At 43.1% G+C, this 69026-nt stretch overlaps 2 protein-coding genes across 3 annotated transcripts; one reads left to right on the forward strand and one right to left on the reverse strand.

Moving 5' to 3' along the window:
• The first annotated feature begins 10941 nt into the window (after positions 1-10941).
• Positions 10942-45098, forward strand: KAT7 (lysine acetyltransferase 7). Of its 2 annotated transcripts, XM_065909184.1 has the most exons (15): positions 10942-11111; positions 14667-14814; positions 19030-19206; positions 20327-20566; positions 24775-24857; positions 27772-27861; positions 29293-29391; positions 31631-31741; positions 33436-33627; positions 37429-37518; positions 37736-37876; positions 38892-38985; positions 41633-41779; positions 42375-42481; positions 43430-45098. In XM_065909184.1, the coding sequence occupies exons 1-15, from the start codon at positions 11097-11099 to the stop codon at positions 43529-43531; spliced, it is 1836 nt and encodes a 611-aa protein (XP_065765256.1). In that variant the 5' UTR covers positions 10942-11096; the 3' UTR covers positions 43532-45098. The 2 variants fall into 2 exon arrangements, with proteins under 2 accessions (XP_065765256.1, XP_065765257.1); XM_065909185.1 differs by lacking the exon at positions 27772-27861.
• A 7993-nt stretch (positions 45099-53091) lies between these two features.
• Positions 53092-60551, reverse strand: TAC4 (tachykinin precursor 4). Its single transcript, XM_065910903.1, has 4 exons — positions 60453-60551; positions 55473-55566; positions 53587-53616; positions 53092-53111 (listed from the first exon to the last, which is right to left on the reverse strand). The coding sequence occupies exons 1-4, from the start codon at positions 60549-60551 to the stop codon at positions 53092-53094; spliced, it is 243 nt and encodes an 80-aa protein (XP_065766975.1).
• Between the last annotated feature and the right edge of the window lie 8475 nt (positions 60552-69026).

Here is a 69026-nt window from a genome sequence, read left to right on the forward strand (position 1 = left end):
CAGTTCACAGGTGAGAAAACTGAGGCTCAGAAAGGTTAAGAAATATATTGAAAGTTATGCAGCTAGAGAAGACAGGTCCATCTGCTTTCAAAATCTATGTATATAACTACTATGGAGGGGCTCAAAGGACTAAGTCAGAGGGAGGCAGACCCAGAGGTCCACTCCTTACCCAGAAATTGAAGGTTAGAGTTAGGAAGACAGTCCAGGTTGGCCATGCTATAACCCACTTCCCTGCCTCCCTGTCACTTCCCCAGGTCCTAAACTTCCTAGAACTCTGACTTTGTTTATATTGCAGAGGAGCAGTGCTCAGAAATTATGGAGGTGAATCTGGTAGGTCCCAGATGTTCTCGGTGAGGGAGTTGGAACATTTTTCGGAACTTCTTGACAAAAGCATCTCTCTCATTCAGTGGACTAAATGCACTTCCGTTCTCCAAGTTTTCCCTACCTTAGAGAAAGAGAGAGATGGGGAAGCTGGGGGGTTTCTATTAAGGAGAAACCAGAGACGATCAAAGGAGGAGGAGGGTGGTGCTGCCCTTTAAGAAAGCCTGCCAGAGCTCTGGAACTGGGACTCTTAAGAAACTTCTGTAATGTGCCAAGTAAAGTGAGAAAGCTCTTCGTGGGGTCAAAAGAGAAGCTCCAAGAGGAGGCCCCACGGAAGACTAGGCAGAAGAGGGTGGGAAGGAGGTAAGAATCTATCCAGGACCAAAAGTGTGTTTTAATGCTGAACCCACCAAAACCCAAAAAAAGAAAAGGACTCATGCCTTGACTCCCTACTTCTGGGACAGGGCAGCCAAATAAGGGGAACTCTTGCCGGACTGTGCTCTCCATTTTGACAGAAAACACTGGCTGCGCTGCCTGCCCAGCCTGCCAGGGCACTGCTGGAAAGGGCCACCAACCGCTGTGTCTGGTTGATAAATGAAGGGCACCCCTGCCTGCTGCCCATTCTTCTTTTCTCCCTGCTTAGTTTGCAGCCTTCTGCCTGCTGGGGAGCCCCAGAGTTGGGGCGGGGGGGAGAGAAGGGTCCTCCAGACAATATTAATACTCAGTGATTTATAGGCTGCTGTAAGGGGAGGGGGGATGTCAGAGGTGACAAGCCCCTGGGACTAGTTTCCATGACACATCGGCATACCACTGACAAGAGTCAATTATTTTTGTGATGCCTATGCCTTCAGGCCCATCTTTGAGACAAGACATAGCCCTTACCCTGCTGGTAGGTAGGATGAGACCCGCAGAGCTGGCTGGAACAAGGCTAATGAACATACAACCAAGTCCTCAACCTTTACTTTAAGCCCCACACTGCTGGGAGAGGGAAGAAATAAGTGAGGTCGAGCAGCTCAATAGCTGTTTTTGGAGGATTTATTTTTTTAATGTGCAAGAATTCTTTTGAACCCTCCACGGCTCTAAGAAAAACTTTGAAATGTCCCCACTTAAGGGGCCTGAGGTTAAGTGCCAGGGATGGAAAGCTAAATGCCAGGGATGCTGGTTGCAGGGATTCTTGGGACCGGGGCTAATGGCTTCCCTGCTGTGGGCTCAGGAATACCAGCCCCAGGCTCTGGTTGCCCTGAGAGATGCAGCCATTTTTACTTCTGATTGAAGGGCACCACCTTCTGGGTTTTTCCCTTCTTTGGTGAAAACCAGAGTAGAATATGCCCATGGAACCAACGGGGCATGTGCCCAAGAGTCTGGAGGACACTGGAGATAACAGTGTGAGGCAGGGTGAGATCAATGCTTTATATAGCTTAGAGTTTGGTCCCTGCTGGTGGAGAGACGATGCATTTTGTGAGAGTGCATAGTAATTGCCCTTCATAAGGATGATCTCAAAAGGTCAAGGGATGGGCCCTGAATAGCCCTAATGTCCCTGAAACAGTCTATTGTATAGCTATTGTCCATAAATGTAAAGGAGCCCCTCTTGACCCTATTCATACTTTTCTGCCTCTGAGATTTCCCAAGTGAAAAACTGTATTCTACTTTATCCCCAGACCCACGTCTACTTCTTTTAAGCTTCAACAAAATAGTTCAACATATATTTCTTAAACTCCTACTATGTGCCAGACATCATGCTAGGTGCTGGGGATATAGAGATAAATGACACACAGTCTCTTCTCTGGGGAGTCCATAGTCTAGTTTTCAAAAATTTTTCCTTTGCACTGATTTTTGGGATTTAGTAAATAAATCTGTATTTATCTCCTTTATAGTTTCACATGGATGGATCAGAGCCTCAGCCTCCATCTTTCCACAGCCTTTAAGATTTTGCCTCATATGGTAAATTCCACTTTCCTCTTGACCAATTTAGAAGTTTCTTTGGACTCTGATAAGTCTTAGGAATTGAGTGACTATAATTAGACACTATATAGACACATCTACAAATGCTATATGCATGCGGGTACAAGAGTAATGTTATGTTTTCTAACTTCCTTCATTTATTATTATTACTGCCATTTTTTCATACATCCGATAGTTACTAAGTGCCTGTTAAGCACTATGTACCTTGCTAGGTGCTGAGAATGCAGTGGTAAGTAAAATGGACACTGCTTTCATGAAACCTTTAGGGTATGCATTGGGAGGACAGACGGCAAAGAATCTAGATTAAACAGTCAAATAGATATATAATTATAAACTGAGACAAATGGTATGAAGAAAAATGCAGGGTACCTTAACAGTGTAGAAATGAGAGCTTTGGTCTAATCTAGAAGCTTTGGGAAATAGTTCCCTGAGGGAATGACATTTGACTTTAGATCTGAAGGATTAGTAGAAAGAGGTGAAGGAGAGAATGAGGGACGAAATATCCAGTCAGAGTAAAGAGTATGTGCAAAGGTCCTGAGGTGGAAGGAACCAGGGCAGGAGGGTCAATGAGGTTAAAATACAGAGAATGAGGTTGTGTGGGACAGACTGGAGAATTAACCAGAGGGCAGATAATGCAGGGAAGGTCATGATGGTTGGACTAGGTCTTTCTGAAGCCCTCTCTTTCCTTCCAGGCCTATCTTTGGAGAATGTAGTCAGGCCAGGTAAGAATTTCAGTTTTATCCTACAGAAGATTATGGAACCAAAGTCTTGATAGAATAGCTCTTTTCCCCAGATTATTAATACTACTTATATTTGTCTTGAAGGAGAACAGTAATGACAGTCTGAACTATTAGGAACTTTTCCAGTTTCCTGGCAGGGTGTGGCTATATGTCTGGCTGGCCCTCAGAAGGCCCAAAGCTGATGAACCAGCCCCAGCCTGGCAACCCTCAAGCAAGGGATGGCCCCTGTCAGTGTAGACAGAGGGGCAAGGGTGGAGGGTGGGTGGAGTGCTTTGCTTGAGGTATCTACTCCACAGTGACATTTGGAAGAGCCCCAAGACTATGGCTCTTGTTCCCTGATAAGTCTATCATATGCACACCCCCATTGAAATGGTCTTGCCACCCTTCCTACAGCAGCTGTGTGCCCCACCCCATCTGGGGAAGGCCTTTGGATAAGAACTCTGCCTCTGCCCACAACCTGAGGTCTTGGCCTTCTGAGTTCAGGCTTTAGTACTGTCTGGAGCCATGTATATATGTATTTCTGATAGTTTTCCAGAGTTATCAATGGAAGCCATGGGAGAATAGGTTCAAGATGGTTGGACTAGGCCTTTCTGAAGCCCTCTCTTTCCTTCTAATCCTATCTTTGGAGAATGTGCTCTGGTGTAGTGACATCTACCGGCAAGGCTAGGCAGGAATGAAAATGACCAGACGCCCACTTGTCTCCAGGTAATTTCCAGACTAGTAAGAAAATCATCCTTCACCCCTGAGATTGGGTTGGATCAGTAACCTCAGTTGGTTAGAGGAAGACTAAGAAGTCCAAGGTTGTGAGTTTGGACCGTGTATGTGCTGATTTACCTTAAATAGAGAAATTATTTTTCTAGTTGTAGCTTGCATCTCTCACCCTGACGGTTGATTCACATTTGGGGACAATTAGTCACAAAGGAGGTTGACTAAGCATCTGTAAGTGACTCAGAGAAACCCATTCCTAGCCCCTATTCTGGGGAAAACATCTCCCAACAAATGAAATGACCCTCGGTTTACAAATGGCAGAATGCAGGATCATTTTGTATCCTCCTGAAGTTGACTGGTTTGTGAGTTTTTTTTTTTTTCTAGGACTCAATTTCTCCTAGGTAATCAGGAAAATAGTGTCTACAATCCATCTTCAAAGTTTCTGTAGTGGGCAAGAGTGACTACAGCTTTTAAAGTTGCTCCTCAGTTCTTGCTGAGGAAAGATATAACCTGTTTCCTCGCTGCTTTCACCCATGTCATCTACACATTCTATTCATAATCTCATTCTCTTTCCAATAGCATGCATACTTGACAAAGACTTTACCACTAGAGGTAATAGAGAAGCCAGAAGAGCGTGAGGAGAAACTACCAGAGAAATCATTATGAAGCAAATGTTCTCCTTTCTCAATAACATGGACTCCACAGCTGAATGTGGCTCAGACAAAGCATCTGTCTCTCCGTCTTTCAAACTTAAAAGAAAATCATTAAGAGCTCAGTAGAGAAATGAGTAATGCACAGGATTTCATGGAAGAGGAAACAGGACTAGAAAATAAACACATGGAAGACTGAAATCCATCCTAACTAGAAATAAAATGAAAAGCACATTTGAGGTGCAGTTTTCTTTCTTTTTGTTTAAACTAAACTTGCAAAATTTTATTAAGCGGTAACACTCAGCTCTGGGAACATCTTAAAACTGGTATCCTCCCACAAAGATGGTGACACTTTAAATTTGGACAAGTCTTTGGGGAAAAAATATCAAGCAATATATAAGAGGTAGAAATAAAAACAGGAGAGCTACAGATGAATGCAGACACTCACTGCAGCATTATCTGACTTAAAAGAACCTCGATAATCCCAAACAGAGCATGTTATGTCACAGTGCCACATTACAACATTACACAGCAATTACAATTACGAGGACTACAGAGAAACAAGGAGATACTAAGAATGTGTAAAAAATATGGAATTTCATATAAACAATGAGTGCATCTATGCAAAATGTGTACATATAATAAAATGTATGCATGTGGAGAAAAATTGGAAGGCAATATGCAAACAATAAAAATAGCTCTATAGCAACAGTGAGATTAAGAATATCTTATTTTTTCTTTTCTTTTTTTTTTCAAGAATGTCTTATTTTTTCAAACATTTATTTAGTGTTATTATACTGAGGGTTGGTGCTGGTGTATGTCATACTCCCCCAGCCCCCACTATTACACACTGGTCCTAAATCAACAGCTCTAGAAGGAAAAGACCTTGTTTGTTTATTCACAGAGTACACTCAGCTCCTACCAATGCATAGCACTTATCAGATGCTTGATAAATATTAGTTGAACGAATAAATGAAAATAACGTCAGTCTAAAACGTCTCAACCCATGATCACTGAATACATTCCATCCTGGGAATAGAAAAGAATTTGGTTTTGCTGGAATTAAAAAAAAAAAAAAAATGAAGGCCCATCCATAATAGCAATTCCCTGGTTTTCTTGATAAATGAATTTGGGCATAGAGAAACAGGGAGAGACAGTCTGTTAAAGCAAACCCAATTACCACCCAGGAACATATGTTGCCCTGAGGCCTCTGCTGCTATAACAACATTGTGTAACTATAACTACAGCCCTGGAGGGCTTTGCCCCTGTCAAGTAAGGAAAGAGATGTCTTCATTGTATGAGGACTTTGTGCTTAGATTGGCTTCCCTAGGAGTTTGGATCAGAGAAGAGAGGTAGATAAGTGAAAGAAAGGGGGAGATGAAGGGCAGGAGTGGGAAAACTGCTACTCAATCAGAATCAGAGTGATCTTTTCTTTTTTTTTTTTTGAGCAATTTTCAAAATGTAGTTATTTGATTGTTTAGTTTTGGTGGTTATTTATAACCCCAGCTACAGAGGCGGGGAACAGTGCCTGAGCTTGCTGGGATCTGTCCAATACCTTCCCCCAGGGCAGGGCTGGAGGTGGGTGTGGACAAGGTGCTCCAAGAACCAAATTAACAAGTGGCCAAGAAGGTAAGAGAAGTTCCTGGCCTTATCCAGCAAGAGTAAGAAAGAAGGAACCACGAATGATCTCACTGACTCTTTTTTTTTTTTTCCAATTAAAAAAAACATATTTTCACTGATTCTATTTTCAAGGCAGCTGTAAATTAAAAGATTTTAATATGAACTATGGTCACATCAGCAAATTCTGAGATTTTCACAGAGGGATAGGGACTAGGTCAATACTTTTACTCAGAAGTTATGAGACTGGCCTGGCTACACTAGCGTTGTCTTTAAAAGGTCAAGGCATGCTTCCTCACCTTACAGGACAGTTATTATGCACACAGAAGAAACTGCTGTCCTTAACCACTACTGGTCAGAAAGAGGCTTAGAGGAGAGAGGACGACTGGTTCTGTGCAAGTCTTTCCTAACTGAGCCAACAGCCAGCAGTGGCCATCCCATTTACGAGCCCTTTTAGATGCCAGCAAGAAAGAAGCGGGAGACGATGTGGCCAGCCAGGCAAGACTCCCAACCTCGAGGAACTCCTAGGCCTTTGAAACCAACAATGGACAACTATACTTTGTATTTGAAATATGGTATATATCATTTTACTGGCAAGGGGAACATCTGAAAGGAGATTGAGGGATCTTTTAGGAAGTTTCAAATGAAACAGAGGAGAGGAGATACAGATATAAGGGAGAAAATTCACAAGCACACACACAGATTATCCCTGCTCCCCTTGCCCTGTTTGGTTCCCCCTTGACTCTGGGTATGGTTATTATTATGGCAGCGTTCTGATTGGTCTTCTCGCCACTTTGATCAGTCCCCCTCACAGCTTCCAGAAACAGATCTCTAAAGTGCATGCCTAATCTTGGGACCCCTCTGCCTAAAGTCCTTTAGAGATTCCCCCTCACCTTTGGCCCAGGCTCCTCAGCAGGACATTTAAATGGTTCCCCACACCATTCCTGCCTCTTCTGTCAACCACTCCAAATCTAGTGATGCCTTCAGCCACCCACACGCAGTGATGCTCCACCTCTGTGCTTTTTGCACATGCGGTGCCCTTTGTAAGAAAGGCCTTCTTCTTGTCTGCAGGGAAACTTATTTGTCCTATGACGTTCACCTCCTCTATGCATACTTTCCTAAAGCTTCCAGATAAAACCCCACACTTCCTCCTCTGTACCACTTTGGAACTTTGCTCATTTTTCTATTTTTCCATTACTGCTCTATTGTGTTTTGCAACAAGCTTCCTGACCTAAGGAAACATGTTTTGTCTATCTTGCTTTGACTCAATACCTAATATATAATGCCTGGGTAAGTATTCTGTATCTTTTAAGTAAGCTCAATAGAAAAAAGCAAACAACCCACTGAGACCATATAAAGTTATAGTCACAAACATTAAGATGTTACAGCCATAACTAGGGTGACTGGAATAACAACAGCCATTTATTTAGCACTTACTCTATCAGGAATTGTGCTAAGCTCTTTATAACAATCATTTCCTTTAATCTTTATAACAGCTCTTAAAGTGGCTATTCGTATCTCCACTTCACAGATGAGAAAACTGAGACACAGGTAAATTTTATAACATGTCCAAGAGCAATGCAGACAGAAAGTGACAGAGCTGAAATTCAAATCTAAATCTGACATCAAAGCCCTGTATTGAACACTAGAAGAGCTGATGAATAAAATAAGTAGGAGTTATGTTCCTATTGCTTGTTAGGCACAGAGTAAGGGAAACAGCACACCTACCAAGTTGTATAAGAAAAAGTACATATAAAGCAGTAAATGCAAAGTAACATATATCACTATGCCCTAATACCTTAGAAAGAATAAATCAGGAAAGACCTTCTGAAGAAAGTAAATATTAAAGAAGGCTGAGCGATGCATCAAGGCAGGAAGAAAAGCCTGTATGAAAGTGTAAAGGCAAGAACAGTGGAGCTACCTATGTGAAGTCTAGCAGATGAGGACAGGCAGGGAGCAACTGGTAAAAGGTAACTGATGAAACCAACATCAGTTTCTGCTTTGAGTGATAACTGTGTCATGATGAAAATAACAAAGTAAAGATTATGTGTAGTTCAAAAAAAGAAAGGAGAGAAAAAGTTTTCAGGATTTCCCCCTCCCCATTCTAAATATACCTAGGTGTTTGACTTTCATCTTTAGTACTTTTCTTATGATCACATTTCTATCCCATTGGTGTTAGTTTTTCCATCTTTTTGCTAAAGGGTACACTTTCTAAGGGCAAGAACCATGTCTAAATGAAACCGTAAACTCTTTTAGTGCTGGTTGCAATGTTTGAAAGTTCAGTGTCCGTGATTAACATTGAACATCTGTAATGTTGGTGTTTGTATGATGAATAGTTTAGTCAGGATAAGATTTTACTCTAAAATACTAATTTCCAGGGAAGGCATACTTCACCATCTTTGTGTGCTACACATTCAGACTGTGAAACAGTAAACATATGATTGACCAGCAAGAATTTACTGTAGGCTTCACAGGTGGCGCTAGTGGTAAAGAATCCGTCTGCCAACACAGGACACATCTGCCAATGCAGGACACGTCTGCCAAGATGTGGGTTCCAGCCCTGAGTCAGGAAGATTCCCCAGGAAAAGGAAATGGCAACCCCCTCCAGTATTCTTGCCTGAGAAATGCCATGGACAGAAGAGCCTGGCGGGCTACAGTCCATGGGATCGCAGAGTCACACACGACTGAGTGACTAAGCACAGCATAGAATGGACTGAGTACTATTACGAATGGTATTAAAGAAGTGAGACATGCTCTTAACATAAGAGCTCCTTACCAACAGTTGGGGAGCCAGAACACTCAAAAATAACCTTAGGAACATACCAGTAAGTGCAGAATGAAAGTAATAATGTGAAAGTAAATGCTTAAGTCCTAAGGGGATACAAAAGAATAAACAGGAGCCCTTTCCAAATAAGATCTTATGTACACTTCAAACTAAGTTATTCAAAGATATCTATAGTAAAGACTAAAAGCTAAAATAATAAAAACAAAATACCAAAAGCTGTCTGCCTTAACACTAGCCCAGAATATCTCCTTGGTGGCTCAGATGGTAAAGAATCCACCTGTAAGGCGGGAGACCTGAGTTAGATCCCTGGGTTGGGAAGATCCCCTGGAGGAAGGCCTGGCAACCCACTCCAGTATTCCTGCCTGGAGAATCCCAAGGACAGAGGAGCCTGGCGGGCTGCAGTGCATGGGATCGCAAAGAGTCAGACAGGACTGAGGGATTAAGCACACAGAATATCTCCAAGGAGAGTGCTTAGCTAAGCGTCTGAACTTCAATCCTTCGGAGTCCTCTGTTTAGCACATCAATCAAATGTGTGCCAGATGCTGCTACGTTCTTAATCTCAGCTCCAGGGGGGGAAAAAATCTCCATTTTAGCTAGCCTCAGGTGACACTGGGGTCCAGAATCCTAAATTAATGACTGAGCCTGCTTGGCTCCCACCCAGGCGCTCCGGGTAAGGCCTTGGTCCTCTCAAGGATCTTCAGCAAGGCTAAATCCTCAACGGGCTTCCTTGTGGCTCAGCTGGTAAAGAATCCGCCTGCAATGTGGGAGAACTGGATTCGATCCCTGGGTTGGAACATCCCCTGGAGAAGGAAAAGGGTACCCACTCCAGTATTCTGGCCTGGAGAATTCCATGGACTACAGTCCATGGAGTCGCAGAGTTGGACACGACTGAGCGACTTTCACTCACTCACTCAAATCCTCAACGTCTGCTATCCACTTTCCAGCCTTTAAACTCTTCGAGCCTTACAACGCGAAGAAGGCAATGGCACCCCACTCCAGTACTCTTGCCTGGAAAATCCCATGGATGGAGGAGCCTGGTAGGCTGCGGTCCATGGGGTCGCTAAGAGTCGGACATGACTGAGCGACTTCACTTTCACTTCTCACTTTCACACATTGGAGAAGGAAATGGCAACCCACTCCAGTGTTCTTGCCTGGAGAATCCCAGGGACCGGGGAGCCTGGTGGGTTGCCGTCTATGGGGTCACACAGAGTCGGACACGACTGAAGTGACTTAGCAGCAGCAGCCTTACATCTTCCACAACTTCTCCTTTCGAGCCCCCTCTCACTATTATTTAAAAATCAGTGCCTGAGATCTAGCTTTACTAAAAATATTCCTTCCTGTTCCTCCGTCTCCCAACTCTTGGCTGAAGTAACTGAATTTCAAGAGGTCACTTGGGCTTATGAAGTTCAATGCTTCTGCGGCTCTGGAGCACACAGATGCACACACATTCTCATCCTGAGGGCCACCCAAGGTGCTCACACCCATACAGGATAGGGTAAGGAGACGGGTGCTCACCACAGAGCCAAACTGGCTCTTTTTTGGAGCTACAGCTTCTGGAGAATGGTTCGGTCACCTTTAGCGATTGAACGAAGTAATTTACTTGATGTTTGCTAAAGGGCAAGGACAATGTCTCCTCTATAAGAAACTTCCCGGTGATGGACGCTCCTTTCCCAAGCTCCCATTCTTCACCATTTTGACACAGGATAGCTGTTAAAATTGTTTCTTCTGCAAAATATCCCTTCCCAACTTTGAGTTTATGCTCATAAACGGAAACGTTCTTTAGCCAATTCGGCGACGAAGGGGTTAAATCTCAGCAACCTGATGGATTCTGGGGTTTTCCTTCCTCGACTTCAGAAATTAAAACGACCAGGAAGGGAAATTTTGCCCAAGGTAAAGATGAGAACCGTTAACTTCAATCGTCAGGCTTCTGCCCCAAACAGGAATGGCTACCCACGCCTACAAAGAGTGCCATTCCCCTAACTAAACATGGCTGGCCCCACTTTCCACCACCACGGCCACTTCCTGCCCAAGTCCAAAATGGCGCTCAGTAGCCTCACCAGGGGAACGAACCTCCCAGGATCCTCTCTGACCGGTAACGTCAAGTGACGCAAACCCCAACCGGAAGTGGAGGAAAAAGCGCCTCAGCCCGCGGCGCCTGCGCAGAAGGCTCTAGACGCTGAGAAGCAGGAGGCACTTGGGATCGTCCGCAGGATTGGGACTGCTACAGAGGCCGCCACGGAGCCCGCCGGAGCCACCGTTCCTGCTGCTGCCGCCGCTGCCCGAATCATAACCGTCGGGCCGCAGCAGCCGGCAATGCCTCGAAGGAAGGTGAGAAGAACAGGACGGGAGGGATGGCGGGTTTCTAAGCACAGTCGTTTGAGAAACATGACGCACTTGGCCACGCCTCACAATGGTTGGGTTCCAACTTCCCGCTCCCCCGAACCTAGCTTAGCAACCCTCTTCTATCCATACCCAACAGAAAAATGTGGGCCCGACCCTGGCCTCGGCCTATGGTTGCAACTATTCCCGCCCTCTGCTTGCCTGGCTCGGAGGCGTTCTTCTCGTTAATTGGTCGCTGAAACGTCTAGAAGCATATTGATTGGCTGGTGACACCGCCCATTTGGGCTCAACGGTCACCTCCCCGCGTGTGGGGGCGGTGTCTGGGCCCGGCTCTATCGCTGGCCGACTGGCCGTAGAGAACGATCTCTCTTCTCTTGATTGGCTAGGCCTGCCAGTCTGTCCTGTGGGGGCGCGGTTTATCGGGACCGCGATTGGGTGGCTCGAGTCCCCTCCCTTCCGTCTGATGATGCTCACAGAGGCGGGGTTTTGGAGCATCCTTCCTTTCCCTGCGGGGGATACAACAAAGCCGAGAACTGGGTGGTAGAGAACCAGCGCCCACTCCCAAGGGATCTCACTCTGGCCTGTTGCTCCTAAGCTGTAATTTTTCCTTGCCTGCTTAGTTAGCGCCTACAAAATGCAGTTCGTTAAATCAGAAACTTCCTAGAATTAGATGGGGTTTATAAGATCACACAGGGACACCCCCACCCCTTTTCTCAGCTAAACAGACAGGCTTAATGGAGTACCCCAAGCCACTCAGGCAATGCAGAGCCGAGACTAGAAGAAATCTAATTCAATTCAACAAATGTTTATTGACTGCTTGCTACCTGCTGGCTGCTGGGGATTCAGAAATTAATTAGACATGATCCCTGGCTTAAGGAAATCTGAGTCTGATGGGGAAAACAGACTCGTAAATAACTTGAAAGGATCTAGGAAATTCTCTACTTGGCAGTAATAGACAAAGCTTAATGGCAGGAAAGGGAGAGAGCAATTAAGTCTGCTATGGAGTAAGATGGGAAGTAGATTAGTAAAAGCCGGGAGAGAAGAACTTGATTCCATGATCAAGCCAGGAAGGTGATGGTCAGAGATAATCAGGGATTCAACATCTGAGTAATTGGACTGGATGACTTTTAAGACTCCCCTTTTATCTGTCAATTTGCTGTGGCTGTCTCTGGAGCCTCCACTCAGTATTTGGGCAGATTAGCCTTGGAATATTTGGAAAGTTGATTGTATTTTTGTTCATTTCTGCAGAAAAGTTTCTCTTCCCAGAAGCTTTCAAGTATTTATACTTTCTAATGTCTCCTACAGTGATGTACATTGATAGGTGGTATTTATGTTAAGGTTCACCACATGCAAGAATAGTATTGGTACCTTGGAATTGGCCCACAGTTCTCTTTCTGCAGTTCCCAAATACAGAGAACTTGTGAAAATGTATGCTTTTTAGTAGCTTATTTGGTGGCAAAACCTGTCCTAAACTGTCCTGAGGTGATTTACAGTTCTTGTGTGTCTAATTTAGTGTGATTGTCTATAAATTTTGCTGCAGAAAGGGTATTATTTGTTGCATGTATGCAAATTTTTCCCTTTCCAAAAATCTAAAAGATTGTGAATTCTAAACACAACTCGTGCTTAGGATTTTGAATAAAGAACTTATATCAATAATTTGAAGCTTTAGTGGTTTTTTTGGTTTTGTTTTTTAATTTTTTTGGCAAATATATTTCTTTTTCTGGTTTAGTAAAAGGTACAGTGTTAATAAAAGTTAACACTTCTATTAGCGCAGTTGATAAAAGTTATCTCTGTGGCTAATCATGCCTCGGAAGGCTAACAATTGGTAAATAATTATTAATCGAAAAGGTGATTTTTAAAAACTTTCTTGGCTGCTATCCAAAAGTCTACAAGCAATAAATGCTGGAGAGGGTGTGGAGAAAAGGGAACCCTCTTACACTGTTGGTGGGAATGCAAACTAGTACAGCCACTATGGAAAACAGTGTGGAGATTTCTTAAAAAACTGGAAATAGAACTGCCATATGACCCAGCAATACCACTTCTAGGCATACACACTGAGGAATCCAGATCTGAAAGAGACACATGCACCCCAATGTTCATCGCAGCACTGTTTATAATAGCTAGGACATGGAAGCAACCCAGATGCCCATCAACAGATGAATGGATAAGGAAGCTGTGGTACATATACACCATGGAATATTACTCAGCCGTTAAAAAGAATTCATTTGAATCAGTTCTAATGAGATGGATGAAACTGGAGCCCATTATACAGAGTGAAGTAAGCCAGAAAGATAAAGAACATTACAGTATACTAACAGATATATACGGAATTTAGATAGATGGTGGCGATAACCCTATATGCAAAACAGAAAAAGAGACACAGAAGTACAGAACAGACTTTTGAACTCTGGGGGAGAACGTGAGGGTGGGATGTTTTGAAAGAACAGCATGTATACTATCTATGGTGAAACGGACCACCAGCCCAGGTGGGATGCATGAATCAGGTGCTCTTGCCTGGTGCACTGGGAGGACCCTGAGGAGTCGGGTGGGGAGGGAGGTGGGAGGGGGGATCGGGATGGGGAATACGTGTAACTATATGGCTGATTCATGTCAATGTATGACAAAACCCACTGAAACGTTGTAAAGTGATTGGCCTCCAACTAATAAAATAATATTTAAAAAAAAAAAAAAAAAAAAAAACTTTCTGTTTGCTGCTAAGTCGCTTCAGTCGTGTCCGACTCTGTGCAGATCCCATAGACGGCAGCCCACCAGGTTCTCCTGTCTCTGGGATTCTCCAGGCAAGAACACTGGAGTGGGTTGCCATTTCCTTCTCCAATGCATGAAAGTGAAAAGTGAAAGTGAAGTCGCTCAGTTGTGTCCCACATTTAGTGACCCCATGGACTGTAGCCTGCCAGACTTCTCCGTCCATGGGATTTTCCAGGCAAGAGTACCGGAGTGGGTTGCCATTGCCTTCTCCAGCCTTCTGTTTATGCTTACCTATAAGTCTTCATGTGCAAGTCACTGCCTTCCCCCCTTTCTTAAAGCACTTTGGCATTCAAATGGAGAAACTTTAAAAGTAGATAACATAAGAAAGAAGAATGTTACTGTCTTTCTCCCTAAGTTCTTTTAGGACCATGACATTTTGAATTAGTGTATAGTTTTTAAAAATGTAATAGCTGTTCATGGAGACTTTGAAAAAAAGCTACTCTAAAGTTCAATGGGGTCTAGCACTAACATTTTTCTCATTACCCTTGACTTACTGTAAGTACATGTTTTATGTCAACCAGACTGTTTTGAGTAGAATTTTAAAGTTTGTGGTACTGACCTAATGAATTTGTTTTAGAATTATAATAATACAGTAAGAATTCTTCTCCTGTATTTATTTAATAAAGGTGCATTGTTTGTCAGTTGTTTCATTTAAATAAATAAAAGGAAGGTTTGAACTTGGTGTTATCAGCATCACAGTCTGTTTTATTTCCAGTGTTAATTCAAACTTACAGAGTAAATGTTTCTGTGCTAATGTCTGAATCTATGGTGTTACAGAGGAATGCAGGGAGTAGTTCAGATGGAACCGAAGATTCCGATTTTTCTACAGATCTGGAGCACACAGATAGTTCAGAAAGTGATGGCACATCCCGGCGATCTGCCCGAGTCACCCGCTCTTCAGCCCGGCTAAGCCAGAGTTCCCAAGGTAAAAGGCAGCTTCCTTTTTCATGATCACACCTCACAGCTTATTGCACATCATATTATTGTGCTGGTTAATGTGGAAGCTGGTCCCTTGTCTGAATGTTGATGACAGAATCTGGTAAAATGCAGAATAAATGACTGTGAAGTGTCATGTGTTTAAAAATGGTTCCATTTGGGGAACTGTTTAATTTGTAGACCCAAAAGAACTGTGGTTTAATAGATGTGTGACACATGAATGTCCTGAATCATTTAATTTTTTTATAGATTACAGTCTACCAATCAGTAAAATGAGAGTATTATCTTTTCACTTCCTAAAAGTGGTTTAGGCCTAGGGACTTAAAGTGCTCTCTTGAAGAACTTGTTATTGTAGGAGGCCCAGTACTTTTAAGTGAAGTGAGGTGAAAGTTGCTCAGTTGTGTCAGACTCTTTGTGACCCCATGGACTACACAGTCCATGGAATTCTCCAGGCCAGAATAGTAGAATGGATAGCCTCTTACTTCTCCAGGGGATCTTCCAGGTTGATCTTCTTTGATCAACCCAGGGATCAAACCCAGGTCTCCCGCATTGTAGGCAGATTCTTTACCAGATGAGCCACAAAAAAGCCCCAGTACTTCTAAAACCATGTTCAATTATACAATATAGTCAGGTACAGTTAACAGAAACAGTTGACCAGCTGTCAATTGTAAATATCCAGAATTTTGCTTTGGTAGTAAAGAATGGGGAATCTTGGTGTTGGAAGTTTCTGTAGTGCAGTTGGCCATCTGGGCTTGGATTTTGGAGGGTATCCCTGACCCTCCTGGCTCTGCTCTGGGATTCTATGGGGAAGACAGAAAGTTGTAATTAATACAGAAAGCCAATGACCAATTAAGAGGGATAGTAAATTAAGGAAAATATAAAATACTTTGAGCACTTAAATAGTATTTATTTGGTTAATTGCTATATGAACATGTTGCAGAATAAGAGAAAAATATCTATTTTTTCAAGCAAGAAGGTGGGAACATTCTCTTGTAGCAACTGTTCTTTATTTTTGAATCTAATATTTGAGCTGAAGTAGAGATGTCTCTTGACTTCTCAACTTTAAGTTTTTATCTTTTGGTACAGTGGGAATATTGATAAATGGCTATTTTAATTGAGGTACTATGCTATGTTCTGGAATACCATGATAGAAAAATCACACTTCTTACCCTCAAGGAGCTCACAGTGTAGTGCAGGATGTAAACTGGCATGATAATGTATTGTGGAGTGGGCTCTGAGAGAGGTTGGCATAGAGTACTGTGGAAGTCCAGAGGTGGAAATCTTAGAGGATCTAGTAGGAATTTACAAGTTGAAAATGGAAAAGTGGTATTACAGGCAGAGGGTATGCAACAGATTGTGCATAAGTGATCTTAGAAAGTGTAATTGGCCATGCACTGGACAGCTGACAGATGTAAATATTCAAAATAGCTAGGAATTATTAGGTTGGAGCAAAAGTAATTGCAGTTTTGCATTGTCGAATTTTGCCATTTGATACTGGAATACATTCTTAAATAAAAGTGGTTATCTTACACATCGTTTCAATGTGCAATTCTTGCTTTATTGTTTTTGCTAATGAGTTATTACTTGTTGTTTATTTTTATATGTATTTTAGACTGTGGAAATGATGTTAGACAAAAAGCAGATTTGAGCGATTTTCTTGTTCAAATTCAAAATGGGTCATAAAGCAGCAGACAGTTTGGAACATCAGCAACACGTTTGACCCAGGAACTGCTAATGAACGTTCAGTGCAGTAGTAGTTCAAGAAGTTTTGCAAAGGCCTTCAAGATGAGGAGCGCAGAGGCCAGCCATTAGAAGGTGACAGAGACCAATTGAGAGCAATCATAGAAGCTGATCCTCTTACAACTACACAAGAAGTTAACCAAGAACTCAATGTGGCTTTTTGTACAGTAGTTTGGCATTTGAAGCATATTGGAAAGGTGAAAAAGCTCGATAAGTGAGTGCCTCATGAGCTGACCACAAATGAAAAAAGGATCGTTTTAAAGTGTAATCTACTACTAGATTGGTGCAAAAGTAATTGCGGTTTCAGACTGTGAATTTTAAATCATTATAACTGAGCTCAAACACATCTTTATTCATCAAAATAGGAACCATTACAGTCAACACATTATTGCAAACAAGAAATTTGTTTATTTGTGTAGTGTAAAAATCCATGCTTTAGAATTCAGTGAACTCTTGGAAAGCACTTTCTGCCTCCTGCTGATTGTGGAAGCATTTTCCCTGCAGAAAGTTGTCGAAATGCTTGAAGAAGTGGTAGTCGGTTAATGAGAGGTCAGATGAATATGATGGATGAATCAAAACTTTGTAGCCCAGTTTGTTCAACTTTTGAAGCCTTGGTTGTATGACATGTGATCAAGCATTTTAATAGAGAAGTCTGCTGACCAATATTGGTTGCAGGTGTTGCATTTTTCAGTGCATCTCATCGATTTGCTGAGCATACTTCTCAGGTGTAATGGTTTCATCGAGACTCAGAAAGCTGTAGTGGATCAGACACCTGCAACAGGCCAGCAAACAGTGACCATGACCTTTTTTTGATGCAAATTTGGCTTTGGGAAGTGCTTTGGAGCTTCTTCTCGGTCCAACCACTAACCTGGTCGGTCGTTGGTTGTCGTATAAAATCCACTTTTTGTCGACAAGTTGCAGGTCATAATCCAATCAAGAAATGGTTCCTTGTTGCATAGAAGAGACAATACTTCAAAATGACAGTTTTTTAAATTTTTGGTCAGCTCATAAGGCACCCACTTACCAAACTTTTTCACGTTTCCAATTTGCTTCAAATGCCAAGTGACCATAGAATAGTCAATGTTGAGTTCTTGGGCAATTTCTTGTGTATTCGCAAGAGGATCAGCTTTGAAGATTGCTCTCTGTTGGTTGCTGTCACCTTCTGATGGCCAACCATTGCATTCCTCATCTTGAAGGCTCTTGTCTTCCTTTGCAAAACTTTGTGAACCACCACCGCACTGTATGTTCATTAGCAGTTCCTGGGCCAAGTGCATTGTTGATGTGCAAGTTGTCTCTGCTGCTTTATGACCGATTTTGAGCTCAGGTAAAAAAATTGCTTGAATTTGCTTTTTGTCTAACATAATTTCTATAGTCTAAAACAGCAAGTAATAAGTCATTAGCAAAAAAAAATAAAGCAAGAAATGCGCATTAAAATGGTGTATAACATAACCACATTTATTTAAGAATGTATTCCAATATCAAACAGCAAAGTTCAGCAATGCAAAACGACAGTTACTTTTGCACCAACCTAGTACCTGAGCCCTTGGTCTCTTTCTAGTTACACTTTATCACCAGTAAGTTACACCTGGGGACATCATTCACAGTATGATTCATGTTAGATGGCCCTTTCTAAAACAAAATGTAGACTACATTGTAAATGAAACCCTTTGGAGATATGCAAACTGAAAACTGAGCTGTATGCCAACTTTTACACAAGAGTTTGAGAATTTCAGTTTTCTTTGAAGAATCCATAAGATTTACACATTAGGATCTTTTGTTGTTTAAAATACTTTAATTTTAGCTCTGAATTGCTTTTATTCCTGTAAGTCTCTTGAGATTAGAGATGTAAAAGAACTATTGGCTGCTTCAGAATAGATTTCTGCATCCAAAAAGTTTTAAGGTTGTATCCCTGCCTTACCCTTTATGAATCTAGTATTATTTTGCTTTAGAGTGTCAGATAGGGTAATCAAGAAGATAAAAAGGTCCTTAAAGAAAGGAAATATTTGCATATTGTTATATCTTTAGCAGTAGAGTGTCTCTTTTCTGGTGGGTTAGAGTAAAGGAAGAAAGAGCATGAAGCTAATATTTATAAAGCACTACATTTGGATATCTAAGACTCTTATTAAGTCCCTTATATGAGTTATTTCACTTATGTCTCACAGCAAATGTGTGAAGAATGTGGTACTAGTATTTTCCCCCTTTTTTTTATAGATCAGGAAATAGGCTTGGAGAGATTAACTTGCCCAGTATGCCCAGCTAGTTAGTGTGATGAAGTGGAATTGAATTACATTCAGTCTTGATTCCAGTGCCTAAGCCATTAATTCTGTGCTGTACTCACCTGTCTACTGTCTCTATGTTGCTTATATTTAGGAGAACCTACATGCTAATAAGTCACACTAATGGAATATAAAACATTTCTTTCTTTTTTCTTTAATTGTTTTATTATTTTTAAAATCGGGATCAGATTCCAGTCCTGTTCGAAATTTGCAGTCTTTTGGCACTGAGGAACCTGCATATTCTACCAGGAGAGTGACCCGTAGTCAGCAGCAGCCTACTCCAGTGACTCCAAAAAAATACCCGCTTCGGCAGACTCGTTCATCTGGCTCAGAAACTGAACAAGTGGTTGACTTCTCAGATAGAGGTGAGTGGGTATGGGTGATTTGGACTCATTACAGAGAGGATCTAATCAGTTTCCTCTCACCAAGAGGCTTGGAGCCACTGCAGATAGATGCCCAGTACAAAATTCAGCTAGGTGGTTGATGTTTGTCTGATTCCTTTCTTACCTCTTTCTGAGGACAGTTTGATACTCTGCTACTCTTGAGGTCCAGAGTAGCTGGAGTATATTTGATCTGGCTTACAGTAGGCAAAAGAAACTGACGACCTCTTACTCACAGATGAAGAAGGCTTAAAGCAGTTTTTCTTACAGTCGTGCTTATGGGTCCATTTATCTCTGAAGTTCTGAGGAGGAATGACTGTCAGTAATGCGGAATGAATGGTAAGCTATTGAGGTTGTGATTCACCAGGCCAAATCAGAGGCCTTAGAGCAAAGACTATGGACTGCTGAATTTCTAGCCTGCCAACATGGTCTGTTGGTTTGATGGCATCATATTTACTTTCTTTAAAAAAAAGTGGCCAGTATTTGAAAAAACAAAGATTCTATGTAGAAACATGAGTTACTAGTTTCTTTAAAAAAAACGGAAAGCTCTGGGAACATTAGGTGGCCATTCACCACATAATTGACTGGAACTGAATAGTAGTTATCCCTTTGAGAGAGACAATCGGCTCTTGATTTGGCCTTGCTCAGCACTAGTAGGCATTTGGTTTGTAGCACCTGATTCAGAGTTAGTCAAGTCCTTTCACACTCACACCAGGTATGTTCAATGTCATCCAGAAAGAATCATTTTCATATATATTCCTTCCTATGTATCTCCCATCAGGAGAGTAGGATGATAATGTTTTTTAAAAGTTTATTTCCATCCAGGTTTGATTATTCATGATTTGGGGCTTGGGAGAAGCACAAATAAGTGAAATGTATCATGTAAACCTCAAATGGAATTTTAGTCAGAATTTAAAGTTGCACAAGGGGAGTGCTTGTTAGTTTTTCTTCATTTTCCATTTAGTTTTATGGCAGATAAATGACAAAAGTTACTGGTTAAATCACAGGAAGAGGATCTTGGGAAGCCTGTAAACTCTTCTGAATATTATAATCCTCTAAGTAAAATAAACTTCATTCATGAGTTCTACCAATTGTTTTACTTTAGAAACTAAAAATACAGCTGATCATGATGAGTCTCCACCTCGGACGCCAACTGGAAATGCCCCTTCTTCTGAATCTGACATAGACATCTCCAGCCCCAACGTGTCTCACGATGAGAGCATTGCCAAGGACGTGTCCCTGAAGGACTCGGGCAGTGATCTCTCTCATCGCCCCAAGCGCCGCCGCTTCCACGAAAGCTACAATTTCAATATGAAGTGTCCTACACCAGGCTGTAACTCTCTAGGTAAGTGTGCCCCCACCTCATGGCACCGTGGATTGTGTGGTTTTATGTCTCTCTGGAATTAGGATCACCCAGAAATGTTTAGTGTTCCATTGCGACTTAGCTGCTTAGGGTCTTCAGTGACCACTGCTTAGAATAACACTGAATTGCTCACTTGGATAAAAGCATTCCTGCTTCTTGGCTTATTGTCCATAATAACAGATTTGGTTACAAGGAAATTAACTATGATGCACCATTCAGTTTATTGAGAACTTTTCCCAGTGAAAAATTCTTTCATTTTTCCAACAAAAACAAAACAGAATGTCAATTATCTCCAAATACCTGATTGTATGGTGCATAGTTCAAGCTTACTGAGGACTAACAATAGAGTGTAAGGTGAATAAATAACGGTTATATGGCCATAGCTATTAAGGAAATGAGAAAAACAGTTTTTTTGGTCAAGAGGCACTGAAGGTGAGGAGTATAGATGAGACCCTGACCTTTTGTGACTTTAGTAGCTTTAGGTTTTCTGGCTTTGTATGTTTAGGAAGTATAAACTAGATAAATATTTCTTCTCAGATAGATGAATTATATCATTGTTTCCTTAAGAGTTATTTTTTCTCCTTACTGAGGGATTCTAGTAACGTTTAAAAAATTTTAGGTGTGTTCTGTACTTGCTTCGGCAGCACATATACTAAAAATTTTAGGTGTGTTCTGTAAGTGAGCTTCGGTGCAGATGTTGATCTAAACTTTTGTCTAGAGTTGGAAGGCGCTGATTGAGAGACAGTGGACCTCTCTTTCTACCTATTTAGCCTTTGAATGTGGCCTCCAGGTTCAGAAAAATGGTAGAACAAAGTTGTTGCTTTGCAGACTAATAGTATGTTTTCCCTAGTATTTGGATCCTTTCTTGGTCTTAGCAGCAGTTTCTTAGGTAATTTCAACCCATCAAATGCATAACTAGAGCAGAGTTCCCCTGAATGCTGTACCAGTTGTTACTTGGAGTAGCTGTTTCAGGCCTAAGTCAATTTCCTTGAAATAAATAATGAAAAACTAAGAATAGACAGTATTGTACAAATACTAATGCAAGAGATAGCTACTATACTTTAAGAGGATCTCCTTGCCACACAGCAAGATGAGGAATTTTCAACTCTGCTTGTTGCTGTCCTTAAATTGTTCCATTTGTTTTATGTACTATGTTTAATCAGTCATTCAGTGCTTACTGAATGTTTTCCTGTGCCAGGCACTGTTTTAAATTCTGGGGGTGGAGTTGTGAACATGTCACACCCTACCTCTTGTAGCTTATGATCTAACTGGGGAAGACAAATGTATAATACATAATCCGCTAGAGATGTGTACCGTGAGGGTTAGGGTACTGCACCTACACACAAGCATGTCTGTGTAGGGAAAGCAGAAACATGAAATAAGTGAGAGAGTGAACCATCTGAGTCTATGGGAGACAAGCATTATGGGCAGAGGGAGCAGCAAGTGGACAGGGTCTGGGGCAGGAGAGTGCTTAGCCACTTTAAGGAATGCTTTAGGGGCCAGTATGCCTGGGCAGATAGACCAGAGTGGGGAGGAGGAGATGAAGTTAGAGTAGGGGTCTGATTTATGTGTTACTTATGCCCTGAACTCAGTACTCTTAATGTGGTAGACCAGAGGGTAAATATAAATCTTTTGTATCATAGGAAAGTTTACTTTGACTTTGGGTTTTAATGTCTGGCGAAGCTTGAAAAGTATGAACTTGAGCTTCTGCAGTGATTCTTGATTCTGTTCCACTCCTCGTCTTAGCCAAAACAATGTCATTAGGTTTGGGGGTGGGGGGTTTTTTTTTTTTTTTTTGGTAATTTTGGTATGAAAGTATGATGTGCTTGTGAAAAATTAAAACCCTATAGGAGGGCTTGAGTGCTAAGTAAAAGTTCTCCTTTACTCATATCCCCAGAATATATCCTAGATATAAAAACTACTGTTGGTAGTTGTGTATGAATACTTTTAGTAAGTTTTTATACATACATAACACATGTATATTGTACATATCTTTCTATGTTATTATTTATAAAAAATATAAACAATGGTTTGACATCTTAGATATTTTACATTGTTGGCACTCAGAGGTCCCTCGTGTTTAAAGGATATAGAGAATTCCATTGTACTTGAAAGTTTAGAAATTACTTGATTTGCCCTGTATTAATTGATATTTATATTGTTTCTCATTTTTTAGCTTCTTTTTAAAGCTATTTAGAACAGTACTCTAATTGATAGCCTTGTATGTATGTATAATATTTTGGTGTCTTTCTAGAAATCTATCGGATGAATTCATAGCAGTGGAATTGCTAGGTTAATAGAACAGCTATCATTTATAAACTTTTAATATAGGCAGATTGGTTTTAGTTTACATATTGTAAAACAAACTTGAATTTATTCAGAAGTTACAGATAGATGCATAATATCTAAAAGGCTTGCTAGAGCCATGATACTTCACCTTTTGTACATAGTGTTTGACCTTTGAGGATCGTTTTTGATGTCTAAGATAAATGTGTGGGTCTCTAAGATTGCGTTTTTAACAACATGTGCTGTGCTGTGCTAAGTTGCGTCAGTTGTGTCCAGCTCTGTGCGATCCTGTGGACTGTAGATCACCAGGCCCCTCTGTCCATGGGATTCTCCAGGCAAGAATACTGGAGTGTGTTGCCATTTTCTTCTCCAGGAGATCTTCCTGACCTAGGGATTGAACCTGTGTCTCTCTTACATCTCCTGGATTGGCAGGCAGGATTTTTAATAATATAGTCTTGGAGAAATGACAGTGTGCATGTCATTATATTAACTCTTGTCTTGTTCTTGTGTATGTGTGCTCAGTCATGTCTAACTCTTTACGACCTCATGGACTGTAGCCTGCCATGCTTCTCGTGTCTATGGGATTTTCCAAGCAAGAGTATTGGAGTAGGTTGCCATTTCCTCCTCCAGGAGATCTTCCTGACCTGGGGATCAAACCCACGTCTCTTACATCTCCTGCATTGGCAGGTAGATTCTTTGCCACTAGTGCCACCTGTAAAGCCCTGTATTAATTCTCCTCTCCCGCAATACTTGCCCTGTTTTTGCCTTTTATTTGTTTATTTATATATTTTTTGGCTGCTCTGCCCAGCTTGTGGGATTTTAGTTCCCCAACCAGGGATCAAACCTGGGCCTTCGGCAGTGAGCTGCAGAGTCCTAACCACTGGACCACCAGGGAATTGCCTGTTGCTACCCTTTAAAGCTTACTCTATAAATTTTGTATAATTTTTAAATCTCTTTTAAATGTCTCCTTTACTACAAATTAAATGTCTTTTTTCCATGAAAGAAAGAATTTTGTAGATTTGCAGTTTGACTTAGCTAATTTATCTCATTAGCATTGTCTCACCATCTGTCTCAGTCTTAGATGTTTGATGAATGTTTTGATTGAAGAGACATATAAAAATGATATAATTAATTACCTGTGTATTTTCACAAACCATGTGAAAAATAGAAAAATAAATAGCCTTTTAGAAAAAAAAGAGCTTTCTGTATTGTCTTTTCTAATATTTTTCCTTCTTTCCCTTGCACAAACTGCCTGTTTAAAAGTTTGATTATGTATTTTAAAAACAAAATAGTAGTAATATAAAGGTTTGATTATAAAAGAAGCCTAAATCTTTAAACAAAATCAGCCAGCCCTCCACAAAAAATGAGTATATTTAATCTGGTCCAGAATTACCAAAGTATATTTCCTCATATGATAGAAAAGACCACTTCCATCTCCATTTTGCATAAGTTTCTTTTGATTATTGTAAGAAGTTCAGTTTAGATTGGATAACATTTTGCACAATAGAAAGTACACTTATTATACATATCACTTGATCAATTTAGCATAGGAAAGTTAAATTCTACCAAAAGAAAATATTCTTGCTTATAACTTTGTGCCTTTTAAGTAAATTTATGGGTTTCTGACATTTTGGAATTTGAGAAATACATGATCAGAAAAGAAGGAACTATAATTTATATTGAATATATGCAAATATGTTCAGAGGTGGTTAGGTCCAACCTGTAGAAGAAAATAATTCATTGTGGGTGCAAGTTATGACCCTTACCTTTGATGGATTTATTCTGTAATCAGACATATACTTGATAAAAATGATATCATAAAAAAAGGTTTATTTTAGTGAAAACTATTACTTTCCAAGCTTAGATCTTTCATCTTGAGGTTAAGTTTTTTCCTCTTTTAACAGGACACCTTACAGGAAAACACGAGAGACATTTCTCCATATCAGGATGCCCTCTCTATCATAACCTCTCAGCTGATGAATGCAAGGTAATTATATTGTCATTTATTCACCATATACTTATTGAGTGCTTACCATTTGCCAGGCACTTGGCTAAACAGTGGGGATACAGTGTGAACAAGATGGGCAGGGTCCTTGTTCTTATATACTAGTGAAGGAAAATTATGAAACAGCTGTGATTAAAAAAAGGAATACAGACTAATAAAAGAATTATTGTCTGTAAGGAGTGCTTTGAGAGAAATTAACAAAGGGATTATCTATGGAATATTTGGAACATCACCCTCTAACTGCATCGATATTTTCTGTTGAAAATTTTCTTGAAAGATTGCTAGGAACCTTTTCCACTAAGGAATGATTTGCATAAATATGTGATCTCAGTATTTATGCATTAGTTTCTCTTGTAAATCTATGAAGATATTTTACTTTTTAAAGGTTTTTCTAAATTCTCTTCCTCTTTGCTACTTCTATGGAATACTTTTCCTTTTTGTTACTCTCAATCATACCTACTCTTGGCTAATTCTTATCTTACAGTCTTGAAAAATACAGTTCTAAAAAACTTTTGGAATTTGAAATAATGGATTTAAGAGTAGAACCTAAGACCCTATTTTGTTGTTTCTGTCTGGATTGTTGCTACCAAGGAGGAATCAAAAAACGAATTACGGGCAAACAAATTGAAAATGTTATTAATTAAACACAATCCTCAGGTAGTATTTGGATAGGGTATCCAGGTTGGTTAGACCAAAGTATTAATTGTTGCTTTTGTGGTGATTATTTTGCTAAAAAGGCCAGTATAACAGGTTTATTCCTGTCTGGGCCAGATTCCTCCTGAGAGAAATGAGATTCCCTAGTTAACGTTAATCCTCCCTGATTCAGGAATGTGTTCTCTTATTTATAAGTGGACCACAGGAGGGAAAGCTCTTTTATGTGTTGTGTTTAGTCTTTCAGTAAAGTAGTATACTTTCGGTACATAACGTGAATTTTGAGTTTGTGGACTCTTACCCTTGTTTTCCTTCATCTCAACTCTATCTTATAAGCACGGCAGTTTCTTTTGCTGACTGTAGAAGTGGTAGGTCTTGCCATTATCTTCCCGTTAGTGTGAGACCAAGTCAAAACAGTAATAGCTCTTCCATCTTCTCCATCAGAAGCTGACAATGCATTAGGTGTTTCTTTCTCTGGAAATAACTGTGATCCCTGTTTTTTGGGAGTTGTTTGTTACCATTTGTCTTTAAATGTAATGATCTAATACTGTGGATGGTTTTAGATAAAAGTCTTCCTAAGGTATAAAATTGTTGGCTGATGGCAGTATGAACATGTTGCCTTAAGCAATTTATTTAAAAAAAGACATTTTTCAGTTTGGGGAAGAAAATTTTGGAAAAAGGAACACATTTCTTGAACTTTACTCTTTTGTGGTCTCTGTTACAAAGGGAATCAGACTCAGGATAATCCATCTTTACTACTGGACCTTGTGGTTAGAGGATCAGGAGTATTTCTGAAAGATACATATTTTATTACATTTAGAATCTCAAATGGAGACATTAGACTAATTCCTCACGTTTATTAAAAACCCGAGTTTTAAAAATACTTGGCATGCACAGAATTACTCAGAGTTTTCCAATAAATGATTGCAGTCGGCGATATTACCATTTTTATTCAGTCAAAAGACTGTATTCAGTGAGTTTACATTTTCATGGGGAGAGGCATAATCAACATAGAAAATCAGTATGAATTTCATTTAGTGGTAAATGTTGTGAGAAACAAAAAGACTAAACAGAGAGTGACTGTTTTGGAGGTGACAGGGTATGGCACTGCTTTTGCTTGGGCTGTGAAGAAAGACATTTTATCTGAGTCGTGGGTGATGGCAAAGAGGCAGTTGTGTCTAGATGCTGAGTAGAAGACTGGGTAAGCACAAAGGCTGTGAGGTGGGGAAAAAATGGTTGGGTTTGAAGGATGGAAAGTAGGCCAGTGTGGCTGAAATGTGATAGGAAATGAAGAAGTAGGATCCAGATTATGAAGGGCCTGTAGGCCTTGGCAAAGGGAGTATGCTTTTGTTCTGACAGCCATGGGAAGCATTCGGAGGGCTTTAGCAAAATACCAAAACACTTTTGAAAAATCATAGCTTGCTGGTATGTGGAGAATGAACTGGAGGGGGAAAGAGTTGACACAGGGTAGACTTGTGGGAAGGCTAGTCTGAGGTTCAGGCAGTAGATGGTGGCTTGGACTGTTGTCAGTGGAGATGGTCAGAATTGGTTGGACTTAGGATATGTTTTGGAGAGGGGCGGCCTGGTAGACTTGCTGATGAATATCATGTGAGGAGGGAAAGAAGAGAAGAATCAAACATCATCGGTGTTCAAGTTTTTGACTTGATCAGTTGTTTAAAAGTGTTACTATTTATTGCTATAGAGGAGATTTGGGATGGAGCAGATTTGTGGGAGAGTGTTAGTCGCCCTGTTTTGACCATGTTGGGTTTTAGTGTTGATGTGAAATAGGGAGCTGGATATGAGTCCTCACTGCCCAGTAGATGAATCTGAGACTGTTGGCAATCGAAGGTGATTTATCTAAGGTCATAAGTGCAGTTAAGTTTCCCTATAGACTTGATCTCAAGTATCTAACCTTTTCTTTGTACTTCTTTACTCTGTTCTTGCACTTCCTGACACTTATACCATTGCACAGTGGAAAGAGGCTCAGAGTCATCAGACTTAGATAAAATCCTAGCTTTATCACCATCCAGCTGTAATTATGTCACTTTCTGATTCTCAGATAATGGCTGAGAAAACAGAATATGAAGCTTGCCTTATCTGTTTCTTATACAGATTGTGCTAATGTGAAGACCCTTTGAAAGTAAAAGTACAGTGTAAATTCAAGGGATTACTGCTGTATTCTTACACTTTAAGTAAACATAGTCTTAGAAGCAGGTGGATTGATTGACATTGTTGATGGTTGCAGGTGAGAGCACAGAGCCGGGATAAGCAGATAGAAGAAAGGATGCTGTCCCACAGGCAAGATGACAACAACAGGCATGCAACCAGGCACCAGGTATGGGCCTTGTTAAAGCTCTGGCCGTTCACAGTTTGAGAGCCAAGTCTTGGATTCTCTCTGCCCCATGATGGTTGTAGCTATGTCCACGCTTCTTGTTTCCTCTGCTGTGTCTTAATAACTGGTCTTCAGTCATAAACTTAGAAACAGTGCTTTTTCCAAATAGTAAATTTTCTAGAAGCAAAACTTCTACCTCATAAATGAAGGAATCATGCTACTTGTGATAATAATAGGTAATCTTAATTATTTGAAAGATTACACTTTCTGCTCTATTTCCTCATTTGCATCCACTTTTTAACCCATTATAATTTGCTTTCAGGCCCCTCAACTCTGCTGGTATGTTTCCTATGGCACCAGTGACTTTTTCTTAGCATTGACGCTTGTTGATTATGTCACTTTTCTTCTACTTTTCTTTTCTATTGGATTCCAAAATGCTGCTTTGCTCTAATCTTTCTGCCTCTCTGAACATTCATGCACGTTGATTTTACATAATTCCTTATCCTCTCCCCTGCCCCTGAATGCCTTTGGTGTTTTCTCTTGCTGTTTTTCTGCCTAGAACTGTGTACTTATACCAAGAAGAGATTATGATTTTCCTTCAAGGCCTTGTGCAACTCTTAGCTGTTGTCGGAATTCTTCCCAAATCTTGTACCGTTAATGAATTTCTTCCTCATGTATTCCTATTTGTAATGTTCTCAGAATGTTAGTTTAGCTTTTAGCACACTTTATATACTCATAGCTCATCATATGGATGTCTGTTTTTGTGGTTAGATTATAAGTGGATAGCAGAGGAGGCACGGTGATGGGGAGAAATTTGACTTTAGAGCCAAACAGGTCTGGATTTGAATTCTGCGATTCTGTTACTCTAGCTGTGTGGTCTTGGGCAGGTCAGCTAACTTCCCTCAGCTTTATTTCCTTGAATAATACCTACCTGGCAGTGTAGTCAGCTAAATTATGCATGTAAAGTACCTGTCCTCAGTGCTTGGCAGGTAATAAGCACTCAGTAAATGGTGGCTACACTTTTCTTCATTGTTTATCTTGGGTTCTAGTTCAGTTTTTAAATTTTTATTCATTTTCCATATCAGTGCTTGGAAAACAGTAAGCATTCAATAAATGCCTAATGAATTGAAATGATCTTTATTTTATTCCTGTTGTTTCCATCCTTAATCTATATTCCATTTGGATTAACATTAAAGTAAGTACATTCCCTGAACTCATCTTAACTGACAGGATAGTGGTCTAGGTGATGAGGGAACCCCATTTGGAGTTTAAAAATTACTGCAGCATTCACAGGGTGGCTGTAATATACTTTGTGTCCCACCCCCACCCTTTTTCCCTCCACCCTTTCTTTGGTGTATATTACTTTCATTTAGAGACATAATTACCTAATGAGTTGTCTAGCTAGCTTCTTGATTTTCTCCTTTTTCTTTTTAGGCACCATCAGAGAGGCAGTTGCGATATAAGGAAAAGGTTGCTGAACTCAGGAAGAAAAGAAATTCTGGGCTGAGCAAAGAACAGAAAGAAAAATATATGGTGAGCACAAGTTAAATATTTAGTAGCATGAACTCTTGCTATCACATTTGATTCCTTTTGGTTGCTAAGATTCTGCTTTTCACATTTGCCATTTGGTATGCTCTGTAACAGGACTCTTCTTTGGCAGTTAGAGTTCACTATATATGTAATTCTCCAACAAAAGTGGAACTGGGTGTCCTCAAAAAACAAATACTGTTAGAATTTAGATGAAAAAAATTGAATCTTCTAGTTTGTAAACCTCACTTTAGGTTTAAAGGGTTAAATGTTCTTGTTTGAACAAATACGATGTTGATAAGGAAGAATATTCAAGCCAAGCAGCAGTCCATTTCTTTAAATGAAAGAATAAAATACCTACACAGTAAAAGGTTTTAGTTGTGTGATGTATAGTAAATCTTTTTGTAGTTTTTTATTTTTCTAGTTTTAAAAATAGTGTACATTTATGACTTCCCTGGTGGTCCAGTGGTTAAGATTCCACCTACCAGTGCAGGGTACACAGGTTCAATTCCTGGTCTGGGAAGATCCCACATGCCTTGGAGCAGGTAAGCTGTTGCACCACAACTACTGAGCCTGACTGCTAGAGCCGGTGCTCTGCAACAGGAGAAGGCAGTGCAATAAGAAGCTCCCGCACCTCAAGGAAGAGTAGCCCCCATTCACTGCAACCAGGGGAATCCCATGCACAGCCCCCTAGCAGCCAAGACCCAGCTGTAGAATTAGGCTTTCGGGTGAAAATTGTATGTTTCCCCTCTGTCTTGTTCAGTATTTTTATCTACAAGTTGGGTAGAGATGTAATAATATGATAATACCATTTATTAAGTGCTTATGTGCTAGGCAGGCACTGTGGTTATGTTGCTCCCATAATCTTTGTTACAAAGATGGGTGGTATTTCAGCTGTTTTGTAGATGGAAAACTGAGATTTAGAGAGGTTATTTTCCCAGAATCATAAAGGTAGAGTGTGTCTGAATAAAAACTCCTGAAATTTACCTTACGTCTGCCTTCTAGTTTGGGCTGAACCTTCCTGGTAAAAGTGCTAGATAGGATTTTTTAAAGCTTTCTAAAAAAGTTCATGAAACTAGAAGAAATACTTAGAACCCAAGTGTTAGATGATAGAGCCCAAAATTGAAAAGATATCCATCAAAGGGGCCCAGATTAGCCTAAAGAAATTTTAATAGGGGTAAAAGTACTGGTGAGTGGTTTCTTCATATGTTAATATGTGAGTGAAGTCTACAGCGTTCTTCCTGGAATGAACCTTCTCATCCTCTTAGCCATTATCTTCTACTGTCTTCCGAGCCTCTTCACCTTCTGCTAGGAGGTGGAGTCTAAAAGGAGTGGGAAGGGCTAGAATCGAAGGTTAAAAGGAAAGTTGCCCCTATGGAATTTCTTTCTTGTGTATAGATACTTGTATAGTGACTGCCATGGTAAGATTTTATATTATTTATTTAAAACTGGATTATTTTTGTGATTCTAATTTTCAGTGACTGTTCCCTCTTTTGTACTTGCTTAATATTTAGCAAAGCATTTCTTAAGGAGGCTAAACTTTTTTCCTGTATACTTGGACTGGAGTTTTAAAGTGGGAGTATTCTAGTACCTTTGGGTGGATTGTGTTATTATGGTAGGTGTAGCAATTCAAGGGAAAGAGTTTATAAAAGCCTGCTTAGTCCAGTTGCTCATTCCTGCCTGTAGATTTTATTTTCAGCCTAAAATCTTAGAATTGAAGGTTTAGAGATTCTAGTTTTTATTTGGTTTTGTTTTTAAATGAGTATCCAACTAGATCTCAGGATTCTAGGAGTTGGTAGTGTATTAGGGTTTTGTTATATTTTATTTCTTTGTTTTGCCATGCACATTTTCAGAGGAAGAAATGGAAGCATAGAGTTGTCTCAGGATTCTAGGAGTTGGTAGTGCATTTGGGTTTTGTTATATTTTATTTCTTTGTTTTGCCATGCACATTTTCAGAGGAAGAAATGGAAGCATAGAGTTCTGAAGAGTGAGACTCCCTTTGGGGGTGGTTATAAGAACATTAACTTTCCAGGTTCACTAGAGTGGGTAGTGGATATCTTCTGGAATTAACTGATGCATAGTTTGTTTTGTACTTGATCCCTAGTGCCTAGTATAATGCCTGGCAAATATTAATAATAGGCACTAAATAAATAGGTTATTTTTGGCCCTCTGGTTGGCATCCGTTGAAATGCAATAGGTTAAGTTCTTAGAAGCAGAAAGTATCATGCTCTGGTTATTTTCCTAGGAACACAGGCAGACCTATGGGAACACTCGGGAACCTCTCCTGGAAAACCTGACAAGCGAGTATGACTTGGATCTTTTCCGAAGAGCACAAGCCCGTGCTTCAGAGGATCTGGTGAGTATTAAAACTTCCAAGATGAGGACCACTTGTGAGGGTCACTTGGAACTGCCAAGGAAAATTAGCAGTCAGTTTGCTAGGGATTAAACGTACCTTGCTGCTTGACTCTTTTTCCCTTCCCCCAGCCATCCTTATTTGAGATTTCCTTCCCATTCATATTTAAAATTAATTACACCTCCTCCCTTCCTTTGTCTCTTAAAAGTTTTTCCTCTCCACCTCAACTCCTGGAAGGACCTGTTTGGTAGAGGTAGTTATGTGGATAGAACAGTAGGTGCCCCTTTGTATCAGTTGGATAATTTGCAATTCTGAGAACCTCTAGACTGGGAGGTACCCCTCTCTGTTGTCCCCTTAACCTAAATAGGAACTCCCCTTTGTGGGATTGCTTCAGTCTTTCATTACAGCTGTAAAAGAATGGGAGAGGGAAAAAAAAAAAAAGAATGGGAGAGGAATAATGATCAAGGTTGTTGTCAGATAGTTTAGAATTCTGATTTAATGAATTAAATATGTTCAAAGAAACTTAAAGTTTGTAAAGTGAATTTCATCTTCCTTTTTAAAAAAATTATTATCAAATACTTTAAGAATTCTCGATTATGTAGTCCTCCATGGGATGGTTGGAAAAGAATTTTCAGACATGAGGCAGAATGAGAGAACAGAGTTTCTTAGAGGTGCTATTAGAACAGCAGGCTAACTCAAGGGCAAGCTGACCCCTTTCTTGGGCTAGTTGCCAACTTTTACAGCCTCAAGGCAGAGAAAATTCCAACTGGAAGGGTTACATTAAGTGATTGGTTAGAATGTTTCACGGGGTGGGTATTTTACCTAATGCAGGGTAAAGGGCCTGGCTGATTTAGATCCAGAGGCTCATGGCAACAGTTGCTACTGACCTTGGTTAATTACAGAAATTTTTGTCCTGTGACCTTGGTATAAGGCTCCATAGAGGAAATTTTGTGAAAGGCAAATATTGTGAGAGGCAGTGTTTGATTGCTGCCCTTGTTTAGGCCGGGCTACCGCTGTTGGTTTTCTCTATCCTACCCTAGTACTGAACATTTCCTAGGCCAGATTTTTAGAGCTCTGTCTGATTATTCTTCAGAATTATTTTTGTGGCTAACTCATAGCCACTGAGTGGGGACAGGTATTCAAAAACACCTACTTTCTAGCTTTAAATTCCATAATTAAAGCATCATCCCCCTTTCAAAACTGTTTTTTAAAGGACCCAAGTTGAGAGGATGACCAGCATGGGTGCATGTCATGCAGATCCATACAGCTTTCTTTATAAAAGCTTTTGTACACATATGAAGCACATTCTCGAGAAGCTTTTGTTTAGGTTTAGAATGTTTGTTAAGGTGTAGGGAGTTTGTGATAGATGGTCTTTTAAAATTCGATTTGTTTCAGGCTGATAAAAATTAAAATTTTACGAAGGGCTTGTTCTGATGTTCAAGAGATGAGGCCCAAGTGGGTAGGTAGCAGAGAAACACAACTCTCAAGACCTGTGCTCTGGGCATTGTAGACAGTACATTTTCTCTAGCCTTCCTGGTGACCCATGCCCCCATAGTCCTCTTCAGTGCATTTCTCATGAGAGAGAAGCCAGATATTATTTTTTTCATAGCCAGTTGTGGTGGCATACACACAGCTTACAACAATAGAAATGATTAATTCTGATCCTCCTTTGACTTGATTTCTTCTCTGCAATACAGGAGAAGTTAAGGCTGCAAGGCCAAATCACAGAGGGGAGCAACATGATTAAAACAATTGCTTTTGGTCGCTATGAGCTTGATACTTGGTACCATTCTCCCTATCCTGAAGAATATGCACGACTCGGACGTCTTTACATGTGTGAATTCTGTTTAAAATACATGAAGAGCCAAACAATACTCCGCCGACACATGGTAAGTTGTCTGAAGGTCCATGACCGTGGTGGTGATAAGCTCTAGGATGTCTAGATTGTTGTTTTTCAGTTGCTCAGTCATGTCCAGTGCTTTGCCACCCCATGGACGGCAGCACTCCAGGTTTACCTCAAAGCTTCCCTTCCTTATGCTCAAGCTCAAGCTCAAGTTCATTGAGTCGGTGGTGCCATCTAACCATCTCATCCTCTGTCGTCCCTTTCTCCTCCTGTCTTCAGTCTTTCCTGGCGTCAGAGTCTTTTCCAGTGAGTTGGCTCTTCACATCAGGTGGCCAAAGTGTTGGAGCCTCAGCTTCAGCATCAGTCCTTCCAATGAATATTCAGGACTGATTTCTTTTAGGATGGATTGATCTCCTTGCTGTCCATTGGACTCTCAAGAGTCTTCTCCAGCACCACAGTTCAACAGCATCAATTCTTCGGCGCTTAGCCTTTTTTATTGTCCAGCTCTCACATCTGTATATGACTACTGGAAAAACCGTAGCTTTGACTAGACGGAACCAGTCTGTTGTTCTGTGTCTGGTCTAACTGTTGTTTCTTGATCTGTATACAGATTTCTCAGGAGGCAGGTTAGGTAGTCTGGTATTCTCATTTCTTAAGAATTTTTCAGTTTGTTGTGATCTACACAGTCAGAGGCTTTAGTGTAGTCATTGAAGCAGAAGTAGGTGTTTTTCTGGAATTCTCTTGCTTTTTCTATGATCCGATGGATGTTGGCAGTTTGATCTCTGCTTCCTCAGCCTTTTCTAAATCCAGTTTGTATAAATCTGGAAATTCTCAGTTCACATATTGTTGAAGTCTAACTTAAACGATTTTGAGCATTACTTTACTAGGATGTGAAATGAGTGCAATTGTGCGATAGTTTGAACATTCTTTGGCATTGCCTTTCTTTGGGATTGGAATGAAAACTGACATTTTCCAGTCCTGTGGCTAGTGCTGAGTTTTCCAAATTCGCTGACATATTGAGTGCAGCACTTTAACAGCATAATCATTTAGGGTTTGAAATAGCTCACCTAGAGTTCTATCACCTCCACTAACTTCCTGACCTCACACTCCAGGATGTCTGGCTCCAGGTGAGTGATCACATCATTGTGGCTATCTGGGTATGAATTACTTCTGCCCACAGTTTTTCTGTCTCAAAGTGGATAAAAACAGATGGACTTCACTAGACAGAACTGGCACAATGTGATTCACCTTTGTATGTCTAGCAACTAGCCTTGGCAATAAATGCCCCATAAATGTGTGCTGAAGGAACTCTTGCTTAAGAAAGACAAATTATGAAATTAACAGGATAGGTCCTTGGGTCAGCCTTTCCCATGAGTTGTTTAGTGTTTTCTGGTTTCTGAACAGCCTTCTTGTAAAAATAGGAATAAACAACTGAATAGTTTTATTTTTTTACAAATGTATTCCCTAGTTATTTTATAGTTTTAAGCCAATTTTCTTCTAATTGTGGAATGAAAAGTCTTGTCTTGAATTTCTGCTGTGGAGCAGGGGTGGAGATTGATCTGTAAGATGAGGAAACCTCTGTTTTTTCTTATTTCCATAGTCACAAGTGATTGTGGCTGTATCTGTAGCCCAGCATTCCTATAGTTTCTGTCATAGTATTCTTTCCAGTTCGGTGCTAAAACTGCTTTTTTGTGTTCCCAGCTCTGGAGTACACTCTGGCTCAGAACCACCATTGCCAGTTAAGCCCTTCAGACTGCAGCACAGTAGGCTCCCACTAGACTGGGTGGGGAAGAATGCTGGGAGTAGGGGGCAGGTGGGTGATGAGTGAGGACTGGGCTCCATGATTGTAGGCCATGGAGTTAAGCTAATTCAGAGTTTGCTATGTGAAAGACTGGTATTTTTATTGATGTGAACCGCTTACTGTTTCTCTTTTCTTTCTGTTTCTGTTTATTTAGTGGTACTAACTAATGAAGTAGCCAAAAGGCAAGAAATAGTAGGGAGAGAAAACAAAGGGCCTATATAGTCTGAGGATCAAGTAAACAGTTTGAATATTTATTTGACGATATCTATTATATAAGTTATAAAAATCGAATTTCACAAAATAGAAAACCTGTTTTAAGTCATACCTTTGAAGATTCTTGTTGCTTTAGGCATAATCACAGAATGGGCTTTCTTTGGCTATTTGGCCAACAGTTTGGCTTCTGTTTCTGAATGGATAATTGTTATTAGTTTGCTCACTGTTGGGAAGAGCCAGCATGAGTAGCGGGGTGGAGACAGGAACCAACCACAGGTGGAGTTCTCATTACTGGATGAATGTGTGGACTTACATGTGACAGATTGGGGCATGCTGCCTTTTTTAAAATTATTGTTTTATTTTTGGCTCTGCTGGGTCTTCATTGTGGTGTGTGGACTTCTCACTGTGGTGGCTTCTTGTTGCGGAGCAGGGCTCTAGGCACACAGGCTTTAGTAGTTGCGGTGCCTGGGCTCTATCTAGAGTGCTGGCTCAGTAGTTTTGGCACATGGACTTAGTTGCCACGCAGCATGTGAGTCTCCTGCATTGGCAGGTGGATTGTTAACCCCGGACCACCATGGATGCCCTTATGACTCTTGATTGACCAAAAGAGTCAGAATATAATTTCATAAAAAATATTCATATATATGCTTTTTTTGTTGTTTAGTCGCTCAGTTGTGTCCAACTCTGTGACTGCATGGACTGAAGCACACCAGGTTTCCCTGTCCATCACACTTTCCCAGAGCTTGCGCAAACTCATGTCCATTGAATTGGTGATGCCATTCAACCATCTCATCCTCTGTTGTGCCTTTCTCCTGCCTTCAATCTTTCCCAGCATCAGGGTCTTTTCCAGTGAGTCGGCTCTTTGCATCAGGTGGCCAAAGTATTGGAGCTTCAGCCTCAGTCCTTCCAACGAATATTCAGGATTGATTTCCTTTAGCATTGATTGGTTTGATCTCCTTGCTGTCCAAGGGACTCTCAAGAGTCTTCTCTAGCACCACAGTTCGAAACCATCAGTTCTTTAGCATTCAGCCTTCTTTATGGTCCAACTCTTACAACTGTACATGACTATTGGAAAAGCCATATGCTTTTTGATGATATTTTTAAAAGAATTTACATAAAATCTTTCAAAAAGTCGCCTATTTACAGTAGTGGCTTCCCTGCATTAAATCTGTGAGCATTTGAAGGTGAGGAAAGGGGTGCCTTGTGCCCTCTTGTGGCCAAGTTTTTGTCCCCCCCCCCCCACCCTAGCCCTGTCTTCCTGTTGCTCAACCAGGCTTCCTTGCCTATTTTTCTAAAGCCACAGAATGACATGTCCTATTTCATTATAGTACAACAAAGGGAACATTTGGAGAGGGGGCATGGTTTTTAATCACTGGGTCTGTTTTCTAATCTGAAAAGAAGACCGTAATGATTTAGGTGGTAATGAGAAGTTACTGGTAAAGATGAGAGTACCTTCACTTAGCGACTCTTAAGCTGCTGGAAATAAGCTGCTTAAGAATTTCCTGTTGGCACAAGCCATTTTATAATAAGCCTGGGGTATTTTTTATTTATCTTACTTTTACATAGTAGAAGATTTAATCTCCTGGGTTGGAGGAATGCCAGAATATAATCCAGAAAACTTGTTCCAAACTGCTGTAAAAATCCGTAAATATATTGCAGTGAATTTAGAAGCCTTTCTTTGTTTCACTAAAAGAAAAAAATCCATTTTGCTGTCAGTTTGTCAAACTGTCCATCTCAGCTAACCCAGTTTGACTTGTGGTTCCTTTTCCCTTTCGAGCAGCAAATCTTCCTGGGAAGGTTTGTTTCCCTGTTGTGAATTCCATTCTCTTACAGGCTAAGTGTGTGTGGAAACACCCTCCTGGTGATGAGATATATCGCAAAGGTTCCATCTCTGTATTTGAAGTGGATGGCAAGAAAAACAAGGTAAAAATGGTGACATCAGAAAAAGGGTTGGAAATATTGTACTTTCATTAGTTTTAGAAGTTTATCTCCAGCTTGTAAAGAAGATAGAGCTTTTCTATTGGCCAAAATACAGTTTCTGCTTCATTAACAATAATGGTGTGATCTTTAATTTTAGGCCTTTATCTGATAAGTATAAGAATCACTTGCCCACACATAAATGCTGTTTCTTTACTTCCAGATCTACTGCCAAAACCTGTGCCTGTTGGCCAAACTTTTTCTGGACCACAAGACATTATATTATGATGTGGAACCCTTCCTGTTCTATGTTATGACAGAAGCAGACAGCACTGGTTGTCACCTGATTGGATATTTTTCCAAGGTCAGCGGGATCTGGAGATTAAGAAGCTGATGACCAGAGCAGGGTGGTTGATGTTGGCATATGAAGCCTCAGATCACTGACAGAAAGAGGCGGTTCCCTGGGCATTGATGATTGCCCTTCTCTTAAAGGGTGGCAGAGGGTGGGGTGGACATCCACGTATCAAAGATTATTTAATGAAAATGTGCAGTCTTTATGAAAAGCTTTTGGTTTATTCATTTCTGGACTTGTGGGTTGAAGCTACTCATTAGTTGCTGGCCAGCACCCGGCCTACTAACCCACAAGCCCACATTTTGCCATCCAAGCCAGCCAACTCTCCTGACTTTGCTCTCCTCTGTGTTATTAGCTTAAAACCAGGAAATATGTTCCTTTTGCCTGGTTTTTTAGCTGGGCTTCTTCACTGATAACACCACTACACCTTTAAAGATTCAGGGCCAGATTTTGCTTATAACTTTTCAGTGTAGCAACTTTGTTGAAATATAATTTTCACATACCATACAATTCACTCATTTAAAGTGTATGATGCAGTGGGTTTTAGTATACTCACAGAGTTGTGCAGCCACCACGCAGTCACCACTATCACTTTTTGTTACTCCCAGTTTGAAACACCGTACCTGTAAGTAGTCACTCCTCATTTCCACTCATTCTGCTCCCAGGCCCACTGTCTCTATTTAAGCTTGTATATTCTGGACATTTCACATAAATGGAACATACAATATGTGTTTCAAAGAGTGCTACTCTGGACTGGATTCAGTGTTCTAAACCTTCTTGCCTTGCTCTTTGCCTCTAAAAAAGAATCCAAGAGTCAGTACCCTTAAGGTGAGACTGGAGGTCTCAGCTAGGGAAACTCTGGGATCAGCATAAAGGGTGTGGATGTACCAGTTATGAGGCCTGACAGCCACTCCCCAGGACTAATTAGCATATATTTTGCAAGCAGCCTTGCTTGTATCTGGGACTGCTGAGACACCCTTGGTCCCATATTCTTCCAATCTTCTCATCTGTTTGCTCTTGATTTTAGGAAAAGAATTCATTCCTCAACTACAATGTATCCTGTATCCTTACCATGCCTCAGTACATGAGACAGGGCTATGGCAAGATGCTCATTGATTTCAGTAAGTAAAACAGCCAAGTCATAAGTTGCACAAGCACGGACTATGTGAAGCATTGTTGTCTCTTTGTCCTATGGTCTGTCTTCACAATTTCTGGCATATAGTGGAATTACACTCATATTAGGTGAATGAGTAAGTGGAAAAAACCTGAACATTGTCAGTTGGCCTGATACACATTGAACACTCGGATGAATACAGGACCCTGAGTTGGCACCTAATAGTCTGAGATATAGAGGATAGTAAAGTAAGCTCTTTAGTATTATCCTAATGTGAGATTTATGAACAGCACATATATGCGTAAAGCTTCAAATTTGTTTACGGGTGTTAAGTTCAGTTTTGTAAGTTGTTCTCTAAAGGCATTCGTATACCTGATAGAGGCTTTGGGTCTCATTAATCATGAATGCTGTATTTCGGAATTTGGCTACTCAGTAAAATTTATTTGTAACCCTAAAATCAAAGAACATGCGCATGGCAGCGAAAAAAGTCACCACATGTTTCCAGATGAGGTCAAACAGATACTTATTTTGGCTTTCTTTGTTTAAGCTGGTGTCCTTTAGAGCCATGTTCATATTTTTATGCTTTTTGTTGCTGTTTTTATCTTTATTATTATTTTTTTGCCCATGCCACGCAACTTGTGGGCTCTTAATCCCCCTGACAGGGATCAGACCCAGGCCCTCAGCAGGGAAAGGGCGGAGTCCCAGCCACCAAACGCCCTGCTGATTCTCAGTGGCCCCTGGGCACAGTGCTGAAGTGCTGTCTAGTACGGCCGGCTGCGAAGTGCCTTCCAGAGAAAATGTGTTTTATAGACAGGTTTTATTCAGGCATTCGTGATTGTGCTGTTGGCTTTTAATTCAGTGTTAAATCAACAGTATGTATTAAAATATGTGTCTTTAAACAAAAACACATAAAGCAAAGTTGGTTATATATTGATTGGTTGTTGAAAATGTGACAAGGGGCCCACAGGAACCTAACCCTGTATTTACCCCAAGAGCAGTGGTTCGATATAGCTTACCAAGAGCAGTGGTTCGATATAGCTTATTCAGTGTTTGCTATGACTTTATAGAATATAATTACTGTAAATAATGAGATTCAGCTGTATTTTATTCCATGTTCACTGTAACATGATGTATTTTAGTCAAATTAGAATTCCTAGAATCAGCTTTTTGATCCTTTTTTTAAGCCACCCGGTTAGAGATTAATCAGGAAATGACATAATCCACTAATGGAGTTGAGGGGATTGTGCATCTTTGAATAGGTAACAACTATTTTATAAACTTTGTGGAAATTTTCAAACATACACTAAAGTAGCATAATAGTATAATAAACCCCCCTGTAATGATCACCATTTTATGGCCACTCTTGTTCTACCTATAGTCCCACACTCTGTTATTTTGGTATCTAAAAGTATAAGGTCTGTTAAACCTAAAAAAGCCCTCCAAAACAAAAAATTCCTTAATGTCATATTATTCAAATTTTCATTATTTTGTGATTTGATTCTTTAAAAACAAAAAAAAAGTTGTTTTTACTCAAATCCAATTAGAACTGTGTAGCTTATAAATCAGTTTTTAGTTTAGAGATTTACGCTCCATCTCTTTTTTTTTCTTTACTGTTTATTTGTTGAAGAAAACAAGTTGGTTATCCAGTAGTTTTAGTTTCCTGAAGTATGAGTTTGCTGACTGCATCCCCCTGGTGTTGAAAGTTAGATGTTTAGCTGTTAAAACTGGAGACTTTGTGAAATTAAGATCATGTCTATTCCTATCTGCTGTCCCCCACCAATATTTCATAGGCAGTACTGAGATAATCCATTCTTTTTCTCTTTTAAGAACTTGTAGGGTTACTTAAAAAAAAAATTTTTTTTTTAATTGTTTTATTTTTGACTGCACTGAGGCTTTGTTGCTTTGCCTGGGTTTCCCTAGCTTCAGTGGGCGGGGGCTACTCTTCGGTGCGGTGTTCAGACTTCCACTTTCCGGTGGCTTCTTTTATTACGAAGCACAGGCTCTAGACTCCCGGGCTCAGTAGTTTTGGCTCTTGGGCTCTAGGGTGCAGGCTCATCAGTTGTGGTGCACAGGCTTGTAGAATCTTCCTGGACCTGGGATTGAACCCTTGTCCCCTGCATAGGCAGGAGGATTCTTGTCCACTGCACCACCAGGCACGTCCTGAGATAATCCATAAAGTGCAAAAATCTGAAAAAGCTTGAAAGCTCTATAGTGAAATGGCTTTCGAATCTGTTTCCATCTATTCTGTTCTTTTTTTTGGCTTGTGGGATCTTAGACCCTTGACCAGGCATCAAACCTGGGCCCCAGGCAGTGAAAGTGCTGAGTCTTAATCACTGAACTACTAGGGAATTCCTCATCTACTTTGTTCTTAATGCATACCTACAGATAACTATTAATATTAATAAGTTTCTAGTGCAGGCTTCCACTAGAAGGCTTTTATATTAACGTCTATTATAAGTAAATGTTAAAACACATTTGTCCCCTTTTGTTTGTACAAAGTCAGTCAACTGTACTACAGCTAATATATGGCATTGCATTAAATAAATGAATCCTGATGGATATTGCCAAGCAGACTCTACTCCTTAAATCTTTATCCATTTTGGTATGCTGTTTTTATTAGGATGAGATACAGTGTCTGCATTGTTCTCTGGCAGGTTATTTGCTTTCCAAAGTGGAAGAAAAAGTTGGCTCCCCGGAACGTCCACTCTCAGATCTGGGGCTCATAAGCTATCGCAGTTACTGGAAGGAAGTGCTTCTTCGTTACCTGCATAATTTCCAAGGCAAAGAGATTTCTATCAAAGGTTGGTTTTTTGCTCTTAGAGAATGTTACCTATGATGTTTGCTCCTCTGAATATTCTGACTTTTCTCTTTGGCCCTGTTCATGTTTTGTAATCTGCGAAGATAATGCTGCATTCTGTGTTTCATCTGAATATGAGAGCGGAAGGCTCACTAATGTGGACCACTCAACTAAGGTGCCTAAGGATTCCAGAGCATTTGGCCCTAGGGACTGGTTATATGATTTGGTTTCTCAAATTTTAGGTTGCTAACACTTTAATTCACAAAATTCTCAACAAAAGCAAGAAAAAAGAACTTCAAGTCATTTGGTGCACACAGGAATTTCTAACATCCCGGAATATTTATGTGAGAGTGAAATAATTTAGTTTGTTCTTTGATTTCAATTCCTGTAGGAGCCAAAGTGGTTTCCTGCTGTACTGTCCCTCTTTTGTAGTTATTTTAAGTGGTCAAATGAATACTTTATAAACTTCTGGACGGCTTGGGTGAAGTAGCAAAGATTCCAAACATTTGGAGTCTGTGTAGATTTCCTTCAAAGGAGAGGGGTCCTTGGTAGGGGGGTGGAGAGGTCTGCATTTTGAGCAAGTAGCTCTTCTGTTTCAGAAATTAGCCAGGAGACAGCTGTGAATCCTGTGGACATTGTCAGCACTCTGCAAGCCCTTCAGATGCTCAAATATTGGAAAGGAAAACACCTAGTTTTGAAAAGACAGGTAAAGTTTCTGTTAGGCTCTTACGCATTGCTTTATATCTGCTTGAGGCCTAGCAAAGTGGAGCCTTCACAACTTAAAGGTAACCTTCCCTTTTTAAAGAGTCTAATTCATGCAGCTTTTCCTTAGTCTCATGGTTAGGCTTGTCTCCAACTGTACCCTTATCAGAAGCTTCTGGTAAGCTTCTGTCTCGTACCTGGATGACAGAAGCATCAACAGCTCCAGTTAAGCAGCTTTATGTTGCACTGTTGTACTTCTGTCCTTTGATGATTTTCTTACATCAGAGAAGAGTGCCCATCTGTGGAGGAGAATCCCCATAACCTCCAGGGCCTGTAGAAGTGGTTTTAAATTCCTTTAACAAATGCTATCTCAACTCATGTCAATTTGAATTTTTTTTTTTTTTTAGTTCTACCACTTTATTGCTACCAACCCATCTCCCTCCACCCTCGTGCACACATACTCAGTCATGTAACCCCATGGACTGCAGCCCGCCAGGCTCCTCTGTCCATGGACTTTCCCAGACAAGAATACTGGAGTGGGTTGCCATTTCCTTCTCCTGAAAATTTTTTAAGTTGACTTACAACATTTACTCTGGAGGGGCCATGAAAACCCACTCTAGTGTTCTTGCCTGGGGAATGCCATGAACAGGGAAGGTTGGCAGGGTTGCACAGAGTCAGGCACGACTGAAGTGACTTGACACATATGCACAACATTTAATAAGGGAAGATGGGTAATGATTTTCAGGTCTTGCTGAGGGCATAATAGGAAAAAATGGATAAGGTAGGAGAACATTAGGTAAATCACAAGAACTTTTTTTATACCTGTCTCACACCTTAGTATATTATGAAACCTTTGGTGATTTCTTCTTTGCTAACAATCATTTTGGAATCCACATGTAAAGATGTTTTAGTTGAATGCATATAATAATTTTTTCCCATTGTTTTCTCTCAGGATCTCATTGATGAGTGGATAGCCAAAGAGGCCAAAAGATCCAACTCCAATAAAACCATGGATCCAAGCTGTTTAAAATGGACCCCTCCCAAGGGCACTTAAAGTGACCGGTTACTCTGAGCCAGCGAACCCCAGCAGTAGGAATCCGTACCCTAGGGATCTGTCTGTCATTTCTGTTGCTCTTGTGATTGGCAAGTACAGTATCCTTTGGGAAGGCCATCCCCCTCAGGACTGTCCTGGCTCCGACCTTCGTGTACACTGCAGACGCTGGTTCTGAGGAACTGTTGTTTCGGCCTCAGTGAGGTTGCCTGGATGGGATCTCTATTAGACTTGAGTGCAGATCCCTTGTAGCACTGACCCAAGGTGTTCTGTTTTGGTACTGTACCTGTCCAGTCACTGGTTCTCTCCTCTGGCCCCATGAGGTTGTGTCGTGTCTTCTAAACTTTGTAATAGTGCTTCTTGCCGCCTGGTCACCAGACCACCCACTACGGTTACTGCCACCAGGACCTTTCCAGTTATTCCTTACACGTGTTTTTGGAGGGGCAGGGAAGAGGTGACACTTCTGAGTGTGTGTTGGGAGGGGTCCCTTCCCTTTGGATCTCATCTCACTTTAAGTTATTTCCTCCATTTTTAGTAAAAGATCTGTTTTTGATCAGTATCAGGCTGACCAGAGCCAAATACTTCTGAAGATTCTCGCAGGGATTAGTCTTGGTTACAGCACATGATCTAAATGAGATGGAGAAAAGAATTGCGAGGTGGTGATTCTTTATTTGGATTTGAGTTCACCTGTGGGCAGTGGGCAACATCTTAGTGAAAGGGAATGAAATACTACTTTTTGCCTCACCAGAAAGTGCCCAGTAGTAAATGTTTTCTTCTCTTTACTCCCTGCCTCTTTTTACTTTTTCAGGTGCCAAAATAATTTCCAGTTCTCCCTTTCATGCTGCATGATAACCGGTTAATTATATTGCAGAAACCTTTCACCAGTACCGGTCTGATATTGCACACCTAAGTTGCACATAAGTTGCATTGCTTTTGTCTGAACATCCTTGGAGAAGTGATTGAAAATGACTTCCGTATCTCAGCCCATGACTCAGCAAGGCAGAATGGCCACCCCTGCCAAGGTTTGCTTTTCTTTTCAACAGTGCCTCACCCTCCCTCTAAGGACTAAAGTGCTTATGCCCTTCCAAGAACTCCATTTCCTTTTTGGGATTTACCACCATCCCCCCATTCTCTGGTCTCCTCTATTTTTGATGTCGTTTAAGTGAAGGAAGAGATGCTCCCTCTAATTTCTCTCTAGCCCATTATAACCTGCTATCTTGGGGCAGCTTTTGATGTATGACATGTCACCCTTCCCAACTTGGTCTCCTGCAACACCGCTGTCTTCATGTGGAGCTCTCACCACAATCCCAGCTCTGGTCATTTGTGCCTTTCTCTTGTCATCTCTGTACACTACTTATATTCACTGTGGGTTGGGGGGAGCTAACTTTAAGCATGTTCAGTGGCAGCTCCCTGCCAGTTTCAGTGTCACTGTTAAAATTTACCCGAAAGCAATTTCACTGGGGGTTTTCTTAAGGGGTAAAGGCCTTTTACAGAAGCTAACCCTTCCCCAAATGTGGTAGAATGTGCTGTTCTATATCGACTCTTCAATAAAGCATGTTCTCTGCTGAAATTTGTTTCACCCAGAATCTCTCATTTGAGTATGAAATGGTGTCGCTGGCCTACTGCTAATAAGAAATGGACTTGGGGTTTATTTTCCTAACAGTAAACTGACTGTTCAGGGACATGATTTGTGGGTGGGGAAGGTTGTTTCTTCCTCTGATGCAGGCTATCTGGAGGGAGTACTTACTCTGAGCTTGTCTAGTTGATGGAGTAAGTTCTCTGTGCCACACTCTGGTTCCAGCATAGCTGTGAGTAGTTTGTGTTATCCATTCGAAGACCCAGCCGGAGGTAAGGCTAGGTGGGATAGCTGTGGGAGGTGGAAAGAGACATGTCCAGGCTTGCTTGCCAGTAGTGAGCAGTGCCATCTCTAATCACTGTCTCTCTCAGGTTGAGGTGATTTCTGAAAGTAACCGCGCTTTCCTGTAGCGTTTACCTAGTGTGAGAAATGGGAGACTGGGCACTTAACTGGATGGTGGAGAGGAGGGTGGAAATTGTATTTGTTGGAGTGGTTTTGCCCCCTGTGGCCAGCATGGTGAGAACCTCTCCTGGCAGAAAAACTAAGTGTCTTCCTTGGTAAGGTTAGAGTCTTGCATGTCACCTGCTAGGGTGGGAAATGGGATGAGAGAAACTCAGGCTTATAAAAAGACCATTCTTACACACATCTTAGAGAAATGTGTGCCCCGATTTCCTTCTTCTAGGTGTTTGCATCAAAGGGAAATTCTGTTGTCTCTCCCATTTTGGAAAAATTGAGCAAGGTAATATGGACCATGATAGTGGATAGACAGTGCAGATCACAAGTCTTTGGTGATTGCCGTCCCTCTTTCCTCACCTAGAAATCAAAGGAAGATTTCTCTGCTTTAAATCCTTACAGGTGTGGGAACTGACCATTCACTTCCTTGGCTGTTTTGAGTCAGACTGTTCCCTGTGGCTCCTTTTGTACCTGCACAAAAGAAGTTTAGCTTCTTAGGCTCCTTTGTTAGAAGAGCAAAAGTCTGGAATCATTCCTACATCAGGCTGAGACTCCGTAAGTGGAAGCACCAACCATTTCTAGAGGAAGAAAGCCCCAGCATGTGCTGGGTGCTTCCTTTCTGCTTAGCGCTGTGCTGGGTACTTTAACACTGCCTTGTTTGACCCTCCCCTCTGCCATTTGCTTTCTTGGTTTTTTTGATTCCCTAATGGTTTACCTTCTCCCTTCTAGTTAGTTTTCTTTGCTTCAGCCACAGTCCCCCATGCTTCTAGTGGCTTCCATTGCCAGAGAAATGACAAGACTGGTGAAAACTTTTAAGATGAAAGAATTGAGTTTAGTTACTCCTGTAGGCAGCAGCATTTGTAGGTCAGGGACCTAAACCAGGATACAGAGATGTGCCTTATTCTTGTTCTACTTCTGATTTAGGAACAAACTGTTTAGTAAGCACTGTCCCTTTACTTTTGTGGTTTCCTTCAGTCCTTACCACATCATCACTGGAAGGTAAATATTGTAGCCCTCTTCCACAGGAGAAAATTTGAGGCTCAGAAGTCTTACTGCTAGGTTATAGAAACAGAATGAGAGCTTTGCTTCTCTTGAGTCCAGATCCCATGCTTCTGACAAAACTACTGTGAGTCATCTGATGCCTCGGTGCCTGCTTTCCCATTTCTCACAAAGGGGAACAATGAGTCACATTAAGTAGTTTTTAAGAATATGGTGTGCCCTTTATATGGCAAGATGATTCTCTGGACATGACCTGAGCTTTGGTTTATCCCTGTGGTTCTGGGCGAGTTGCCTGACTGGGGTTAGGAATGGCCTCTCATGGAGTTCATGTGAAGCCAGTATAAAAAAATACCACAGCTTGCTTCCATCATGCATTCCTTTTGGAATATGAAATGAGTGAAAAGCAGTTTTTTGGAAGTTTATTAGTAACTAGGCATAAACATGTCTGCCTTTTCCTCCTTTGAAGAGCAGTTGATATGCCAAACATTGAAGTCAGAGCATGGTTTTTATGATCCCAGGTACTGGGATCAAGCAGTATTGCTCTCGTGGTGATCCTTACCCATTTTACTTTAACTTCTGACCCTTGGAGAATATAATAAAAGTATTGGGTATTTTAAAAGAAAAATACACAGAAGTACAAATATGCACACGTGTCTACAGTTCAGGAGATTGAGGGTTTGAGAAAGCTCCAGTGAAAAGGCAGATGGGAGCCCCACCTGCCTGCCTTCACTCAGCCCTTGGCATAGGCATGGTTTGTGCAGGTCCCATTAAGTGAGGTCCAGTGACGACCAAAGAGAAGGCCTTACTGAAGGTTAACATCCTGCCTGCTCATGGTTTCACAGATACACTTATATATACAGTGCTTTATAGGGTTTTGCATATTCAGAGAATAAGGTGAAACTTTGCTAAATGTAATACTACTAAAAACTACTTTTTGCTATTCATTGGGATCATGGAGTTATAGAATTCGACCCACTGGTTTTACTTCAGCACTTTGTGCTACAAACTTGTATGACTGCATCTCCCAGACTGTCTCCTGCTGATGAGGGCAGTTTAATTGCCCACTTCCATTGTGGTATCTTCAACAGAATGCCAATGAATGTCACTAAGAAGGGGGTAAAAAAGGACTGCCTAGTGAAAAATGTCCCTTGTGCTGAAATATCAGTTTGTCTCTTCTGTCTTATGTGATACCTGTAGATGTTACCACCATTCTGGGGTTTGGGGTTTGTTGATTTGTGCCCAAGAGTGGAGAAAATAACCTGTGTTATTGCACAGCTCTGGCTCTGCTGTTCCCTCCGGATGTTCTGTGTGAGAACATCTTTACCCTAGACAAGTCAAGTCCATTCACGAAACCAGTGTTTCTTAACTTGGTACATGTTTTGGAAACCACTCACATTTTATTCAATCATATGCAAAGTTTTTAGAAACCTATACCCTTATCTCAAAAAAAAGATGTGGTAGATCACCTCCAGAAATGGTCACCAACAATCCCATTTCTGTATATGAGTGCTGCTCATTCCAAAAAGAGCTAATTTTCCTTCAGGGTGTGGGCTGGACTTTTCACTAATCAAAGGTGCCAGAAGTGATACTCTAGCTGTTTCTACTTCTGCTCTTGGAAACCTGACATATTTTCAGACTAGAAGCTTAAGTGTCAAAAATCCAGACCCTGTACTCAGGCTGGATGCAGCTTCAGAATGACCCCTGCTGACCTGAGACTAAAGAATCATCCAGCTGAAGATTGCCAACCTAGAGAATCATGAGAAGTACTGTTTTATTTTTTTGGCCACGCTGAGTGGCATATGGGATCTTAGTTCCCTGACTAGGGATCAAACTCATGACCCCTACAGTAGATGTGCACAGTCTTAACAATTGGACTGCCAAGTAAGTCCCTGGAAGTATTTTAAACCATTGACTATTTTGGGATGGTTAGGCATACAGATACATAGCAGTGGGTAAGTGAAAAAAGGACTTGAGATTAAAGGACCTTCTGACCTTTTGAGAATCTAATAAAAGTATTGATTTTTTTTTTTTAAAGTACATAAATGCAGATATGCACACATTTGTATACAGTTCAGGAAACAGACTTTGAAGTCATTTCTGAACTTGGGTTAATAAATAAACTGGTTTGAGAAAGCTACAGTGAAAAGGCAGGAACCTCACCTGCCTGCCTTCACAGTTGAGCTTTGTAGATTTATTTTGGTAAATGATTGCCTGTGATTGGAAACTAGATGTGCCCAGAGGAGGACCTCTACTTTGTGTAACTCCAGGGGAGCACTATTCATGCAGTGGCACCCACAGACCCAGTTTATCCCTGGTTGATATCTCAGCTTCCAGTCAGATCGCCTCTTGGGTCCTTGCCTAGCCTTAGAATTCTTAGTCACTACCTTACAGAAGTAGATCAGGAAAGATGAATATCCTGCTATTAGGAAAGAGCTCTCCAGTTCACCCGGAGTTCATGTGGCTTCCCATTCTTGGATTAAGTTCCCATTTATCTTGGCTTTCAAGTTTCCATAAGTGGACTCCACCTGGTGGTAGTTTTCATCATTCCCCTACACATTCTCCACATGCAGCTGGATTAGTCTCTTTTCCTGTTTTCATTTGGGAACCCTCCATGTCAGCATTCCCCCAAGTGAAGTATTACAGGTAAAATGGGTACTGTAGTCAAACTTGGAAAACATAGTTGAAGTTGAATATTGATGTTTCTTGAGTTCAGGGCGTTTCAGAACCTCTTGAGATTTTCCAAGAAGGAGACAGAATGTAACGTTTCCTAAAATGGTCTGGAAGGATTCTCTGGAGACCAGTATGCTGTGGGGCAGACATTTAAATATTTCTTTAGTACTTACTGAAATGGCCCAACTAAAAGAATTCCTTGTGAAGACTTATTTTTCTGCCTGAGACATGTCTGTAATTGTGGCAGAGACCCAAGTCATTGTAGGGGTCAAATGTGCTTGGAATGAAGGACCCTTCCCTCGAATCCTGGCTCTGGGATTTCTGGTGCAGATTGAGGATCGTACTTGTGGAGGTAATTTGTCTAATATATTCAGTCATTCATTTGTACACAAAAGATTGTAGAACTTGGTCTCCTGGAGAAGATCAGCATTATATTCCTAATTGTGATCAGTGCCCTGAAGGGCAAAGGACAGGTGTTGGGTAAGCATAACTGGAGAGAACTAGCTGAGCTTGGTTATCCAGGAAGCCCAGACTGAGAAGAGAGCTTGCTTTATCCTGGGACCTGACATGATTGGGTTAGCCAAGTGGGTGGGGAGGCGGGGTGTGGGCAGCGTTCCCAGAGGGAGAGCCTGAGTGCAGATCACAAAAGCTGGCGAGCCTCTGGTGTGCCTAAGGGTCTGAGAGAATGTCTGGTAATGGCTGAGGGAGTGGAGGGGAGGATCAGGGAGCACAGGGCCTTAAAGGCCCCAACAAGAATGTCAGGTTGACCTAGGAAACTGAACTGTGGCCAGTAGGGGATGGACGGGTCCACCATGTTAAAAGGTCCCGCTCTGGATGGAGAACAGTAAGGTGGGAAGCACGGATGCCTGTTCAGGAGGCTGCTGCCCCCTAGGCAAAGGAAGATAGTACCTCCTGTGAATAAGCGTAGTGAGACCAGCAAGAAGATGAATTTAGGTGTATTTGGAAGAACCACCAACTAGGGGGGAGGTGTTTAGACGGGGCAGTGAGGGAGGGGGAGCCGCTCGCAGGTTTCTAGCCCACAGCAGGGAGTGTGGCAGTGCTGGCTATAGACCTGAGCCAATGAGAACAGTCAGTCATGGGACTGCAGGTGAAGAGCTGAGCATTTGAGGACCATGCATTCTATGTGAGTCCTTCGTGAAAACCCTCTCCAAGAACCTCTGAGCTCTATTGTTGTCACTGGGGTAAAGACAAATAAGCAGTCTGTGTGCTTGATAAACCCTGTTGTTGAGATAAACTGTTAATTTTATATCAGATATGAGGGCTGTGGTGGAAGAATTTGCAAAGTGCTGTGGGAAATCGGTGGAGGGAGTGAATGAGTAGTTGCCGGGTTGGGACCTCTGAGTAAGAATTCACCAGCATGGGAGGGGAATGGCATGTCCAGACACCAGCTTGAGGGGACGTGGTGGGTGTGAAAAGGGTTGTTGGAGAGCAAGGGCTCCCTTGACTGAGTACATCTCCTTTGCCCTCTGTGGTCGATAGTTCTTCAATCCAGTCCCACCTGAGGGCCCAGCATAGTGCCAGCCAAAGAGGAAACTTACTGAATGGTCAGTGGTTTCAGCCAAAGCTTGAATGTCTCCAACTTCAAACATGACAATAAAATCTTCAGTCCTCTCTCCTGCTTCTTCATGTTGAGTTGTCACAGTGAACCACCTCCCAGGACCACAGCTGGGCCAGGACTGGTCCCCCGTCACCTCCCTGAGATGTGACCTTTTTCCTTACACTAGAGCTCTTCAAATGACTAGCTGCCTCTGACCCCAAAGCAGAGTGGTCAGTTGAGAGGCCACCTCAACTGAGATGAGACGAGAATTGATGAAGGACCTGGGCCCCAATTCTCCAAGTCCAAAGACACATGAATTTGGGTCCTTGAGGTTATGATGGTGGGTAGGCAAGGGCTACCTGTGTCCCAAGCCTGTTTTCCCACCTCAGGTGGGGACCAGGGCTATTTAGCATTTCCCTTTACAACTCTGGAAGAGGTCTCCTGGCTGCTGACATGCCAGGCCCCTGGGCAGGGTGTTGAGCCCAGGCCACCCCTGTCCTCTGCCCTGCACCAGAGAAGAAATCATTCACTCTTCATTGGTTTATTGAACCCTTGCTGTGTTATGGGCACAGGATTTAGAGAAACCGGGGTAGGAAGGCTCGGTCCATCCAGTGAGGTCCGGGTGTGTGTGGGGTCGTTAGCTAGCTTACAGTGGTGACAACAGTGCATTTATGCACGACTGCTGCTTGAGACCCAGAGTCCTGGGAGGAGCCCAGTGAGTTCAGCGTGGTGGGAGGGACACATGGTGAGCACAGAAGACACGCAGAAGAGGGCTGGCCTGGTCGGCTGGTTGGCTGCCACGTTCAGGTAAGGAGAAGGGTTTCGTCCTCTGGGAGGTGTGGGGTGGGGGCTCTCACTCTGACCCACGGTTCTCATCCTCTTCGCCTGGGAAGAGTGCTGCACATAAGCAGTGGTTAGGGGAGCCTTGTCTGCCTCCTCCACTCTTGGAGGCCTTCCCTGGTCATCCACTCAAGGCCCTCCATTTGCCCAATTCAGGTTTCTCCTGAATTGTTATTTAAGGCAATCAAATTCCAGGTTAATCTGGCAGAGCTTCCTTTTTCAATCATAAATGCCTCTAGAGAGTGGATGAGCCAACCCTCCCTAATCCTCTCTAAAGAAAGGGAGTGGTAATCCAGCACTTAAAATTCCATTGACCCTCTGAGGGCCCCATGAAGTGCCCCGACTCTGGGGAGCAGGAGACAGTGTTTAGTCCTGGCTCTGTTATCAGTTCACCATGTGACTTTGGGTAAATTGTTTCCATCCCCGAAAAATTATTATTTCTGAGGTTCCTGCCAATGCTTTGCATGGAGGGATGTGCATTTCCATGTTGGCACTGGGGTGACTTCCATGGCCCTTCGAATGAAATGGCTCAAACACTTAGGAAAAACGGGGGAATATAGAGAACTTTCCCACCTTGATTCCCAAGAGCCTCTGTTGGAAGGAGCAGGTATTCTATCTGGGAAGCTAGAGAGGGGCCCACAGGTCTGCACCTCTAGGGGGAGAGGTCAGGATTAAGGAAGCAGACTGGAGTTTGGTGTCTTTTAATCAGCTATGTCACCCCCTGCCCTTCCTCTTGAGCTTGCTAGCTTGAGCTATGAATCTTTCCCCAGCCTGAGTGACTTATCTACTGATTCATTTACCTTCTTGTTTATTTATTGAGCACCCCCTTTGTGGTTGTGGCCCAGGCCAGAAGGCGTCAGCTGGTAACCCTCCCAGAGTGATATTGCCTTTATTTAGGTTGTTGAAGACAGAAAATACCTTAAGACTCTCTAACAATTAGGGAATAAGGAGAATGTTCCAGGGTCTGGAGAACCACACACCATTCTCTGTGGCTTCAGCTGGCCTTGAGAGTGGGGAACAGAATGTGCCTGTGTGTGCTGATGGAGAAGCTATCACCTACCTTCTGTAGTTGTTCCTCCTTGCCCCTGGACCACTGGTTCTCTCTGATACCCTAGTCATGAAGAGAGGAGACAGAGAAGAAAAAGAGAAAGTGAAGCAGAGGAAGACTGTCTTAGGAACCAAGAAAGACAGGGCCAGAACGGGGGACCCATGAATAGAGTAATTTCTCTAGGAACTGAGGTTCATCATTCACTGATTTATTCATTGATTCCTTCCTCTTTCTCTTCCATTTTCTCTCCCTTCTGCCCTTCCTTCCACAAATACCTCATGAGTGCCTCTAATAGAAACTGTGGGGACAGAGGAGATGGCAGACTTTCACCTGCCCGTGGGGTGGCTTTTACCCTGGGGACACCAGCCGTGTGACCCAGCAGAACAGTGCCGGGCCGTGTGCCAAGTAGGGTGCCATGCCTAGGCCATGAAGACAGGCTCTGGGTAGGGCAGGTGGGCAGGGAAGGAGAGGTAGAGCTAGGAGTCCCCTCAGTGAGGGTGGCCGGGAGGATGTGTGTGGCTTGCTTCTGGGAGCACTGAAGGGTGGTGGGTAAAGGCTGGTTTGTATTGATTTCGATTTGCCCTTTTCACTGAAGGATTTTAGACAGGGTTAGGGTTTTCAGTTTTAAGGTCCTTCTGGATTGATGAGTTTCTTCAATTCAGCTTTAGACCCACGGTAATTTTGAACCTTTGGCAGAACTGGATTCATCGCCATCTTCTCCTCATCCTTGCAGCTGCTCCCTAGGGACGCATAGACCACCTCTCTAAGGAAACAGCCAGAAAGCCTAGCATGCAGCCAAATCACTCTGGCCCCACCCTCGACAATGCCCACCCTGGCCAGAGCGTCTCCCTCACCTCTCTGACAACTTGGTCTTCCCCAGGAAGCACGTGGGGGAAGGTATGGACAACACTTACCTGTTCCCTCTGACTGGATGGGAGGTGTTCCTGGGGGAAAGAGAAGAAATGAGGGTTGCCCTGCTTCCCTGGGGGTCCAGTGAGATGAAACAGCTCATGGTTCTTTGGGATCCACGCCTTTGGTGGGTGTCTGGGGGCTCTGGTCACCCCCTGTTGTCCTGGTGTGACTGAGCCCCACAAGGAACACTCTGGGTAGGAGGCAGTTTAGGGTAATGGGAAGTGTGCATACTGTGGAGTCTTTGCCTAGTGCGAGTCGGGCATCCTTGGGTAAGTATTTAGCCTATGTGAACCTTAGTTTCCCTGCTGGTGATAAAGGGGATATTATGAGATTTTTTTTTATATTATGAGATTTAATCACAAGTGAGCACAGTGTTCAGGAAATATTTCCCGTATACCCCCACCTCCTGCTTCCTGGGTTTCTGGATTTGGAAGAGACCTCTGAAATGGCCCAGGCCAAAACTCATTTTGTAAAAGAAACTGAGGCCAAAGTTTGGTCACAAGTTAATTTTCTCTATTTTATTTCATGGTGCATGTACCAGGAAGATTTTCTCTTATTTTTATATATATATTTTAAAGTTACAAAAGCAGTTTCTGAATAACTGCCCACTATGAAATGGTAAGGTAGAGGTTAGTGTAGTAAAAGTCTCCCTTAACTTTTGCTCTCCCTCACCTTCACTTCCTATCCTAGATGTAAAACACTGGTGACAGTTTGATATTTATCCTTCTGGAACTCTCACTATGTTTTCATGTGTGTGTGTGTGTGTGTGTGTAAGTATGCAGTGATTTTTTTAAACATTTAGGCTCCTATCTTACGTATTGTTATATAACTTGCTTTTTCCACTTAGCCAATATCTTGGAAATCTTTCTCTATCTTTCCACAGATCTGCCTCATCCATTTCAATGGCCACAAAGGCTATGGATGTGCCAGACTTCCCTGGTGGTCCAGTGGTTAAGAATTCACCTTCCAATCCAGGGGACTCAGGGTTGATCCCTGGTTGGGGAACTAAGATCCCGCATGATACAGGGTAACTAACTAGGCCCATGCTACAACTAGCGAAGTCCAAGTGCTGCCAGCCAGACTCAGCACAGGCGAAAAAAGGGCCAGGGATGTGTCTGATATATTTTGATTATCCCCCCATTGATAGTTTTTAGGTTATTTTCACATTCTTGCTACTTGGCACAAATACCTCAGGGCTTATGTAGCAATGGCATTTCTATTTGATGGATTTCCTGAATCGAGCCTATCAGTCAGAAGGTATGCATTTGCCAACTTTGATGGATATTGCCAACATGTCCTCCAAATGGACAGTGTATTAAAGTGTATGGAAGTGCCAGTGCTTTCATATCTTCACCAAAACCGCTTTTAAAAATTTAGTTGTCAATAAGAAAACTGCTCTCTGTTCAGGCTTTTTTTATCTTTGTCCTCCCAGGATACAGATTTCACATCGAGAGTGCCCTCAGGGAACATAGATCCATTTTAATAATTCTACTTGAACCAAACAGAATCACATAGAAAGCTTAGTCTTAGGCTGTATTCACCTCAGAGGCAGATCTCAAGTTCCACCACCTCTCCATAGTCCTCCGCAGTATCGAAGGAGGGGCACCAGCAGGGTGCAAAATACTTGTCCCCACCCGTAGGGTCGCTGCACTCCCCAGATGCTGGGGTTGTTTGTACCTGTTGCCTGGCATCACTAACACTGTCTGAAATGTCCTGATTTGGATAACAATTGACATGGACACTGTATTTCATTCCACGGCGTGAGCGACCCCTACTGGACTGGGGTAAGGGATGCTGAGTCCTGGGCTTTAAGTTAGGGCCTCTGTTTGGGGTCAGAACCCACCCAGAAGCCTTCCTCCCTGGGCATCCGCCCACATCTGTCACTCACCTCCTACCTGCTTCCCCATTAGCCCAAAGAACTGGCTCGCTTTGCCCTTCTTCACGTCCCGGAGCTGAAGTAGGATGCTGGGGATGACATCTTCCTGAAGAAGCAGAGAGTTCCTTAGAGTTCAGGGGAGGCTGACAACAAGACAGTCTGAACAATAACAATCTCAATGACCCATGCTCTGTGCTGGCATTGATCTCACATTTTATATAATACTGTAAATAATAACAGCAGTAATAAATGGCTAACGTTAAAGTGTTCCTAAGCACTTTCATATATTAACTCAATCCTTACCAAAACCACATAAAGAAAGTACTATTTGGGTCTCCATTTTATAGATGGAAACTAAGGCTCAGAATGATTACCAGTCAGGATATGAGATGAAGCCAGACTCGAACCCAGGTCCTCTAACTCAATAGCTCAGACATTCCAGGCATAGTCTCATTTACGCTTCACAACCACCATGTGAATTATCCATTTACAGATGGGGACACAGGTTTGTGGAGATTAGGCGACTTGTCCAAGTTCATACAGGAAGTGACAGAATCAGAATCCAAACTCAGTCTGACTCTAGACTCCTGCTCTTCTCTCTTCCTCTGGCACTCCCCTCATTGTCCTGGATTTAACCTGAGCCTCTCATGGCATGTGGCCCAGGGCGGAGACCACTCCCTCAGGCAAAGACATTTTCATCCTTGAGCTGGTGAAAGTTCTGGACCAAGGACTATAGATTTGAGTTCTCATTTCTCCATTAACCTTTGTGACCTTGGCCAAAGGCCTCTCCTTCCCTGGCTTTTACTGGAGCCTCTGATGAAGGGCCTGCTTGGGTCTGCTGAGACGGAGAGATGCTTGCTAGTGGAGAGAGTGATGGTGGGTGACAGTCATTAGACCATCTTCACATCTTTGTATCCCCAATACCTGGCATAGTGCCTGGTACACACAGCAGCTCAGCATGTATGGGATGCAGGATGGCGAACGAAAGGCCCGTTCTCTGATAGTCTTGGAATAGGGAAGAGGATGGGGTCTCTTTTTCCAGGAAGGGTGAGACAGGTGACCAGAGCCCTAGAGTAACACAAGCTGCCTGCCTGGAGGCTGGCAGCTGGGGTTGGGTCATCGGCTCGTCCATTCCCAGTTTCCCCAGGAGCAGCACTGAAGCTTCAGGGACAAGTGGGGACCTGGCTGGGGTGCAGTGGAAACCCCCTTGGCTCTCCCAGCTTATCCCAACTTCTGGGATCAGGACTGGATTGTTTTCTAAGCCTTGGACTAATTCAGTCACTTTCAGTCTGTCTTTTCTCCAGGACATCAATGGCTGGGGCAGCTGTCTCAGGCTGGAGTCATCTAGCCTGGCCAGAACCGGAAAAGTGTCTTTGGGGATTTGGACCTATTTCTGAAAAGCTTATGAAAAGCACTTTGCCTTGGTAAAAGGCAGTCTTCAAATGCAAGCTGGACAGAATGTTTTTTTTCCTCCCACCCTTCAGGTTTCTGGGGCCCTTTAGGAGGCTGCTTTTACTCAGGAAGAACTCTTGCCCAGACCAGAAGCCCTTCTTACCCCTTTAACTCAAATCCCCAGCTCCAGGCTGCAGCCCGGGAGTCCTGAGAGCAAGGGAGAAAATCAGATCATCCCTAACAGAGGCATCATTCCTCATTCAGATGAGGTGGTTCCTATATCCCAAATTCTGTGTCTTGGGAAGCAGAGGGATGTTAAACGAGAGTGAGCCAAGAAGAAGCATCAGATGCAGGTGCAGCGTGGAAAGTCCCACGAGGCACTGGTTGAAATCGATGATGTTTCCCATGTAACTGTGTAGGGTGGTCCCTTTTACACAGCTTCCCAGCGCCTGGGCCCTGTCCCGTGATGTTTGGCACAGACTCCTTGTCAGAGCTGGAAAAAAAACCTTGGGGGCCATCTCCCCCCCCCCCCCACCTCCCATTTTACAAGTGAGGAAACTGATGTCCCCGGGTCACTCAGAGTCAGTGGAGAAGCTGAGAGTTAAAACTTCATCTCCTTAGCCTGCTGTCTTCTCAACGGCACACACTTCCACGTTCAGACAAACCAGGAAGGAAGCCCATCAGGAGGAAGGCCACCAGGCATGGTTGTTACTTGATGGCTTGTCCTGCAGCCCCAGTGTCCTCACAGTCCCCGGACCAGGGGGAGCAGGCCCAGCCCTGTCCCGTCTGGCCTCCTGGAGGCTTTCCCTGAGCCCTTTGCCTGTGTATCTCTAGTCCACTGGCCTCATCCCCTCTGATGGGACCCTCCGAGGTCAGGATCTCTGCCTCTCTGATCAGATGGGGTGGGGCACAGACGCTGTGTCTCTAGCTGTGAGATTTCTTCCCATTGACAGCACTCAGGTCAGCTTAGTAGGAGAGGTTGGTAATCAAACTATTTTTTATCAGGCAATAAGTTTCTACATGTGAGACAAAACAGTGATCCCACTCCAAGTTGACCCCCTTGAAAGGACGTGCTGGACAATGTCCTCCGAGACACAGATATACAGAATAAGACATTGGGCAAGGTGTACAGCTGTGCTTTTGAAGCTTTGTAATATTGGATGAGTGGCCTGACCTTTCTACACTTCAGTTTCCCTATCTGTGATATGGGGATAGAAATGGTGCCTTTCCCACAAGGTGGATAAGAGGATTAAATGGGTTAATATTTATGAGGCCTTTAGGACAGTGTCAGGAACATGTATATGTTAAATAAGTTTGTTAAATGAAGCATGAACACAGATACTGTTCACACACACACACACACACACATACACACTGTTAATTCCATACACCACTGGGCCATTCAGGTATGACATAAATCAAATCCCTTACAATTATACAGGTGAAGTGACAAATAGATTCAAGGGATTAGATCTGATCGAGTGCCTGAAGAACTATGGACAGAGGTTCACATTGTATAGGAGCGGTGATCAAAACCATCCCCAAGGAAAAGAAATGCAAAAAAAAGAGGCAAAATAGTTGTCTGAGGAGGCCTTACAAATAGCTGAGAAAAGAAGAGAAGCAAAAGGCAAAGGAGAAAAGGAAAGATATATCCATCTGAATGCAGAGACCAGAGAATAACAAGGAGAGATAAGAAAACCTTCTTAAGTGATCAGTGCAAATAGAGGAAAACAATAGAATGGGAAAGACTAGACATCTCTTCAAGAAAATTAGAGATACCAAGGGAACATTTCACACAAAGATGGGCAAAATAAAGGTATGGACCTAACAGAAGAAGAAGATATTAGGAAGAGGTGGTAAGAATAAACAGAAGAACTATACAAAAGAAATCTTAATGACCCGGTAACAATGATGGTGTGATCACTCACCTAGAGCCAGACATCCTGCAATGCGAAGTCAAGTGGGTCTTAGGAAGCATCACTATGAACAAAGCTAGTGGAGGTGATGGAATTCTAGGTGAGCTATTTCAAATCCTAAAAGATGATGCTGTGAAAGTGCTACACTCAATATGTCAGAAAATTTGGAAAATTCAGCAGTCGCCACAGGACTGGTTTTTGTTCCAACCCCAAGAAAGGCAATTCCAAAGAATGTTCAAATTACCGCACAATTACACTCATATCATATGCTTGCAAAGTAATTCTCAAAATTCTCCAAGCTCGGCTTCAACAGTACGTGAACTGAGAACTTCCAGATGTTTAAGCTGGATTTAGAAAAGGCAGAGGAATCGGATATCAAATTGCCAACATCCATTGGATCATAGAAAAAGCAAGAGAATTCCAGAAAAGCATCTACTTCTGCTTCATTGACTACACTAAAGCCTTTGACTGTGTGGATCACAACAAACTGGAAAATTCTTAAAGAGATTGGGAAAACAGACCACCTTATCTGCCTCCTGAGAAACCTGTATGCAGGTCAAGAAGCAACAGTTAGAACCGGACATGGAACAACGGACTGGTTCCAAATTGGGAAAGGAGTATGCCAAGGCTGCATATTGTCACCCTGCTTATTTAACTTATATGCAGAGTACATCATGGGAAATGCTGGACTGGATGAAGCACAAGCTGGAATCAAGATTGCAGGGAGAAATATCAATAACCTGATATGTGGATAATACCACCATTATGGCAGAAATCGAAGAGGCACTGAAGAGCCTCTTGATGAAGGTGAAAGAAGAGAATGAAAAAGCTGGCTTAAAACTCAACATTCAAAAAACAAAGATCATGGCATCGGGTCCCATCCCTTCATGGCAAATAGATGGGGAAACAATGGAAACAGTGACAGACTTTATTTTCTTCGGCTCCAAAATCACTGCAGATGGTGACTGCAGCCATGAAATTAAGATACTTGCTCCTTGGAAGAAAAGCTATAAAAAACTTAGACAGCATATTAAAAAGCAGAGAGATTATTTTGCTGACAAAGTTCTGTCTGGTCAAAGCTATGGTTTTTTCAGTAGACATGTATGGATGTGAGAGTTGGACTGTAGAGAAGGCTGAGCACCAAAGAATTGATCCTTTTGAAATGTGGTGTTGGAGAAGACTCTTGAGAGTCCCTTGGACAGCAAGGAGACCAAATCAGTCAATCCTAAAGGAAATCAGTCCTGAATATTCACTGGAAGGACTGATACTGAAGCTGAAGCTCCAATACTTTGACCAGCTGATGTGAAGAACTGACTCACTGGAAAAGACCCTGATGCTGGGAAAGATTGAAGGCAGGAGGAGAAGGGGACGACAGAGGATGAGATGGTTGGATGGCATCACCAACTCAATGGACATGAGTTTGAGCAAGCTGTGGGAGATGGTGAAGGACAGGGAAGCCTGACACACTTCAGCTCATGGGGTCGTAAAGAGTCGGACAAGACTGAGCGACTGAACAACAACAAAATATGCTTGTATCTCTTTGGAGGTCTATCAGGCCAGGGGCGACAGCCTTGAACGTGCCCAGAGAGGGGAGGCAGACACCCTACCATGCAGTGTACAAGCTGCTCTCTTGCTATTATGCCCTGCTCTCCCCAAAGGTACCTACCTCCAGGGTCACAACCACCCAGGAGCCCACTTCAGCATCGACTGCCAGTTCCTTGTCACCTGCCACAGTGCATGCAGACAGCCCCAGGAGGAGAAGCAAGGTGACACAGAGCAGCATCTTGGGACCCTAGGGGACCCCTCTCAGCCCAAAGACTGCCTCAAGCAGGCTTGGTCCTCTCTGGCTCCTCTTAGCAGGTGGGGGAAGCTCCACCTGTTCTGTCCTTTCAGCTACTCAGCCTCTTCCTTCAGCTTATCTGATGCCCCAGGCCACTTCCTGTAACTCCCCACCCCACTTGCTGGAAAAGCCAGTGATATCATGAGCCGCCCAGAGAAGGGACCAGGCCTCCTCCACTGCCGCCCCCAGCAGCTGATCTTTGTTGCAACACCACCTTACCTTTGGCTGCGTTCCCCCGGGAGGCAGGTGCACAATGGGGCAGTGTGTAAGGCCTAGTGCTTTTGGCTTCCTGACTAGAAGCCCTGAGGGGGCCTTGGCATCTTGGAAATGGAGAGGGGGAACTGCCTGGTTTCTCCCTTCCCCTGCAGGAGAGGCCTCTCCCCAGTAGTATTCTACCACTAGTCTCCCTTTCCTGTCACTGCACCCCTTCCTTGGCATTCCCCGCCATGTCTTGCCCTAAGAGATCAGTTTAGTTCAGTTGCTCAGTCCTGTCTGACTCTTTGAGACTCCATGACTGCAGCATGCTAGGCTTCCCTATCCATCACCAACTCCCAGAGCTTGCTCAAATTCTTGTCCATCAAGTCGGTGATGCCACCCAACCATCTCATCCTCTGTCGTCCCCTTCTCCTGCCTTCAATCTTTCCCAGCATCAGGGTCTTTTCCAGTGAGTCAGTTCTTCACATCAGGTGGTCAAAGTATTGGAGCTTCAGCTTCAGCACCAGTCCTTCCAATGAATATTCAGGACTGATTTCCTTTAGGATTGACTGATTTGGTCTCCTTGCTGTCCAAGGGGCTCCTTGAAGAGTCTTCTCCAACACCACATTTCAAAAGGATCAATTCTTTGGCGCTCAGCTTTCTTTATAAGTCCAACTCTCACATCCATACATGATTACTGGTAAAACCACAGCTTTGACCAGACAGAACTTTGTCAGCAAAATAATCTCTCTGCTTTTTAATATGCTGTCTAAGTTTTTTATAGCTTTTCTTCCAAGGAGTAAGTATCTTTTAATTTCATGGCTGCAGTCACCATCTGCAGTGATTTTGGAGCCGAAGAAAATAAAGTCTGTCACTGTTTCCATTGTTTCCCCATCTATTTGCCATGAAGGGATGGGACCCGATGCCATGATCTTTGTTTTTTGAATGTTGAGTTTTAAGCCAGCTTTTTCATTCTCCTCTTTCACATTTCTCAAGAGGCTCTTCAGTGTCTCTTCGATTTCTGCTATAAGGGTGGTGTCATCTGCATATCTGAGGATATTGATATTTCTCCCTGCAATCTTGATTCCAGCTTATGCTTCATCCAGTCCGGCATTTCTCATGATGTACTCTGCATATAAATCTTGCCCTAAGAGATAAGGCAAGACTTCAAAAAAAAATACAAGGAGGAATTGGAATTTGCTGGAAAAGTGGCATCCTGCTCAAATATCATCAGCTCTAAAATATCTTCCCACTGCTGTAAAAGTGGTCTTTTCAAAGCCCTAACCTGACCCGTCTCTCCCAGCTTACAATCTTCCAGTGTCTCCCTGTTGCCCATGGTGTAAAGTTCAAGCTACCTAGCATGGAATTCAGGGCCCTTCTCCACTTAGTCCATCTAACAGATCTAGAACAAGGGCCCTGTGGTCAGAGAACTGTGAAGTCCATCCCCAGGGCCCTCACTAAATAGCTGTGTGACCTTAGGCATGTTACTTAGAATCCTCATCAGTAAAATGAGATTATTAATAGCATGTATTTCCAAAGTTGTTTGAGGATGAAATTAGATAATGCATGTGGAGCACTTAGCACAGTGCATGATGGTAAATATTTAATACCCATTAACATTATGGATGCTGGGTGAGGCACTGGGCGACAGAAGATGAATAAGGCACCGTCCCTGCCCAACAGCAGCTCACAGCCTCTAGGAAAGGAGAACTCCAGTTGGCAGACAAGCTGCATTCAGTTTGCTTGTGGCAGCAAGAGGTGGGGGGGAGAGAAGGCTGTGCTCCATGCCCTCAGTCTGCCCATTTCCTGCCTGCAGACAGCTTCCCCACCTGCTCCCATACAGGACAAGATTCCCCACCCCTCCACGGTGTCCTTAGCTGTTTCTCTGCCTGGACTTCCTTTTCTACATGGTAAACTCCCACTTGTGAACGGTCTGCTTAATGGTCACCCTTGGTAGAGTTTTTCTCTTTCCTGACTCCAGCAAGAATTAACTGACCCCTCCCCTAGGCTTCCCCTATGTTTCCCACTCATATCTCTCGCAGCTCTGCACAGGACGTGGTCAGAGGCTGTGCAGGTTGTATCCTGCGCTGAGGAGGCTGCTGACAGGGGGAGTGCATGCAGAACCTGGCCCTCGCTCTCTCATCGTGCAGTACAGCCTGGCATGAAGCTTCACCCCCTGCACGAAGGTGTCTGGCTCCATTTCTCCCACAGGGTCAGCTGGACTGAGGACAGCCCTGCCACGCTGCTCTATTATGCCATGAGCGCTCCGAGAGTGGGGCTGTGACATATGTGTGCTTGGCACACAGTGGGTCCTTAAGAAACATGCAGTCACTCCACATCCAGGCCAGTGAAGGCAGGGATGTTATAAGGGCATGGAGGTTTGGGGAAGGACACACTACTTTCACTCCCTTTCAGGAAATCTCCTTGGTGAATCCCAACCTGATAGTTTAGGGACTCCCTGGCGGTCCAGTGGTTGAGAAGACTACTTCCAATGAAGGGGACACCCGTTTGATCCCTGGTCAAGCAACTAAGATCCCACATGCTTTGGGGCAACTAAGCCTGCACCATGACTACTGAGTCTGCTGTCTAGAGCCCATGCTCCGCAACAAGAAAAGTCTGAGTGCCACAACTAGAGAAGCCAGCATATAGCAACAAGGAGTCCAGGCACCACAATGAAGACGCAGAGCAGCTAAAATGAAAACAACCCCCCCCCCCAAACCCTGATGACTTCAGAATCCCTGCATTTGCTAAAATGCAGGTTCCCCAACTCAGCCCCTTCTGACCTAGTAAACCCTAGTTTGTGGGTCTGAATCTACACAACCCCCAGCTAACTTTTCCATGGGCAGGGCACTTAATAACTTACAATCCACTTTGGTTTTCCACTTTTGTTAACAAGTTTTTCCTTACAGAGATGAATGGTCCCTTCACTTTACAGATGTGGAAACTGACACTGGATTTCACAAGCCAGCAGGTTGGGCTTGCTCTAGATTACACTGAGAATTATTGGTTGACTAGCACCCCAGGTCCCCAGTCAGCTGCTTCCCATTTTCCCACAAGAGCAAGCAGTCCATGGCTGGAGGCAGAGTAACAGCATTTCCCTCTAGACAGGGGAGATGGCTTCCCATTCTGCAGGTTGAAACCCTGTGACCTTAGGACCCAAGGACTCTCTCTGAGCTTCAGTGTCTCCATCTGTAAATTGGAGCCAACCCTCATCCGTGGTGGTAAAGGTTTTATGAATGCCCACCCTTAAAGAGCTCAGCACAATGACGGGCACATAGTATGTGCTCAGTTAGTCCTAACGTAAGTTTTGTGATCATTCTACCTCTGGAGCCCTGGACCTTAGCGCTGGTCTCCTGGCCCCAGTTTGACAGGGTGTGGTGGGGGCACAGCGGGGAGGGGGCAGGGGTCACGGGGCAGAGGAGAGGGCGGCGGGAAGAAGGGAGAGAAAATCCCGAAGGTCCGGAAGGCCGGGAGGGAGGCCGGGCACCGGCTGGAAACCGCGGCTATTTGCAGCTTTGCCCTCGGGCTGCGGTCAGGCTGGCGCTCTCGGCTCGGAGGCCGAGCCCGCGCCCCGCCCGCTGCCCTCGGCCACCCGGGCACTTCCCTGGCCTGTGGGTCCCTCCTCGCCCGATCCCCGTGGCCCGGCGGGGGGTTGGGGAGCCGCCGCTGAGCCGGGACGAGGCCTCTGGAGCTGGCCGGGCGCGGGTCTGGGGCGGGGGCGGCGCCGGGGGCGGGCGGGCCGCGAGGTGAGTCGCGGCCGCGGCGAGGCTGCCCGGGCGCCGGGTGGGCGCGCACGATTGTTAAAGGCTGCGGTTTGGCTAAGATTGCGGAGCCGAGAGGAGAAAGGACGCAGGAGGGAGTACAGCTGGGGAGAGGGAAACCCGAGCCGAGGGCGGGATGCGGGCAGGAAGCTGACGTTTCCTGAGCGCCGACTGCGTCCAAAAGAGGTGGAAAGACTGGCCCCGCTTTACCGGCCGGCTCGGGGAGGCTGGGTGCCTCGGACGAGGCCGTCCAGCTGTGAAGCCGCGGAGCCCCGAGCCTGATCGGCCTCTTTCCCTGCGGCTGAGAACGCAAACGCAAGCCGGGGCAGGGGCGGGGCGGGAAGAGGACAGGGGGCGCTGGCTCTCTGGGTTCCCCAGCCTCTGAGGGCGCCACAGAGACCCTGCTTCAGGTTTTCCCGCGCCCTTCCAGCGCCCCCATGTGGAGGCTCCTTCTGACGCCCAATCCACTCGCCCACCCCACCCCCGCGCGCGCGTTTCGAACTCGGCGTTGGCGGATCTGGAAGGAGCCAGAGCTGGGTCCTAGTCTCACGGCCTGCCCCTTGGATAGAAAGACGCGAGGAGAAAGGGAGGCTGGGCCGCCAGAGGAGGCGAGCCTCCTTGGGATGCGCAGCGTGGTCGTTCCAATGGAGGGGGCAGGGTGGTTCCTGGTACATGTATCCCATAGTGTGGAATTGGGGCAATAGTCTTTGCACCCTGTGCTTGGCCCCTTTCAACGGCAATGGCTTAGTTTTACTGCGAATCTTTGAGATTACATTCATGCATTCATTCATTGATTCTGGATTTGATGAGACCTTACAACATGGGAGTTGCCCCACAACACAGCCGAAAAACCAGACAAGCATTTTAATATTTTTAACAGTGTGGAAAGTGCCATGGCAGTGGTATCTGGGGGATAGAATAAGAACCCTGGGCCCTCTTTACCCACATTTACAGTGTGGTTACAGTATGGGTACACTTCAGAATCCGCCTACCAATGCAGGAGATGCAGGAGACGAGGTTCCATCCCTGGGTCAGGAAGGTCCCCTGGAGTAGGAAATGGCAACCCGCTCCAATATTCTTGCCTGGAAAATTCTGTGGATGGAAGAGCCTGGCGGGCTATAGTCCATGCGGCCCCAAAGAGGCCTAACACATGCACACACACTTCAGACACTTGACCTAGCCAGAACACTTTGGGTTTGGAAAAGTGGGTCTCTACACATGGATTATAGATGGAGCAAATGAAGCCATAACCTTCTGTGCCCACAGGTTGTGTGGGCATGGCAGACAATTTGGCCCAAGTCTGCCTTGCCTTTGGTGTTTGTAGCCTGTCAGTAATATCCCAAGGACTTCTGAGAGGGCCTGAAGGTATAGGTGGCCCAGTACCAGAAATTCCTGGATCCTGAGAATGATTGAAAACAGTCCCTGTCCCTGCCCTTTTCATCAGACCCCTCGCCCACCACCAAAGGTGCTTCTTGGCCCAGGCTTATGCCCTGGGACTTCTCACTCCCATCTCCCTTCCTTTCCATCACCTTTCTCCCCAGGTCCCTGGCCCCCCACCTACCCACATCTTTTTCGCAATTAGATTCTATGAGGAAAGACAAATGTGCACAGTGGCTGAGGGTGGGGGGTGTTTATCCACAAGAAGGATAGAAGTCAAGAAAAGCAAATTAATTAAAGAAAAAAATACTTTTATTAGGAAAAAAAAAAAAAGAGTAGAAGCAAAGTGTAGTGTCTAAGAAGATGATTCCGGGTTTAAATTCTGACCCCATCACTTAACAGTGTGTGAACTCAGACTAACCTTTCTGACCTTCACCATAAAATAGGAATAATAACATACTTACTTTGAAAGGTTGTTGAAATTTTTAAATGAGATAGTGCATAAAAGAACTTCATGCAGCATCAGGCACATTGTAGGCCTTAGTAAATGGTAGCAACTATGATTGCCATTAATACTACAGTTAAACAATAACACTCATCCCTATTTTACAGGAAAGTCAGATTAAAGAAAGTCATTTTCCACATTCCCTAATATTTTGTCATGTTGAGAGTTTTCTAAGGACAGGAACTGGGTCTCTCTCAGACTTGGAACTCCCTGTGGCCAGGTCTCTCTGACCAGCTTCAGTGTGCCCAGCCTCAAAGTCAGGGTTCAGAAGCTTCAGGCCTGGGTGCTGAGGGAGGCGTGTGGATCCCCCACATTAGGGAATGTGGGTTCTGCGCAGCCCTTGCCTCAGATGTGGTGGTGAAGTTTCGCCTGTGTGTTTGCGTCTCCCGGAGCCTCTGTGCAATAAAGGCCGCCAGAGCCTGACCCCATTAATGGGAGAAGCGAAGCTCATGAATCCAATTGGCATTTTCTTCCTGGATCTTAGTTAGCAAGTATGGCAGAAAAGTGAACTGCTAAGTGAAAGTATAATTATAATGCACCATCCTTTATCTACCAAAAGGAGCCTCCAGACCCTGCTGTCTGCAGAACAGTTTGTTTCTCAAGTCAGGAGGACTGGAGCCAGCCACTCAGAGATGGAAATGGCACCCATGAGTGGGCTAACTTGGTTGGTGCGGGTGGAGCATGAGACTCAGGATTGACCCCTGTCCTGCTCTCCCTGACTGAGGTCTGGAACACGTGGGCTCTCAGAGGAATGCTGAGTTCAGTGAGACCCTGTACAGGCTGCCTGGGGACTGGGGAACCGAGAGATGAGGCTCTGAATGCCAGTCTGGGGAGTGTGGCTTTTATCCAGCAGACACTGGAGTCACTGAAGGTTTTAGAACAAAGGAGTTATGTGGGATTGTGTCTTTTTTTTTCCCTTCATAGGTTCCCAAATCCTCCTCACTTCAAACATGCATATGTTAATGACTAGAAAAAGGGCTGGTCGAATACACGTAAGTGATCGTGGTGATAAATTTTGAGATGGAGAAGTAGGTACAGGGAGGTTTCCATTATTTATTCAGTATCCTATATGATTTGAATATTTTACAGTGAGAATATGTTCACTTCTTACCTTTACAGTTTAAAACAAGATGAGAAAGAATCTAAATGTCTTTTAACAGGAAAACAGATAAGTCCATTGTGGCAGTAGAATACTACACAGCAGTAAAAATGAATAAATTAGAGTGGTGTATCAACGTGGATAAAACTCATAAAGTGTTGGGCTAAAAAAACCAAGTTATATCAGGATACCTAGACTATAGGTCCATCTACATAGAATTTAAAAACATGAAAAACATATTTCAATATTATAAATGGACATACACATGTAGTAAACATATACATGGGGAGGAGGAGGAGGGAGGGAACACAAGTGGCTTCAATTTTTTTTGTAATGATTCCTCTCTTAAATCAGGTAGTGAGGGAATTGCCTGGCAGTCCAGTGGTTAGAACTCCATGCTCTCACTGCCAAGGGCCTGGGTTTAGTCCCTGGTCAGGAAACTGAGATCCCACAGCCATGTGACCAAAAAGCAAAACAGGCCCCCCAAAATCACACTAGGTAGTGAGTATTGAAATTTGCTATGATATTATCTGTACGTCTTTATGTGCCTGATATAATAAAAACATTTTGAAAAAAAGAGGAATTATAAGAAAATGGGGAAAATAAAGTTAAAAAAAGAAAAAAGGAAAGGTTAGCAGTATGAAATGTGGAGAAAGTTTTTTTTTCTTTTGAACTTTTTATCTTGTATTGGGGTATAGCCAGTTAACAATGTTGTGACAGTTTCAGGTGAACGGTGAAGGGACTCAGTCGTACATATACATGGATCCATTCTCCCCCAAACGCCATTCCCATTCAGGCTGGAAATGTGGAGAAAGTTATACAGTGACAAAGTTGGGGGCAGAAATCAGGCTGACCTGGGGTAGGCAAGCTCCCACCACTGTTTTGAGCCCACCGGCACAGGGTCTGCTTTCAGTTTCCTGTTAAGAGTCCTGACAAGAGGGTCCTGAAAGCCCATCGTCAGCCAGTGGTCCACCTGGGGACTTCCTGCGGTCTGGACCCTGCCGTGCTGGGACCCGTGACGGGTGCTGACAGTCTTCGCTGTTGCTGCTGCTGCTACAGTGAAGCTGACCTTGTTTCTTACCAACGAATAAACAGAGTCATCACCCTGGGAGGGATTCATCTGAGGACCCAAGGGGTGACAGTGGCTGGACCAGTCAGTGCTGCTGGAGCCGTAGTTTGGCCCTGAGGCAGGGGGATGACCGTGCCGACTTTGGCAGGAATCAGCAAGTCTCTGGCACCCAGGGGGGCGGGTGGGCGAGGATAGTGTTGAGGCTTGAAGGCTTGGGGAGGCAAAAACCAAACTCTGGTGCCTAGGCATGGAGAGTGGGCGATGCCCAGGCTTGGCAGACAGCAAGCTGAAAGATGCTGTGCCAAGATGGGGAGAGGGGCTGCCAGGGTTGGAGATCAGAAGAGCGGATGGGGGAGGGCCAGGACACTGTCAGGGCTTGAAGCAGGAGGCCGCCGGGGGCAGGGTGGCGGTG

The sequence above is a fragment of the Muntiacus reevesi genome, chromosome 18 (genome assembly GCF_963930625.1).
Source record: "Muntiacus reevesi chromosome 18, mMunRee1.1, whole genome shotgun sequence".
NCBI classification, from domain to species: domain Eukaryota; kingdom Metazoa; phylum Chordata; class Mammalia; order Artiodactyla; family Cervidae; genus Muntiacus; species Muntiacus reevesi.

What these genes read in the sequence shown, in the direction of transcription:
- KAT7 (XM_065909184.1), top strand. An exon ending in CAATACTCCGCCGACACATG is followed by an intron (nt 33,628 to 37,428) that starts GTAAGTTGTCTG and finishes ATTCTCTTACAG; the next exon opens with GCTAAGTGTGTGTGGAAACA. An exon ending in ACCTAGTTTTGAAAAGACAG is followed by an intron (nt 42,482 to 43,429) that starts GTAAAGTTTCTG and finishes GTTTTCTCTCAG; the next exon opens with GATCTCATTGATGAGTGGAT.
- TAC4 (XM_065910903.1), bottom strand. Translation starts at nt 60,551, where the DNA reads ATGCTGCTCTGTGTCACCTTGCTTCTCCTCCTGGGGCTGTCTGCATGC. An exon ending in ATGCTGAAGTGGGCTCCTGG is followed by an intron (nt 55,567 to 60,452) that starts GTGGTTGTGACC and finishes CTGCTTCTTCAG; the next exon opens with GAAGATGTCATCCCCAGCAT. An exon ending in CATCCAGTCAGAGGGAACAG is followed by an intron (nt 53,112 to 53,586) that starts GTAAGTGTTGTC and finishes TGCCCTACCCAG; the next exon opens with AGCCTGTCTTCATGGCCTAG.